The sequence below is a fragment of the Coregonus clupeaformis genome, unplaced genomic scaffold (genome assembly GCF_020615455.1).
Source record: "Coregonus clupeaformis isolate EN_2021a unplaced genomic scaffold, ASM2061545v1 scaf0964, whole genome shotgun sequence".
NCBI classification, from domain to species: Eukaryota; Metazoa; Chordata; class Actinopteri; order Salmoniformes; family Salmonidae; genus Coregonus; species Coregonus clupeaformis.
Window position 1 is genome coordinate 115,892 of NW_025534418.1, and position 54,025 is coordinate 169,916.

The following is a 54,025-nucleotide window of genomic DNA, read 5'->3' on the forward strand; positions in this document are numbered from 1 at the left end:
AGGAACCACTGAGACAGGATTGCTCCCACCGCAACGTCTGAAGCATCCACCTCCACAATGAACGGCAGGGATGGATCAGGATGCCCTAGGACCGGGCCGATGTAAAGCGCTGCTTAAGCGCATCAAATGCGTTCCCCGCTTCCGGGGTCCAAGCGAAGGAGCGCACGCTCGTCTGGGTGAGAGCTGTCAGAGGAGCGGCTAGAGAGCTAAAATTGCAAATAAATCACCTATAAAAATTAGCAAACCCTAAAAAACGCTTTAGTTGCTTGAGGGATGAGGGCTGGCAGTACCGAGCTGACCTTGGCTGGGTCCATCCGTAGGTCCCCCTGGGTGACGATGAACCCCAGGAAGGAGACTGTCTCTGTGTGGAACACGCACTTCTCCACCTTGATGTAGAGCTGGTGACGAAGAAGGCGTTGGAGGACCTGCCGAACGTGCTGCTGGTGTTCACTCATGTCCTTTCAGAATATTAGGATGTCATCCAAATACACGAAGACGCTGCAGTCGAGGAGGTCCCGGAGCACTTCATTGACCAACGCCTGGAACACCGCAGGCGCGTTGGCCAGACCGAACGGCATGACTTGGTACTCGTAATGCCCACTGGGTGTGTTAAAAGCCGTCTTCCACTCGTCCCCCTCCCGAATCCTCACCAGGTTGTAGGCATTGCGTAAGTCCAGCTTGGTGAAGACCCGGGCTCCCTGCAACGACTCAAATGCCGTCATCATCAGGGGGAGTGGGTAGCGGTTCTTAACCGTGATGTCTTTGAGCTACCGGTAATCAGTGCACGGCCGCTGCCCACCGTCCTTTTTCCCCACAAAGAAGAAGCCTGCGCCCGCGGGTGAGGTAGAGGGACGGATGTGACCCTCGACGAGTGCCTCGTCGATATACTCCCTCATGGCCAGCGTCTCTGGCCGAGATAAGGAAAACAATCGCCCTCATGTGGTTATGGCGCCCGGCAGGAGATCGATAGCGCAGTCGTATGGCCTGTGAGTAGGTAGGCCCTTGGCACGCCTCTTACTAAACACCTCCCCCAGATCCCAATACTCCTGGGGAACACCTGCCAGGTCTGGGCCGGTGACGGAGTCTGTTGCCGCCGTCCTCCCGGTGTCAACCGCCGCTAGGGCGGTAGGCGGTTCGGAGTGCGGGAGGTGAGGACTGGTAGGTGGTCTGGGACGGTGGTTTGGGCTGATGAGTGATCGGTGGAGACCGGAACAGGACAGGGCAGAGCCTACCTCCAGGATGAGCCGCCCTATGGACCAGTCTATCCGGGGTTTGTGGGCGACCAGCCAGGGGTGCCCGAGGATGAGGGGACACTCCGGAGAGTCCACAATGAAAAACTGGATATCCTCCCATAGCCCCCCCGCCACCCGGACACGCACAGGGACAGTGCGCCGGGTGATGAAGCCCGACCCCAAGGGCCGGCCGTCCATGACCGGAACCGTCTCGGAGAGGGAGAGTAACGGAACGCTCCACCTTCAGGTTTCCTGCGGCCCCAGAATCCACCAGTGCATGCGCCCGATGCGCAGCACGGGCCCACTGAACCCTGATGGGGAGAAAAGTCTGGGAGTCTCTGGAGTTGGGGTTTCGGTTCCGGCTCGCTGGCACCCCTCCTGATACTAGCGACCCCTCACGTTTCCCGGTAAAGGACGACCAGGGCGGTCTCCTCCCATCCTGCCTCTCGAGCCCGGGTCCGGAACTCCACGGTCACCCTGCCGACAGGCCATGAGCCACCTCCCAGCCTCGTGCCCCGACACCACCCGAGAGGTGTCGAACAGCTTGTGTAGCTCCCAGGTGAATTGGTAAGAGTCGGAGCACGCCGGAGTTTGGCTCTCACACTCCGTGGTAGCCCAGGAAAGGGCACGACCCGTCAACAGAGTGATGATGTAGGCCACCCGGCCCTGCTCTGTCGGGAAGGAGACTGGAAAATATGACGGTTTCCCTGGGAAATGTCAGGGAGTGGAGCAACCGGAGTCAGAGCAGTCTGCTCCACCGGGATCCAGTTCAGCTCCGGTCAGTGGCTCCACTCCAGAGCCAGAGCAGTCCGCTCCACCGGTGCCTAGTCCAGCTCCGGTCAGTGGCTCCACTCCGGAGCCAGAGCAGTCCGCTCCACCGGGGTCCAGTTCAGCTCCGGTCAGCGGCTCCACTCCAGACCCAGAAGTCAGCCCCTCTTCAGGTTCGGGGTCTCCCACACCAGGGTCCAGACAGGGCTTGGTGCATCGTGGGGGGATTGCCGATCCAGGCCCAGACGTCAGCCCCTCTCCAGGTTCGGGGTCTCCCACACCAGGGTCCAGACAGGGCTTGGTGCATCATGGGAGGAAGGAGAGGGGAAGCATCGCGCCGAGGTCCAGACCAGACCAGGGGCGCAACGGGGAGGCAGAGAGGAAGAGGTCGTCACGCCCGGAGCCGGATCCGCCTACGAGGCTGAAAGCCCACCCGGACCCTCCCCTAATGAGTCAGGTTGGTGCGGCCGGAGTATGCACCTTTGGGGGGGGGGGGTACTGTCACGCCCTGGCCTTGAGAGGCCTGTTGTCTTTAGTTGGTTTGGTCAGGGTGTGAGTTTCTATGTTATATATTCTATGTTTATGTTCTAGTTAGTCTATTTCTATGTTGCAGTGCTAGGTTGTGTTTCTAGGTTTGGCCGGGTGTGATTCCCAATCAGAGACAGCTGTCGCTCGTTGTCTCTGATTGGGGATCATACTTAAGTAGCCCATTGCCTACTGTGTATTGTAGGATCTTGTTCCGTGTAGGCTTGTATGTGTATAGCCTGAGGACTTCACGTTACGTTGTTTCTTGTTTTGTGTTTATTTGAGTTAATAAACATGTACGCTTTTTACGCTGCACCTTGTTCCGACCCGTCTCTCAACGTTCGTGACAGCGCGTGAATCTACACCTTTTTCTCCCTGAGTATTCATTACAGACACTACACATCCAAGTATATTTGATCAAATTATGAAAGACAAGCACTGTAATTTTGAATTCCGTAAAGTAAGTGTGGAAGAGGTGAAAAAAGTATTGCTGTCTATCAACAATGACAAGCCACCGGGGTCTGACAACTTGGATGGAAAATTACTGAGGATAATAGCGGACGATATTGCCACTCCTATTTGCCATATCTTCAACTTAAGCCTACTAGAAAGTGTGACCTCAGGCCTATTGAAATGACAGCAACACTTAACAAAGAGCTGCAGTTAGTTTCAGAATGGGTGGCAAGGAATATGTTAGTGCTAAATATTTCAAAAACTAAAAGCATTGTATTTGAGAAATCATTCACTAAACCTCAACTACATCTTGTAATGAATCATGTGGAAATTGAGCAAGTTGAGGAGACTAAACTGCTTGGAGTAACCCTGGATTGTAAACTGTCATGGTCAAAACATATTAATACAACAGTACCTCGGATGGGGAGAAGTCAATCTATAATTAAGCGCTACTCTGCATTCTTAACAGCACTATCAACAAGGCAGGTCCTAAAGGCCCTAGTTTTGTCACAACCTGGAATACTGTTCAGTCGTGTGGTCAGGTGCCACAAAGAGGGACTTAGGAAAATTGCAATTGGCTCAAAACAGGGCGGCACGGCTGGCCCTTGGATGTACACAGAGAGCTAACATTAATAGATTGCATGTCAATCTCTCCTGGCTCAAAGTGGAGGAGAGATTGACTTCATCACTACTTGTATTTGCAGCAGCTAATGGGGATCCATAATAAATACAAATATAAATTAGGGGAGGGATGTTAGGGTTAGGGGAAACTAATAAAGGAAAAAATATATGTATATATACAGTGGGGGAAAAAAAGTATTTAGTCAGCCACCAATTGTGCAAGTTCTCCCACTTAAAAAGATGAGAGAGGCCTGGAATTTTCATCATAGGTACACATCAACTATGACAGACAAAATGAGGAAAAAAAATCCAGAAAATCACATTGTAGGATTTTTTATGAATTTATTAGCAAATTATGGTGGAAAAAAAGTATTTGGTCAATAACAAAAGTTTCTCAATACTTTGTTATATACCCTTTGTTGGCAATGACAGAGGTCAAACGTTTTCTGTAAGTCTTCACAAGGTTTTCACACACTGTTGCTGGTATTTTGGCCCATTCCTCCATGCAGATCTCCTCTAGAGCAGTGATGTTTTGGGGCTGTCGCTGGGCAACACAGACTTTCAACTCCCTCCAAAGATTTTCTATGGGGTTGAGATCTGGAGACTGGCTAGGCCACTCCAGGACCTTGAAATGCTTCTTACGAAGCCACTCCTTCGTTGCCCGGGCGGTGTGTTTGGGATCATTGTCATGCTGAAAGACCCAGCCACGTTTCATCTTCAATGCCCTTGCTGATGGAATCTCACGATACATGGCCACATTCATTATTTCCTTTACACGGTTCAGTCGTCCTGGTCCCTTTGCTGAAAAACAGCTCCAAAGCATGATGTTTCCACCCCCATGCTTCACAGTAGGTATGGTGTTCTTTGGATGCAACTCAGCATTCTTTGTCCTCCAAACACAACAAGTTGAGTTTTTACCAAAAAGTTATACTTTGGTTTCATCTGACCATATGACATTCTCCCAATCCTCTTCTGGATCATCCAAATGCACTCTAGCAAACTTCAGACGGGCCTGGACATGTACTGGCTTAAGCAGGGGGACACGTCTGGCACTGCAGGATTTGAGTCCCTGGCGGCGTAGTGTGTTACTGATGGTAGGCTTTGTTACTTTGGTCCCAGCTCTCTGCAGGTCATTCACTAGGTCCCCCCATGTGGTTCTGGGATTTTTGCTCACCGTTCTTGTGATCATTTTGACCCCACGGGGTGAGATCTTGCGTGGAGCCCCAGATCGAGGGAAATTATCAGTGGTCTTGTATGTCTTCCATTTCCTAATAATTGCTCCCACAGTTGATTTCTTCAAACCAAGCTGCTTACCTATTGCAGATGCAGTCTTCCCAGCCTGGTGCAGGTCTACAATTTTGTTTCTGGTGTCCTTTGACAGCTCTTTGGTCTTGGCCATAGTGGAGTTTGGAGTGTGACTGTTTGAGGTTGTGGACAGGTGTCTTTTATACTGATAACAAATTCAAACAGGTGCCATTAATAAAGGTAACGAGTGGAGGACAGAGGAGCCTCTTAAAGAAGAAGTTACAGGTGTGTGAGAGCCAGAAATCTTGCTTGTTTGTAGGTGACCAAATACTTATTTTCCACCATAATTTGCAAATAAATTCATAAAAAATCCTACAATGTGATATTCTGGAGAGAAAAAATTCTCAATTTGTCTGTCATAGTTGACGTGTACCTATGATGAAAATTACAGGCCTCTCTCATCTTTTTAAGTGGGAGAACTTGCACAATTGGTGGCTGACTAAATACTTTTTTCCCCCACTGTATATATATATATATATATATATATATATATATATATATATATATATATATATATACATATATATATATATACAGTATATATATATATACATTTTATATGTATATTTACCCAAAGAATATGGGGGATTGGAAATTATGCAGACAAATACATTGATGGAAGCCACAATCTATCTGCAATATTAAATCTGATCTACCCCCTAAAACAAAAAAAGAATAATACATAAATGATTTACTTTTTATTCTTCACCATATAATAGAATATCAAATCAAATTGTATTTGCCACATTCACCGAATACAACAGGTGTAGACCTTACAGTGAAATTCTTACTTACAAGCCCTTAACCAACAATGCAATAAAAGAGTAGTAACAGTGTTAAAGATTAATGTCATACTTTTTCTTGACACAAATGTTTATTGTGCACACACACAGGTATTTGAAAGAGGCCTCTGAACACTACTCACCCATCCTTGGACAGGTGCTGTCTAAAGAAGTCATTGGCAGCTAGTTTGATGGCCTTCTCTGGAGTGACCAGAGTCAGGTTCACAGCAGCACCTAATGGCCAAAGAAGAGAGGCCCAGAATCACACACAAACATGTGTGACACACACGCACGCACACACACTTCATTGGTGTGTCAATGAGTATGGATCTCACAAATAATCTTACAGAAGAGTTATCATTACAGAGGAAATTGGCTGTATCAACAGAGTATTTATGGGAATCCAACCTCATCCCAATGCTCAAGAGAGCGAGCCGGCGGGTGGAAGAGATTTCTGAAGGCCATACCGTAGAATATCTAGAACCTTCTGTACTGTAACTGTCAAATGCACCATCTGGTGGTCGAACTAGAAAGGCATGAAGATACAGTGTAGGCCGCCTGACATATTTGTCAGGAGTCAGTTTGTATTCCATAGATCATGGCGTTAACTGCATCATTAATCATAATGCCTGGCTCCCCAATATTTATTTCACCATCCATCACCTTCCAGGTCACTGGTACAGAGTGAATACAACAACACAAGCCTTGAATACTTTTTGGCACAGAGGGTGCCTTGTTGCCCTGAAGGCACAGTTTCTGTCCCATTTAGGCTGCATTTAAATATGCTGTCTTATTTTGAAAGCACAATATGGATTTATAATCATATTCACTATGATTTTTTTATTAACATTAATGTTTTATTGCCCTGGTGGAATTATCTTTCGATTTTCTTTTGAGGTGACCTCATAGGCTACTATTTAAGCAGAGGTGTAAAGTAACTACTTACAAATATACTCTCGTTACTGTAACTGAGTACTTATACTTCTTTGAGTATTTTTCAGTCATACATTTTACTTCTACTAGAGTCAAATGTAATTTAAGTACTCTTTCCACCACTGTATTTAAGATACCTGACTGACACAAACATTCACATGAAACAGAAGCATTATTACTGGACATAGGCCTACAGCACTGCAGGCAAATGCTACACCTGGGGTGTAATCATTACCCCGATTATGTTACAAAACGTAACGAAACCGTTTACTCTAAAAGGAAAATGCAAGGGAGAGTTTCTATTAAACAAATCCAGGTAGGTCCCTCCCCGTTTTGTCCCGGTTGCTCTGTTTGGTTCTTAAACGGTAAACAGTTTCCGTAATGAATACACCACAGAAACTTCCAGCCCAAACATAAGGGCCAAAACTACATTTTGTCATCCCTACGTCGCATCGAAATCCCGGCCATGCTGTCAGGAATAAAAAAATACACTTCCGGTGACGTGGCTCCTCTGGAAAACGGGAAGCCGTGGCAGGAATGTTAGCTGTGGCGAACAAGTAGTTATCTGCAGCTGCGGAATCAGCTGGAGAGTGGAACAGCAGCGCTAGCCTGCCTCACGGAGCTGGATGGCAGGGACACACTGGTGCAAGAACTTCAGGAATCACAATAGGGTAAAATATATTCATATCGTTTTTCTAGGTCACGTTACCTATGTACTTTTTCTTGTAATATGACTGCGTGATTTTAGCAATCCTAACTAGCTGACTTCAACTTCCAAGGCTTGAAATGCTAGGCTTGGTTAGCTAAGCGTGCTAGCTGCGTTTGTTTATAGACAGCCCTTCATGCGTCACGACCAGAACTTTCCAAGTAACAGTGCGAATTAGATTATAGGCTACTGTAGGCTATTGTTTTTTGGCAACCAGTTACTATAAGTAAAAACAAAAGTCACCTAACTAGCTAAATAAATCCCTGCAATGTATATCCAACATAGTAGATACAGCTGTTGCTACAGTGAGTGAGATTTGTTACATTGTAACTAACGTTAGATGGGCTACAAATTGTTACAAATCATTAAAATGTTACAATGTTTGGGCCTTTTCGGAACGTGTGCAACATTAGCTTGTGCTATGTCGTCTCAACTTTTACTGCGAGAGCTGTTTGGGATATCATCAGCACCCTATATCTATCGTTGAAGTAAACATGCATTTAACTTGTTCCTGCAAGCCATGTTTGCGAATTCTTCACAACACCTAACTTTTATGTGTTGTTTTTCTCCCATATATTTGTGATTTTCCTCCGCCGTGAACAGCGCTCTAATGGAGACGTTCAAAATGCGACGCAGGCGCGCTGACGTGTAGATGGGGTACCGCAGGCCAGGGGACTCCGGAACATTATCATACATACAGCCATATGAAGTTAATATACTAATATTTTTCTGAATTAAACGTGACCCATAGGTATTTTGTTTAGTTCAAGTCAAGATGCTGTGCAATAGGTCCCCTGAGACACGTTTTCTTAGACATTAACAGACATTTTCAAATCAACGCTCTTCTGGTCCTGTTCTTTGCTGGTTTCACCTTTCCAAAAGCACACACCGGTAAACTGCTCATGGAGCACCTTTTCCATCTGTTTTGGTGAAAGGTCTACCCTAAAAAGGGATTTATTTGGTCCTGTCCATTTTTTATCTGTCGTCACACTATCTCAACCTTAGCCTTAGCCTACACTACCGGTCAAACGTTTAAGAACACCTGCTCTACATTGTAACTACATCATATATACAGAAGATAGCCCTATTTGGTAAAAGACCAAGTCCATATTATGGCAAGAACAGCTCAAATAAGCAAAGAGAAATGACAGTCCATCATTACTTTAAGACATGAAGGTCAGTCAATATGAAACATTTCAAGAACTTTGAAAGTATCTTCAATTGCAGTCGCAAAAACCATCAAGCGCTATGATGAAACTGGCTCTCATTAGGACCACCACAGGAATGGAAGACCCAGAGTTACCTCTGCTGCAGAGGATGAGTTCATTAGAGTTACCAGCCTCAGAAATTGCAGCCCAAATAAATGCTTCACAGAGTTCAAGTCACAGACACATCTCAACATCAACTGTTCAGAGGGGACTGTGTGAATCAGGCCTTCATGGTCTAATTGCTGCAAAGAAACCACTACTAAAGGACACCAACAATAAGAAAAGACTTGCTTGGGCCAAGAAACACGAGCAATGGACATTAGACTGGTGGAAATGTGTCCTTTGGTCTGAGTCCAAATTGGAGATTTTTGGTTCCAACCAGTGTGTCTTTGTGAGACGCGGTGTAGGTGAACGGATGATCTCCGCATGTGTATTTCTCACCATAAAGCATGGAGGAGGAGGTGTTATGGTGTGGGGGTGCTTTGCTGGTGACACTGTCTGTGATTTATTTAGAATTCAAGGCACACTTAACCAGCGTGGCTACCCCAGCATTCTGCAGCGATACACCATCCCATCTGGTTTGGGCTTAGTGGGACTATCATTTGTTTTTCAACAGGACAATGACCCAACACACCTCCAGGCTGTGTAAGGGCTATTTTACCAAGAAGGAGAGTGATGGAGTGCTGCATCAGATGACCTGGCCTCCACAATCCCCCGACCTCAACCATATTGAGATGGTTTAGGATGAGTCGGACGGCAGAGTGATTTGAAAAGCAGCCAACAAGTGCTCAGCATATGTGGGAACTCCTTCAAGCATTCCAGGTGAAGCAGGTTGAGAGAATGCCAAGAGTGTGCAAAGCTGTCATCAAGGCGGCTATTTGAAGAAACTCAAATATAAAAATTTGTTTAACACTTTGTTGGTTACTACATGTTTCCATATGTGTTATTTCATAGTTTTGATGTCTTCACTATTATTCTACAATGTAGAAAATAGTAAAAATAAAGAAAGACACTTGCATGAGTAGGTGTTCTAAAACTTTTGACCGGTAGTGTACATTTTCTACACAAACTGCTTGGCAGTGAATGTGTATACAATTTGTTTGAGAAAGCATCTGTTGAGTTTATAATGCATGTAGGCCTATCTACATTCTGTGATGGCATCTCCATCTTGCAACATTGTCCTTGTTGGTTGCAGGTGTTCTCTGGAACGTGGGACGGATGAAAGCAGGAGGTGGTAGGCCCAGCTGGGCGTTTACTGCACTGTTCACTGGTGCTGCCCTGCTGGTCGTCTCATCCAGAGGGTCGTGCAGTGGTAAGAAGATGTCCCAGGCAGCCATGGCTCATGCCACAGCCACAGCCGCTGGTTCTGGGCATCCAGATGAGCTCCTAGGCTTCCAGGCCTTAGCCGACTTCTTTGCAAGCGAATGTGCCGATGTCTGGCTCTGCTCTCTGGTTGGGTCTGTTGCTGTAGGCCTCAGTGGAATTTTCCCCCTCCTTGTTATTCCTATTGAGGCCGGAGCGGCCCTCAAGACAGAGGGTAAGTTGTGACCTAAACTGATATGAAAGCCTGGCTGTTAGTCAGACTAATGTAGGCCTACTCTTTCCTCTGAAAATGAGCCACACTGGATAGGCCTCGATCACCATACACCCAGAATTAGACACCCTGAGGTAGCCTACAGTGACTGACTTACCATTAGGCAAAAGAGGCAAATGCCTCACATCATGAAGGGGCCCTCGTGAGCTGGGCATAATTTAAAATAATTTTTAATAAATGTACCGCCTCCCATGTTCTGCTCTGTTTTTTCTAAAGATCCATTTAAATATAAAGCAATAGTACCTCTATTTTCCTCTGGAGAGGAAACTGCTGCTAATGGGATGAACCATGTGGCTCTGAACTCTGCCTGACCACACCCTTTTAAACCAAGCCTTCAAGTAGAGTAGGTAGAGGCCACATTCACTACCTCCAAAGCTGCGTTGCTGATTTTCTTTGCCTTGAGTATTTAACCATGTGAGATACCGGTACTATTTATGTGCACATAGTGTTACAAACTGTTAAATTGGGGTCAAATGTCAATATTCCTTTGCACCATTGGGATTATGCTTTTGGCTCACCCAAATTATGCAGTGTTTGTTTTAGGACAAGTCTTTTCTAAATCAGTGTTTTTTGTTACCAGAGAAAGTAATTATAAAGGGATCACTGAAATAAGCCTAGTTGGATAATGGATAAATGTGTCAATGGGAATGGTGCTGAATTTGGTGTGTCCTCATTACCATACTGTATTCTTCAGACTCTCAAAAACGAGAAACCAGGCCACTAAGTATTGCATTTCAACACCTCTCAGAAAACACAATTAACAATGAAGAGCACTGGCTTTTGTCTGTCCTGGTCCTTTGTGCTTATTAGTCTTGGTAAGGAGAGACAAGTCAGATCACTAATGCCATGTTGTAATATCATGGCAATTGCTGTCTCTGAAGCTGTGCATTCAGAAGTTAGAAAAAATCTATCCAATTAAATCGAGAAATTACCCAGTAGGCCTATTTCTTTAATTCAGTCATAGTCATACTTAATGAAAATGTTTAAATAGAAATAAAACATGTAATGGCTCTTAATTTGAAAGCTAGAAATATAAAATCACTTATTCCGCAGGTTTATTTTAAATGAAGCCTGTAAATGTTTTGGCTCAAACAGAGAACAACCAGCGCTTTTGTATATCATGGATGATACAGCCTAGCTCGACTACACTTTTCATAATTGCCGCCTCTTTCTCTCTTGTTACTCTCTGTGTGTCTCCAGCTGGGTGTCGGAAGCTTAAGCAGCTCCTGAGCTTTGCCATTGGTGGTCTCCTGGGTGATGTGTTCCTCCACTTGCTCCCGGAGGCTTGGGCACATTCCCACTCCTGCAGCCCAGGTGGGTCAACCTTCTCTCTCAGGCACCCTCCTGTTCTTTCTGTCCCCTTCTTTACCCCTAATGGTGACATCCCCATTCAAACTGCCTGTGCTTATTTCTCCCCACCAGTATAACTCTTCTGACCCTTCACACAGAGGAGTGGAATGCCTGGGTGTCCATAGACTTGCATATCACTGCTCTGACATGTCAGCAATATTGTGAAGATAGTCTGTTTCCGAAAACAGTTGATTTCTACACCTTTCAAACTGACAGAGTCAGAGAATGACTGCTAACGTTCCCAGGGTACCACATTTCATTTTCGAATAAGTGAACATTGGAAGTGCCGATATTCTGTTCAGTTTTAAAGATTTGTCAACTATAGCATTTTACAATGACTCTTCAAAGCAGTTTTAGTGCAAAAATATATACACTGAACAAAAATATAAATGCAACACTTTCAAAGATTTTACTGAGTTATAGTTCATATAAGGAAATCAGTCAATTGAAATAAATTCATTAGGCCCTAATCTATGGATTTCACATGACTGGGAATACAGATATGCAGTTATTGGTCACAGATAACTTAAAGGGAATTAGTCAGAAAACCAGTTGCTGGATATTGGCGGGAACTGAAACCCGCTGTCGATCCAGAGCATCCCAAACATGCTCAAAGGGTGACGTCTGGTGAGTATGCAGGCCATGGAAGAACTGGTATATTTTCAGCGTCCAGGAATTGTTTGCAGATCCTTGCAACATGGTGCCGTGCATTATGATGCTGAAACATGAGCTGATGGCGGCGGATGAATGGCATGACAATGGGCCTCAGGATCTCGTCACGGTATCTCTATGTACTCAAATTGCTATCAATAAAATGCAATTGTGTTCGTTGTCCGTAGCTTATGCCTGCCCATACCATAACCCCACCTCCACCATGGTGCACTGAAGGTGAGCATTTGCTCATTGAAGTCAGTTACGACACCGAACTGCAGTCGGGTCAAGACCTTTGTGAGGACGACAAACACGCAGATGAGCTTCCCTGAGATGGTTTATGACAGTTTGTGCAGAAATTCTACGGTTGTGTAAAACCACAGTTTTGTCCGGTGGATTCACCTGCGGTCTCAGACGATTCCACAGGTGAAGAAGCTGGATGTGGAGGTCCTGGGCTGGCGTGGTTACACGTTGTCTGCGATTGTGAGGTCGGTTGGACATACTGCCATATTCTCTAAAACGACGTTGGAGGTGGCTTATGGTAGAGGAATGAACATTCAATTTTCTGGCAACAGCTCTGGTGGACATTCCTGCAGTCAGCATGCCAATTGCAGGCTCCCTCAACTTAAAGACATCTGTGGCATTGTGTTGTGACAACTGCTGATTTTAGTGGCCTTTTATTGTCCCCAGCACAAGGTGCACCTGTGTAATGATCATGCTGTTTAATCAGCTTCTTGATATGCCACACCTATCAGGTGGATGGATTATAGTGGCAAATAAGAAATGCTCACTAACAAATGTGTGCACAACATTTGAGAGAAATAAGCTTTTTGTGCGTATGGAACATTTCTGTGATCCTTTTATTTCAGCTGATGAAACATGTGACCAACACTTTACCATTTGTTTTATATTTTTGTTCAGTGTGTTTTTTTTGTAGACTCATTTAGGATCACCAGGGGCGCATTCAGCAGGACGCAACATTTTGGAACGTTCACATGGCATATATTTCTATGTAAACAGACATGCCTCTCTGTCATGTAGAGCAGTGTTTCCAAACTCCAATCCCCCCAACAGGATTTAAAAAAAAAAGTGTAGCCCACGACAAGCACACCTGAATCAACTTGTTAACAAATCCTCAAGCCCTCGATGAGATGAATAAGTTGTGCTTGTCCGGGGCTACATCAAAAATGTGTACTGTTGGGGGGACTGGTGTTGGGAAACATGTCAGCTCTATTCATGGCATTTCTATCTGCAACGTTCAACAACGTCTGGCAACTGGACATGGCCCAGGATTAAGTTTCCCTAACCTAAGGTCCTCTGGTTGTCATGTAGAAATACACTTTAAAATGCTTTGCTGACTTGTGTGAAGTCCTCAGTGGTGATGATGAGCAACCCTAAGCCATGCCTGCATTCCACTGATCCATGTGAAAGTGGGTCACCATGCAATCCTAGAGAAGGTTTTCCAATTAGTTTGTCAGCCTATCTCACTGTATGTCTCTTCCATCCTCCCTGTGTTCAGACGAGAGCCATCACCACTACAGGACCCAGGGCCTGTGGGTTATCATGGGCATGCTGTCCTTCCTTCTCCTGGAGAAGATGTTTCCAGATGAGAACAGCCAGGAGGACTCCATTGGTAACAGCCAGCATGTCCCTGTGAGTAGTTCATGCTGTTTTATTTTCCATGTTGTCTACATGAAATGAAGTGCAACAGAGAGTCGTGTCAAGGCACCGCATACAACTCTTTAATAGGCAAAAATGATTTAAAGAAATAGTGGGCATGTCTTTCCAAAGAAGGTGAATGTCAGGCATGTAATTACACACCCTCATCCCACATGCTGGAGCCCTCACATTTTTGTTTAGAAGGCTTGTCCAGTGCACCAGTGCTCTTTAATCCCTTCACTGGTACCACAGTGGCACTGCTCTTCCATGTGGTGGGGCTGCTAGTGAATCAGTTGGCTCTGTCAAGGGCTTTCTGTTTGATCTGAGCTGATCTTCAGTGGATAACTGATCTAAACTAAAACAAGGCACGTTAGATCATCTTGATTGATAGTGTTGTGGCTGAAGAAACCACAATCAGTGTTTATTACACTCTTAAGTGATGAATCATTAGCATTTTAACTTCAACAATCAACTTCTGAATTTAGGCCACCTTAAGGTAATGATTAAACAGTGTTGTAATGACACATTCTGGCCTGAATGGGAATCTCCCAGAATGGTCTTATTTAGAACTTCATAAGTGGAGTTTGAGTCCAAATTGAAAAGAAGAAGTCTGAGTCAGACAAATGTCATAAGCTGGTTTCCATCCAATTTGCGACAGATTTGAATGCGAATATTATAAAATATGCATGTAAAATAAAATATGCATATTTTCCCACTAGAGGTTTGATTCCATCAAACTGACGTGTTGCGGATAAAAGGCTGTGTGATGTAGTGCACATAACCACTTTTGCGCTAAAGTTTTCATGTTCTGACTAAAATACAGAAGTTCAATGTATTTCCATTGCATTTTCCACTCTATCAACGGTTTTTCACACAAACTGTTGCGATAAATGGCAAACGTGCCCAATCTAGTTTTGCCGCATTCTCTCTAGACAACAGTTTGCAGTTAAAGTGGACAGGTTAGGTTATATGATGAGATGGATAAGAGTAAGATGATCTTTTGGCAGCTAAGCACAAATCATCATGTCACTAGCATATAAAATACTCAATATTTATTGGAAAGGAGCATTAAGATCGTAACTGTGCACCACCCTGTGAAGTTCATCATAACTTCTTTAATCTGAAGCCTAATAAACTGCATGCTTTTAATAAACCACACAACATAGCATTGCGTGACTAAATTCTATCAACAATTGCGCAGGAGTTTCCACCGCAATTTGTTGCATAATTCATTTTACCGACACAAAGATCCCACCATGTCGAACAAGCAAATTTTCTGTCGACAATAATGAAATTGTACCGACACTTCTTGTTTCCATCCCAGCTGTCATGATTTTTTACATGGTATAACTTTACTTGCATAAAAACTGGATGGAATCGTGGTTGCTAATGCAACCTTATCGCTCCCCTACCCCCACAATCTCATGGAGGGACCCATTGTGCCATAGCCCGGAGTGTCTATCTGCTAGACATGCTTGGGATCAAAGCTGTATTCTCTCTCCCCTCCATTTCTCTAATACCAGTGAGACCCTTTTTCATATGAGATTTGGAGTGGGTATTAGTGCGGAGTATTAGCTTCAGGATTCTTTTGATGTTTTGGCATATAGGAGTATGGCGTGGTTTTGGGTGGTGCATTTTCCCTGTCTGACAGTGGTTTGAGATGTTCTCTGCTCTGTAGAAATGGGAGAGCTTCTTGTAGAGTATGTAAAACAGAGGTACACAACTGCAGTCTTTGAAGGCCTTAATATCTGTAGGCTTCCTTTTTGATCAATTTAATTCACTGATATAGTCAATTCTAAATTGCTTTCGAAAAGGTACGGATGAAAACCAGCACTTTAAATCATACTTCGTTTGTGATCCCATATGCTAACATTGTTATTCAAGAGATAATCCTTAATTTAATTTCAGGTAGTTCTCAGTTTCTTATCCTTGTGCCCCATTCATCTCGCAAAAGGTGTGTGTGTGTGCACCACTTTCCTCCTTTTGCTCAGGAGAAGGAAGATTGGCGTCCATGTCTGGGCTCATTCATTGTAGCTATTTATAGAGATGGGGAGGAAGCAGCTGCTACATCTACTTCAGAGAGGCCTGAGAAGAGTGTTCAGGGGTGGATAGTGAGACTCTGGGTAGATCAGTGCTCATTCCACAAATGGAGTCTTATCAAGCATGTTTAGATGTCAGTATCAAGACGCTGTTAATATTCAAGTCAGAGACATAGATCATAGGTCATGATCTCACCTGGCGTCATACTCTCCAATTAATTACCCAGACCACTCACACTTTAGGGGACATATTGATATTTCAGAAGATATGTACAATTTGATGACTTCTTCCTTGTGCTGCGGTTACAAAAATAGAGAACATTTCCCAGCCACATTTAGAATACAGCAGGCTATTTCCCTCATTTAATTTGACTTAAATGATGACGTACTGTAAATGGCTCTAAACGAGGAAGGAACAGGGAAGTCAGCCCTGCTCTGGAAAAGAGAAGGGCCTGGGGTAGAATGAGTTTTTTTGTTCAAAGCACGCAAAGGCAGTGGAAGATGCGATGACTGACAGGAATTGTAGGAATTACTGAGCAGTCAGTGGTTGGAAAAGATGGGTGAGGAGAGAGGCTATGGGTAGTAAGGACCTGGTAACATAGAAGAAACACAGCACTGTAGGTTGTGGTTCAATGTAATGTATATGTGTACTATGTAACCCTTTGCATGCTATGGAATTTCCTGCTGATTGGGCTAATACTTGTTTTCTTTGTCACCCATTCTTCTCAGACCTCCCATAGCTCAGACTCCAGTAGTGAGGCGTTGTCCCACATCAATGGGCACCATTCTGATACGTGGAGCTCGTCCTCCAAGCCAAAGAGCAGCTTGCAGCAAGTGCCAAAGAAAATAAAGGTAAGTTGCATCAAATGGGTAAGGTTTGTCTGACGGGATATTGTTCATTTTAACAAGCCATATGTAAATGACAAAAGGGAGAACAATCTGGAAGTCTACATTGCTTAAGAGACACCAAACTGAAATCCTCTGTACTAAGTAACCCCTTTAGTTTTATGTATATGACTTCAATGTGGGTCAGCTGTGGGATCCTTTTGAATGTTAACCTGTACAGACTTTGTTCTATGTGTTCTCTATCTGGCAGACGATTGGGTACCTGAACCTGCTGGCCAACTGCATTGACAACTTCACCCATGGCCTGGCTGTGGCAGGGAGCTTCCTGGTCAGCAGGAAAGTGAGTTACTCTGAAGCACAAATCTCTGCAATGAACAGTCTGTCCAGGTGCTCTATACTAAATAGCGGCCATGTGTGGGTTTTTAATACATGTGAATGAAACCTAATAGCAGTTACTAATTTCAATACAAACGTTTCAACAAAATGCAACTTGGTTAGAAACAATGCATACAATACTTAAACTTAGAGCCGACATAGTACAGACTACAGTATGTTATGAAAGGTGGTTGTTTTGGAATTTGAGAGGCTCATGCCCTTCTCGTGACCATGATTGGCAGAGGACCCAAACCCCTTGGCAGACTCGTAGATGGCTGTATCAGCTCTCACTTAGCCATAACATTCACTATTCTCATAGCCGTAACGTGCACTTCTCAGCTCAGTCCACTATGGGCATGATACTGCACCCCTGCTTAAGAGACTAGTTTCAACAACACAATTCTATGATTTAAATACTAAGTACAGTATTGTCATTATTACACAACATTGAGTCAGGACATTGAATTCTACTGTGCTATTTTCTGATGGAGAATTAGCATTACTTTACCCACGGTTGTAGGGGAGAAAGTCCAGCTGGATAGGCATAAGGCTAACAGCATGAGCCAAAGGGAGAGTTTGCCAGAGAGGAAGTAAACTAGCTAGATGTCTCTACATCGCTCACACACACGGGCATCACACTTATTTTGGTTTCCATCTGCACTCGTATGCAGGCATGATGGTGTTTGTCAAAGTAGAAGCCTAGTTGGATGCGTGAAACAAACATTGTTATGTATACACACTAATGTAGTACAGGAGATGAGTTATCGGAGTTTGAGTAGTATAGGATTGGAAACACAACTTGTACAGTATATATTTTGCAGAGCCTGATCAGAGACATGTTATATGTATTTCCTGACAGGTTGGGTGTCTCACAACCTTTGCTATCCTGCTCCATGAAATCCCCCATGAGGTAAGTTCAAACTTGCTATTTTTAGGGGGATGTGACCTATCTATTATGAATAAAAAAAATTGTAACATACTTCATGCCATTGAAAGCTAATTATGACTTTGGTTTTTGTCATGAGTTGATTCAGTTCTAGTTGATATCCCCATCTTTTTTTGCTTACATAAATGGAATCTGTGACACATTGCTTACATGGGAATCTGTGACACATTGCTTACATGGGAATCTGTGACACATTGCTTACATTAATGTGGTCTGTAACACATAGCTTTTATGATTTTTGCTCATCTCTAGGTGGGCGACTTTGCCATCCTGCTGCGTGCAGGGTTTGACCGCTGGAGTGCCGCCCGCATGCAGCTGTCCACAGCCCTGGGAGGGGTGCTGGGGGCCTGTTTCGCCCTGTGTGCCCAGTCTCCCAGAGGGACAGGTGAGCCGCCTATCATCCTCCATATACAAAACAGCAGCAGAGCACTGAAACTACAGCGCCACACCAGGTTCTTGACTTGGATTGAAATAAGGGCCAGTACTTATTTTGGGTGCCGGTACTGTTTTATATTTAGGTGCAAGAGCGCCACAATACATTTGAGCTAATATTCTGTAAGAGGTGCAGGAGCTAAAGCGGTAGACCATTTTAGGTGCCGGTACTCCGCTCCGGTGAGCTCCTGCCCATGTCGAGCACTGTCCACACCCTTGGCATAGGCTATCAGGGGACCATATAGCCTTCCGTGCTTTGGCCTCCAAGCAGCATGAAAAGCTTTGTTTAATTATTAAGGCAAACCAAATGTCTCATTCGTTTCACTTCATCCTGTGTAGAAAATGTAACATCGTGGATCTTACCATTCTCCTCGGGAGGCTTCCTGTACATAGCCCTGGTCAACGTGGTGCCTGACCTCCTGGAGGAGACCAGCCTTGGGTATGTACACTGGTCAATCTGGACAGCCACTGACCACCATGCAAATACTCACTATAAACTAAGAGTAAATATGCAGAGGGGAAAAACTGTTAACGCTAAAATGAAAATGAATGGGCAGACACTGAATCAAGTATTTTTATTTATTTTTTCTCTGTTTTTCCAGACACTCCCTGTTGCAGATCCTGCTTCTGTGCTGTGGCATTGGTGTCATGGCCGTCTTGTCTGCCATAGTGGATTGAACTCAAAGGACAAGCCTGCTTTTACCAAAATATCATTCAAAACCATCACAGCAACCTCTACTGGACTGGGAAACAATCCCCTTTCTATAAAGTTTTAAGTCCTCAGATTGCACTCAATCGCCCTTTTTTATTATATGGAACTATTTTTAATACTCCACCTAGTGCCAAAAGATCCTATCATCAGCATCGCCATCATCAACATGGAAGCGATCCGACAATCAGAACGGCACCTTGAATCATGGTACCTGCTTTTTCTATCAGGACTGTAGACTGTGTTCACCTTGTCTGCTGACCTCTCAGACTACTGTCTGTGTGGACACTAATGTGCCAAACCCAGAGACAGACATTTTGAAACGTTAAGAGAGCTAAATAAATCTTATTGAAGCTTTCATGGACGTAACTGGACTATATGAGCGCATCAGACCATAATGGGCAGACAATCAGTCTCATCTGTTTTATTGTACATATGCATAAACTCACAACCAGGTATTATCAGACACATATGAGCAGCTAATGCATACTGTATAAACGTAATCTCACATGGCTTTACTACCTACCATACTAAAATGCATACACATTTCCTTACATTCTTCAAGCTGTATGCTCATGTGCTGCTTTCTATTGGTTTCTCCTCTTTCAAGCTATTTTATATTTATTGTATCTAGTCTATATACACGTTAGTCTTATTGGTTACTGTATCTGCTTGTACTGCTAAGTATTTATTGAAGTAGTTCAGAAAGTAACATGGTGCAATATTTTTGTCATAAATTCTGTTACGATTTCCACCACTCCATTACACACACATCATATTGCTTTTTGTGCTGGGTTAATCTGTTACATTTGATGTATATTCAAGCAAAACGAGCATGTATTTTTCAATTGTATACAATGCTAATTTGATAGTAAGACAGACACTCAGACAGATATATTTGGAACTCCTTAATTATGAGAGCTTAATTTGTTAAGGAAAATATGATTTTTAAATGTAATAAAATAATGTTATGCAAAATAGTTTTGTGTGGTCTTGATTTGGCTATGCTTTCAGAATGTATTTACACCCCTTGACTTTTTCCACATTTTGTTACAAAGTGGGATTCAAATTGATTTCATTGTTCTTTTTTTGTCAACGAGTTGGGAAGGGCCCTGTATATTTGTAGTGATACACCATCCAAAGTGTAATTTAATAACTGCATCATGCTCAAAGGGATATGTAATGTCTGCCACCCCATCTACCAATAGGTGCCCATTTCTAACTATTCAAAACCTCCCTGGTCTTTGTGGTTGAATATGTGCTTGAAATGTACTGCTCAACTGAGGGACCTTACAATTATCTGTATGTGTGAGGTATAGAAATGGGGTAGTCATTTAAAAATCATGTTTAACTATTATTGCAGAGTCCATGCAACTTATTACATGACTTGTTAAGCACATGTTTACTCCTGAACTTATTTAAGCTTGCCATAACACAAGTATTGAATACTTATTGACTCAAGACATTTTAGCTTTTCATTTTTAATTCATTTGTAAAGATTTTTTTTTTTACAGAATTCCACTTTCACATTATGGGGTATTGTGTGTAGATCAGTGACACGAAATCTCTATTTAAAACAATTTTTATTCAGGCTATAACACAACAAAATGTGGAAAAAGTCAAAGGTGTGAATACTTTCTGAAGGCACTGTATTCACCCTTGGTAGTTGCATGCTCACAAGTTACAGCAAATGAAGGATATGGAGATTATGCATCAATATGTTATGCAATCAAAACAAAATTCCACACTAAACATAAACATTTTCTGTAAGCACATGTTCTGCAGCAAAGAGTCCGGGCCTAAAATGTAATGGGGGGTATTGATTGTTTGTTAATTCTTGACAAGAGCCCGTTGCCATAACGACTCCCCTGCAGATTACCTTCCTTAGTCCTGTGTCTGTGGGAGCCTTCCTGTGAGTTAAGACACTGAAGCCCCGTTTATACCTGGTTCTAACATGCACCAGTTATCTTGATCTTGTCCACATTCTGATTGTGCCCACACTTTCAGACAGGTGTAGACGATTAAAAGACGCATTGTGATCAGATCTTCCTGACCACTTCCGGAGGTAGTCAGGCACGCATTGGGAGAATCTCAATTGAATACTCCTCACATGCCTTCGCCTTGCCTTCTTAAAACCCATTGGATGAGAAAGCCAGATGTCCCTCCCCTCTGACATCCTCCAATGGGTTTTGAGAAGGAGGCGAGGAGAGAGGATGCAATTGAGATTCTCCCATAGTGTCTGGATATCTTACAAGCGTAGACGGATCTGGACAGTGAAACCATTTTTAAATAATCAGTATCACACCTAAAATCATTGACATGTGGCACCATTAACTTATGGCATGTACAGTGAGGGAAAAAAAAGTATTTAGATATTGTTAAGTTTGACCAATACAAAGAATGAAAGCAAATAAGGTAGTATTAAAGGACAAATGAAGAAAAAAAAACAGAAAAACATTTAGAAATGTATAAATTGATTTGATTTATGAGGGAAATAAGTATGAACCAAAAAAGATTTACAAACATAAAATTATGATGTTATTTATAAAAGACATAAGCAATAATAATCAATTCAAATCCACCATGGCAAGACCAAAGAGTGAAAGGACAGAAAACCGCACAAGTAGAAGGCTAGACCAAAGAGCAGCTTGGAGAAAAACAAGGGGGATATTAGCCAAATGAAAGAAGAAACACAAAAAACTTAATCTCCCACTGGGGCTCCATGCAACATCTCACCCGTAGGAGTAAAATGACTCAGGAGAACGGTGAGGAAAAGCCCAGAACAAAGGATTTGTGAATGATCTAAGAGCTGGGACCATAGTCACCAAGAAAACAATTGTAACACACTACGCGTGAAGAACTGAAATCCTGCAGCGCCAGCAAGGTCCTGCTCAAGAAAGTAATATACAGGCCGCTGAAGTTTGCCAAAGTGAACATCTGGATGATTCAGAGGAGAACTGGGAGAAAGTGTGAGGGTCAGATGAGACAAAATGGAATTGGTAAACCAACCGCCGTGTTTGGAGGAGAAGGAATGCTGAGTTGCATGACCCCAAGAACACCATACCCACCGTGAAACATGGAGGTGGAAACATCATGCATGGGGCTGTTTTTCTTATGGTATGGACAGGACGATTGATCCAGGTAAAGGAAAGAATGAATGGGAAGCACAGATGTTGAGGAAACTCATCAGAGAATGAAAGATAAGATGACAATGATCCAAACACACTCTTCGGCAACGATGAGTGGTTCGTAATAAGCATTTCAAGGTCTGGAGGGGCTTCAGCCAGTTCCAGATTCCAACCCCATAGAAAAATTCGAGGGAGTTGAAAGTCTGTGTTGGCCTGTTACAGCACCAAAACATCACTGCTCTGTAGAGGAGATCTGCAGGTCAGGAGGAACGGGGCCTAGTACCAGCAACAGTGAAAACCTGTGAAGACTTTGAAAACGTTTGACCTGTGTCATTGCTAACAAAGGGTATATAACAATATTGAGAAACGTTTGTTATTGACCAACACTTATTTTCCACTTACAATTTGCAATGACTTATAAAAATCCTACAATGTGGATTTTCTGATGATTCTGGCACTATTGAACAACAAAGCTGATTTCATTGATATCTTTATCTACCAGATGAACAATTGAGACCCATATGCACAATTCTGATTGTGAATGTGTCCCCAAAACTTCCTGGTGATGCTTGATACTGATATTGTGTAATAACAATGTAATTATCAATTAACAATGCGTTCTAGCATAAATTTAAATGAATATGTATAATTTATTGCATTGTATTGTAAATGAAAACCTATCCCTTAAGTGGATATAGCATGACAGTGCTGAAGTACTGATTGAATGTCTCTCCAAAGTTTTGTAAAACGTTTCATGATAGTAGAGTGGTTTTGGATCAGCCAAGCCTGATGAAGGAGGAATACAATTAGATTAATCTTAAATATTGATGTTGTTGTCATGTGGCCCAGGGTCTCTGCAACCCTGTTCCTAGAGAGCTACCTCCTGTTGGTTTTCGCTCCAATTCCAGTTGTAACTAACCTGGTTCAGCTTACCAAGCAGCTAATTATTAGAATCAGGTGTGCTAGATTAGGGTTGGAGTAGCTCTCCAGGAACAGTGTTGGAGAGCCCTGATGTAGGCCTTGGGAAGCCCCTGGTCAGTGTGTCTCCATGTTGTTTTATACATTGAAATGTTAACTATATTGAAAGGCTGTGGGCTCAATTCAATCAAACCTGGATTGTGGGAGTTTGTAAACAAAGACACCAATCATTGCTGTGGTGAGTCCAATTGAATTTCAGCCCACACCTGTCTCAGTGTGTTTGTCAACTGTGCACAGAAAAGGCTTGTAATTAAATATGTTGGGTTACAAATATGTTTTGATCCAGCATGTGGTCCATGTGTATGTTTCTTCATGGCCCAATATACAATACCAGTCAAAAGATTGAACACACCTACTCATTCAAGGGTTTTTCTTTATGTTTACTATTTTCTACATTGTAGAATAATAGTGAAGACATCAAAACTATGAAATAACACATATGGAATCATGTAGTAACCAAAATCTTACTACATGTGTTAAACAAATCAAAACATATTTGAGATTCTTCAAAGTAGCCACCCTTTGCTTTGATGACAGCTTTGCACACTCTTGGCATTCTCTCAATCAGCTTCATGAGGTAGTCACCTGGAATGCATTTCAATTAACAGGTGTGCCTTGTTAAAAGTTAATTTGTGAAATTTATTTCCTTCTTAATGCATTTGAGCCAATCAGTTGTGTTGTGACAAGATAGGGGTGGTATACAGAAGATAGCCCAATTTGGTAAAAGACCAAGTCCATACTATGGCAAGAACAGCTCAAATAAGCAAAGAGAAACGACAGTCCATCATTACTTTAAGAAATGAAGGTCAGTCAATACGGATCATTTCAAGAACTTTGAAAGTTTCTTCAAGTGCAGTCGCAAAAACCATCAAGCGTTATGATGAAACTGGCTCTCATGAGGACCGCCACAGGAAAGGAAGACCCAGAGTTACCTCTGCTGCAGAGGATAAGTTCATTAGAGTTACCAGCCTCAGAAATTGCAGCCTAAATAAATGCTTCACAGAGTTCAAGTCACAGACACATCTCAACATCAACTGTTCAGAGGGGACTGCGTGAATCAGGCCTTCATGGTCTAATTGCTGCAAAGAAACCACTACTAAAGGACACCAATAAGAAGAAGAGACTTGCTTGGGCCAAGAAACACAAGCAATGGACATTAGACCTGTGGAAATCTGTCCTTTGGTCTGATGAGTCCAAATTGAGATTTTTGGTTCCAACCGCTGTGTCTTTGTGAGGCGCAGACTAGGTGAACGGATTATCTCTGCATGTGTGGTTCCCACCTTGAAGCATGGAGGAGGAGGTGTGATGGTGTGGGGGTGCTTTGCATTCTGCAACGATACGCCATCCCATCTGGTTGGCGCTTAGTGGGACTATAATTAGTTTTTCAACAGGACAATGACCCAACACACCTCCAGGCTGTGTAAGGGCTATTTTACCAAGAAGGAGAGTGATGGAGTGCTGCATCAGATGACCTGGCCTCCACAATCACCCGACCTCAACCCAATTGTGATGGTTTGGGATGAGTTGGACCGCAGAGTGAAGGAAAAGCAGCTAACAAGTGCTCAGCATATGTGGGAACAAGAGTGTGCAAAGCTGTCATCAAAGTAAAAGGTGGCTACTTTGAAGAATCTTAAATGTAAAATATATTTTGATTTGTTAAACACTGTTTTGGTTACTACATGACTCCATATGTGTTATTTCATAGTTTTGATGTCTTCACTATTATTCTACAATGTAGAAAATAGTAAAAGTAAAGAAAAACCCTTGAATGAGTAGGTGTGTCCAAACTTTTGACTGGTACTGTATATACTTCATATGAAAGTAAAACAACTGTGTCAGGTCCTTACAGTTGTAGTAGATCACAATGTCCCAAATAATAACAACAATACTACTAATAATACATATGATATAATTCGTATATTAACACAATGTATTAATATTTAATCATACATGTTTACCCCTATTATTATTATTATTATTATTATTATTATTATTGAACAAGCTGCTGGAGATCTATTGCCAGCGCTTAGTTTCTTACCATCCTACTGAAACCCGAGAGGAGAGAGAGTGCATTGCATCACTACCCACTCGCCATCCATCCCATCTCCTCTTTACAGTACCAAAACATATGGTGGAAAAATCATCACATCTGCCGGGACGCACTACAACAATAGACAGCATCTAGCCCAAGAGAACCGGGGCGTCCATCATGTTTGCTGTCCAGAGCTCCATGAGGCTGTGAGCGCCGTCGTGATTTTTGACACGGGGTACCATCACGGCAGCCGAGGATTCTTCTCGCGACTGTCTGGGCTCTCCATCGAGTGGGAAGATGGCCGCCATGAAAATTTTAACCAGCAGTGGGCTGTTCTTAGCGTTATGTGCGTTGGGGTTGCTAGCCATGGCAATCTGCACCGACTATTGGTATGAGACAGATGCGCGGAGACACCGAGAAAGGTGTAAAAACTACGCCAACAAGAGAAACGACCCGGGGTACATCTACATCTCAAATAGCAATCTCCCCCTCCAGATGCCCCCAAAGGGCATTGAAAGGAAAGGTAACGGTCCAAGTGCCGGAGCTCAGCCTCTTATTAGGGAAAAACGGCACTTTCTGGCCGCAGCATCAGCTATGGAGTCCCACTGCAATCGCCAGTTCAATTCAACCATATCTGGGCTCTGGAGAAAGTGTCTTCGAGATGGATTTGACCTGGAGACAGAGGACCTCATATATAAAGGTAAGGATGCTACAGCTAATAGCCTACATCAGGCCCTGGTGTGATGTGGTGCTGATGCTGCTCACTGAGTGTAAGCATGTTGCTCAGATCCAAGCTCAACATGATCATATTGATACACTGGGCATGGGATTAACTGATGCTCGTAACTGTCACTGTAGGGCCGTTGCCATAATAATATTTTACAAGAGCGGCTTTTGTTCATCATTGTAAACTACAGTAGCCTACAGTAAATAATCTAGATGGGAATGCCAGTAGTGTCCGTGACGCCGAAGACGTGACACCTCCGTATTTTTTTACGCTTTGTGTACAGCTCTGTCCATGGTGCTGAATTTAATTTAGGCTTTGCGACCAGCCCGTTTGCCTTGCAATAGCACACTATGGCGGAGGAAGGGGGTCTTCCCTTGTAAAAGCGAAAAGGTTTTGTCTCAGGTGCTATTTGGACATTTCAATTTTGCTGAGTGCATTTGGCATCTGTTACATTAAAATACTAGATAATGTGTTATGGGTGATGCGTCGACGGCCACGGGGGAGACCGAGAGAAGAGCAAAGACTGAATTATTGATAAACATCCTGGTTCGTGGGAATTTTGAGCTGCAGGAGAGAAAATCACAGTGCATGGAACTCTCGCAGAACGGCCTCGTCCGATACATAAGATCAGGGTTTTCTGTGCAATGCAATGAGGCGTTCATGCCTGACAACTCTGAGATTCTGATGAATAATGAGAGAACGAAAGCAATGTTATCATAAACACAGTACCTTAATTCAAGGGAAATTCAGGATACTGAACATTTTGGAGAATTCTCCAGAAATTATAGCATGTTTGTTTACCAGGATGTTTTCCTAATGTATTCAATCAGATTCAAACTGTCCAGAGTAGGCCTAAGAGGACAGTGAAAACATAAATGTTCTTGGGTTGTTCCACGAAAATAGTTCCTTTTGCATCCCTTTTAATATTTTAATTAGAAATTGTGCACCAATGTTGAATTTTAAAAGCCTGTTATATTAAATGAAGTGCCCTTTAATATAGACCACATGGAGAATTCAATACATCAGATTTTTTATAAGAATACAATTCAGCATTTTGATGTGTCCCTCTGTGCACCCTCTGTGACTTCTAGGAAGATTTTAACCCCTTAACCCCAAAATGTATCCACGTTTTCAGCATCATTGTAAAGCCCTAATTATTTTGTTGCTTTGAAAAAGTCATTTCTGAAGATTATTATTTATTTAATGTGATTAGTGATTCATTTACGTTTGTCCCTCATTTTGTTATTCTGGATGGCCAGCTAAGAACAATGACAAGCTGCCATGTGGGGAATTGTAGGTGGCTCGTTTCAGCTAGCTTGATCTTGTTCTTGATACCATGTCTTGTTTTGAGGTGTTTTGACTGATGTCATGTCTATGCTAATATGGCCAAAATGTGCTAGCTAGCTAACCAACAACTGTAACGATGTATTGAGAGACAACAAGTAAGTGCTTATTGTGCAAATGTATTTGTTTTCAATTAACATAGGAGAGGAAATATAGTTTACATGTTGTCAACAATCTAAGCCAACCCTGTCTGTTTTGCCCCATAGTTGCGTATGCATCGGTTTTGTTAAACAACCAACCCATCTATAGTAAAATCATAGTGTAAAAACAGGTGAGCTGGTTCTCATTTTTTTGCCCCTTTTCTGGTGTTTTGTGGTGGAAAACTGAGCGGGTCGAGCATAACACGTCAACCCTAGAAATGTTTTAACAATGTAATTTTTTGGGTGAAACTTGCATTTAGTTTCCATTCCCTGTTTCACACAACAATCTTCCATTCCCCCTGTGATACGTGGATTTATGGCTGATTTAAGATTAAATCTTCAACCCTGTGATTCAATGCTACATGTATGGCATGACAACAAACGACAGATTAGTTGGCTAAAGCACAAACAGATCTGGCTACCACCAGAATGTGAGACCAGAGCACATTAAAAGTGATTAATTTGGCCAATACTATAGATTCTCCTCAGTAACTGGGACATGGAACCCAATCCAGCAATGTCTATTTCATCCCTCAGGCTGCTATAGTTCCATATGAGGTTGTGAACTGTTGGCTCCATGTTTTAGCCTGCATACAGTATCTTAGCTTCCGTAGCTGAATGTTTGCAGCTGAAGTTCAGGTGTGACTTTTGACAACTCTATCACATTTGGTGGGTCAATACCAACGTTTTGGCGATATCCCTGCCTCAACATTGGGTTCTCACATTTGATGACTTGTTTTTGTTGCCTTTGACCTAAAATTGATCAAACAATAAAGCGAGTAGGTAGCCAGATCTACTACTGAGCAAGTGCTTAGAAAATTGGTCTCCATCCATTGCTCTTGGTCTTGAGGCTCACACCATGTTAGATTTAGCAGAAGTAGTCATGGGATAGAAATGTCTCACCGCTCATCTGGATGACGTGTGCTTCCCCACCTGACACGAGAACAATGAATTATGTATTTCTGTACTCTGAACAGAGTGAACTCAATGCTAAGGCCTTTTCAAACCCTTTTTGAACATTATCACTTGTTCATGTTTTCCTTTTTGATTCTTCCTCTTGTTTATGCCAGAACCATTTAGCCATTTCCATCGATGGTGACTGACTAGGCTTTATGGCAGGGGTCTTATTCCACACTTAAAAAATCACGTCACAAACATATTCCAGCATAAATCTCCCTTCTCCCTGATAACAATTTATCGATCTAACAATTAACTGTTGGTAAATGAACTACAATGATTAGAGAACACAACATCCTGGTATATGTGAAGATATTTGCAATAATAATATGTCATTTGAGCATAGGTGTCTATCTCATCACAGTGATATGATGAAACAGTAATGCAACTCTCTACTCTTCCTGTTGGTATAATTGGTCTGGATACCCACCTCGCACTGAGAGAGCCTAATTAGAGGCTGATCTACATGAATGATGCCGGATGCTGTTTCTGCTCTGAATCACAGCTAGCTGTCTCTCACGTTGAGAGGCACACTGAGGATATTGCATGACGACGTCATTCACAGTGACACAAAGGACTCATAACAATGTTCTGTTTTAGAACTACCGTAGTGTCTACATGCTTAACTGAGCCACCATATTCAGTGTGGTTAAGTATTTTGTCTGCAAAGCAGCCTGTTTTATCAAGATCTTATCAAGACTGTGTTTCTATCCTAATCATAAAATATTTTCTTCAGGATTGATTCAGCGGTGCATCCCAGTCAAGTATCATTACTCTTCCTCCATCCTTCCGCGGAATTTACCCATCAACATCACCAAGACCATCCGTCAGGATGAGTGGCATGCACTCCGTAAGTCTGAGCCTGTCTCTGTCTAATGGCTGTCTTACTGGCTGTACAGTATGTCTGGACTCTCCCTGGGTTCAATCATTTTCTCTGTCTAGTTCTCTTTCTCTCTAACTGTTATCTCAGGATCAAATACATTTAAAGTGGCGGCCATTGAGAGCAATAGTAATAAAACCAATCCTCTCAATTTCATCTTCTTGTTATCGCTGTTCACCCCTCCCTGTCGCCCTCTCTAGTTCTGATATCCTTCAAAAAGATAAGGAAAACGACATGGTTCTGTGAAGGAAGTGACAGGGATTTGTAAGGGTGTATGGCTCTATTTGTGGCAGGAATATTTCGGTATATCATATGCTGTGAATATGATTGTGCAGGCATTGCATTTCTGTGCTGTGCATGCTGTAGATCCCACTAGGCCTTCTGCTCTGATCTCCAGTGTTCTTTGTCCACTAAATGATGGAGGTGTGTGTCTGTTGGTGCAGATCTACGCAGGATGACGGCTGGCTTTGTGGGCATGGCCGTGTCCATCATCCTGTTTGGCTGGATTATCGGAGTGCTGGGCTGCTGTCAGCAGCATGACCTCATGCAGTATGTAGCTGGACTACTCTTTCTCATGGGAGGTAAGAGCTGGCTCCTCTCTCTGTTTGGTGTGTGTATGTGTCTGTGTGTGTGCATGTGTGTGTTTGTTTGATGCATTGTGTAGACTACAGTAGTTGTGGGTATATGCGCTTGGGTGTGAGAGAGCTATATGTGTGAACACATATAGGTTTATATAATAAGGCGTACAAGAAACTCATGACATCTCTGTTTTACATCTCTGTAAAACTCATGACATCTCTGTTTTACATCTCTGTAAAACACATGAAATCTCTGTTTTACATCTCTGTAAAACTCATGACATCTCTGGAGTGTAAAGATGTTACCATCTATTGTCTGGCTGACCCACTAGGCCTACCAACATAGGAATGACATAATATGTTAATTAAAGTTGCTGTGAATGATTTAGCAGTGAATCCCATACGTTTCCGTTTCTCTCCTTGTCCTCCCTCAGGAACATGCTGTATCATCTCCCTGTGTACGTGTGTGGCAGGCATCAACTTTGAGCTGTCCCGCTACCCACGCTACATGTATGGCCTCCCAGAGGATATTAGCCATGGCTACGGCTGGTCCATGTTCTGTGCCTGGGGAGGCTTAGGCCTCACTCTGCTGGCTGGATTCCTGTGCACCCTGGCCCCATCCCTAAGCACCCCCTCCCGCACAACCGTCCACAAGCCCAGGCAGGAGAACGGAACCGTGTGATGGGACCGTGTGACTGGCCCACAGAGCGCACAAGGAAGCAACACCCATCCAACCTCATCCAACGTTGTTGTCCAACCACCATCTCACCTCATCCCCTTTCCCTGTCCATACCACCCCTGTCATCCATCTGAATCAAGAGTTTACCAGAGAAATTGTACATGGGAGAACAGAGCAAAGACAAACCACACCAAACTGAACTATTTACTGTACATCTAAGACACACAGAGTAATGGCCCCCAGAATACTTTGGGACATGGCAAGACCTTTTTGTTGTTAAACGTTTGACTACTAACTCTATGGCAGCCTAAAGGCGACTGTTTGTCTGTTTTATTTTCAAGAGGAATTGTCTTAAAATGGTGCTCTCTTTTAACACAAACAACACAAGCACACACTCCAAGAGCTTAGAAAGAAACAACAAACATCTCTAAATGGAACAAACCTACAAACAAGAAAATGTGGCAGAGCATCCTGTCATCATTCCTCTTTTAGTCGGGTGGTCTGTACTGTGTTTGTTATTGTTCGCAACGAAAAATTATGCTGGCATAAACTGTCCATTGTTTTGAATCCGCTGACTGATATCAAGCATTATCCCTGGGAAGGACTTTACAGTTTAAGCCTAAAACCTGCTCCTTGCGGCAGAGGACCAAGAGCACAAAATGGAAATGGCAGTGGTGGAACAGCAAGATAAAATACAGAACTGCGCTTTTGAAGAGCATATCTTTCAGCGCTTCTATGATTCAGTATGTACAAATGCATCTCTACGTAGATTCAGGTCATTGTTTGTATAAAGTAACTCTTGAATAAGAATGTTTTTTTTTCTGTTTGTTTCGAGGTAACAATGGCGATTTGGGTCTTCAGTGATGTTGTTTGCTGGAATAAATGGTATGCTTCATGATTAGAAGAACAAGAGGGATTGCAAGGTGCAGTAAGTACTGTTTGAGAGTAGCAGAGGCAGTTAAAGGCCCAGTGCAGTCAAACATGTGATTTGTCTGTGTTATATATTTCCACACTATGAGGTTGGAATAATACTGTGAAATTGTGAAAATTATGATAATGCCATTTTAGTGTAAGAGCTGTTTGATTAGTTTTCCCCTCCCCACTCAAACCACTCCCAGACAGTCTTAGCAAAATTCTTGCCTGAGAAATTGCTCTTTGCTAAGAAGCTATTTTTGTTTCTTTCTGACCATTTTAACTGATAACAATCACAGTAAGGTACTTAATTGTTACCTGGAAATGATTTGATATTGAAATATAAACGGCTGCTTTGGACCTTTAAGTAACAGTTAGTATTGTATGTTGAAGGACTGGGTTCAATGAAAATTGTTTTAACCTTCTGGTAACACATTCAAACTTAGAAACAATGACAGACAGTAATTTATAGTTATAAGTGACAGGATTTGGCAGGAATTGAACAGCAGACAACAGTGTTGGACATGCATTTAATGTATTCTGCCACAAAAACCTTCACATAGCACAACACATTGTAGCAAGTAGCAATGCATGGAGTGATTTGGTTTGTGTGAATTGCTGCAAAATGCAGGTTTTTGCACAGCATAGATTCCCAAAGCTTCTGTTAAAGTTTATAATTGAATCCATGTCTTATTCAACACAACATTTCTGTTACTATTCTTCTGTAAGTGAAAATGGGTGATGTTGAGATTTACATTGAGATAGCAGTAGGGCTGTGAAAAGTCATACTTAATGTTTACATCAGTAACACCACTGGGATGTTGTTTTTTCCAGTCTACCAATCCTTCTCTCCTCTCGTTTGGGGCAGGGGTGTCTGCTCTTGCCCATAGCTGTTCTCTGTATTCTTCCTCAGTAGGGGGGAAACTAGGAATCAGCTTAGGTCTCTTGGAGACAAGACCAAATATGTGGTATCTTGTAAGCAGACAACGTGATGTCCTGTTAAAAGCACCATCTGTATCACTTGAGCATGAAGTATCCTTATTGAGTCGACCACTATCCTGCAAGTGGGCTGAATTAATTGAGGGAGCTCACCATTTCTTAATTTCAGTGCCACTTTTGCCCCAAGCAACAGGCAGTCTTACTGGCCCTTTGCAGTTTTCTGAGTCCCCTTTGCAATTCATAGAGACAAGGAGAGGTCAAAAGGCCCTCATTTGGGTAACATTGGATTAATGTACTCTGTAAGTGCACAGTTCTCACAGGACTTGAGAGGTATAATAATGATACAAGCACACTTGTGTATTACATAAAGGATCTGGGATGAAACTCAGGCCATGTTGTGAGTTTGTTTGTGGCAGGTCTAGGTTCAGACAGGCTTTGGAGGCTAGCACTGCACATGAATTAAGATGTAATTACAGGTAAGATGGAATTTATGTATTTTGTGAGTACAGAGTACTCAAGGAACACTGTTTTGTTACCTACATTTAAAAAAGCACACTCATTGTGACACTTTTTCAGCAGTGTTATGTGGTGAGGTGATGAGCTATAACCTTTCCAGTGAATTAGTATTTGACTGTAGATAAAAACATTGCCTCAAAGTGACTACAAAGTGAAACATCCAAACATTGTTACTACATGTAGCACCACCTCAGACTTGTAAAAGAGTTGTGTATATTGGTGAGCTCATCCACAGTCTTCTCCTCCAGTTTATATCACCACAGTGAGGGAAAAAAGTATTTGATCCCCTGCTGATTTTGTACGTTTGCCCACTGACAAAGAAATGATCAGTCTATAATTTTAATGGTAGGTTTATTTGAACAGTGAGAGACAGAATAACAACAACAAAAATCCAGAAAACGCATGTCAAAAATGTTATAAATTGATTTGCATTTTAATGAGGGAAATAAGTATTTGACCCCTCTCAATCAGAAAGATTTCTGGCTCCCAGGTGTCTTTTATACACGTATCGAGCTGAGATTAGGAGCACACTCTTAAGGGAGTGCTCCTAATCTCAGTTTGTTAACTGTATAAAAGACACCTGTCCACAGAAGCAATCAATCAATCAGATTCCAAACTCTCCACCATGGCCAAGACCAAAGAGCTCTCCAAGGATGTCAGGGACAAGATTGTAGACCTACACAAGGCTGGAATGGGCTACAAGACCATCGCCAAGCAGCTTGGTGAGAAGGTGACAACAGTTGGTGCGATTATTCGCAAATGGAAGAAACACAAAATAACTGTCAATCTCCCTCTGCCTGGGGCTCCATGCAATATCTCACCTCGTGGAGTTGCAATGATCATGAGAACGGTGAGGAATCAGCCCAGAACTACACGGGAGGATCTTGTCAATGATCTCAAGGCAGCTGGGACCATAGTCACCAAGAAAACAATTGGTAACACACTACGCCCTGAGTGAAGGAACAATAGCCCTGCACGAACCGGGCAGAACTGCTGCGCATGTTAGTAAAATGGTCAGATGAGACCAAAATGGAGCTCTTTGGCATCAACTCAACTCGCCGTGTTTGGAGGAGGAGGAATGCTGCCTATGACCCCAAGAACACCATCCCCACCGTCAAACATGGAGGTGGAAACATTATGCTTTGGGGGTGTTTTTCTTCTAAGGGGACAGGACAACTTCACCGCATCAAAGGGACGATGGACGGGGCCATGTACCATCAAATCTTGGGTGAGAACCTCCTTCCCTCAGCCAGGGCATTGAAAATGGGTCGTGGATGGGTATTCCAGCATGACAATGACCCAAAACACACGGCCAAGGCAACAAAGGAGTGGCTCAAGAAGAAGCACATTAAGGTCCTGGAGTGGCCTAGCCAATCTCCAGACCTTAATCCCATAGAAAATCTGTGGAGGGAGCTGAAGGTTCGAATTGCCAAACGTCAGCCTCGAAACCTTAATGACTTGGAGAAGATCTGCAAAGAGGAGTGGGACAGAATTCCTCCTGAGATGTGTGCAAACCTGGTGACCAACTACAAGAAATGTCTGACCTCTGTGATTGCCAACAAGGGTTTTGCCACCAAGTAGTAAGTCATGGTTTGCAGAGGGGTCAAATACTTATTTCCCTCATTAAAATGCAAATCAATTTATAACATTTTTGACATGCGTTTTTCTGGATTTTGTTGTTGTTATTCTGTCTCTCACTGTTCAAATAAACCTACCATAAAAATTATAGACTGATAATTTCTTTGTCAGTGGGTAAACGTACAAAATCAGCAGGGGATCAAATACTTTTTTCCCTCACTGTAAGTACAGGTTTTGTCCCTTAGATCTCCAAACTGGCCAATGGTATTGAATGCATGGATAATTGGTACAATAAACAATACATGTATTGCAATTGCGTTGTTTGAATGATGATAAAGGTTTTGTTGCTAATTTGGTTGATAGAGAAAAACCTGGGTAGCATAGCAAGATTGCTGAAAAAGTTGTAAAGTGGCCACGTAAGAAAGAATGAGAGAAGGGGTAAGCACAATATACAACTTGTATGCAAAAGTGACAGCAACATGCTTCTCTTATTGGGACTTCTAGTGTTTCATGAGGAACTGGAAAGTGTTCAATGTGAGCAATGTGGGACGCTGTGTACAAATGCCACAATTTCAAGTGGCACCTCTTGAAGTAGCACTGCTATGATTTTCTATAAGTCATTTATACTGGTTAAATCCACTGAGGATGGAGAAAGACGATACAAATACATTATAGTCTCGCATGAGATCATTATGGTTAATTTCTTTTAATGTATTCAAACTTGTGTCCATTTTTTAATCTAATTTATTTTACTGAAATAAAATGTAATTAATATACTATTCTGAAGTCTGATGTGTCTGTATTATTAATGTATTTTAGATGTCTATGTCATGTTATGTCATGACAGAAAAACACTGAGCTTAGGTAAACCTCTTCCTGTGAACTGCCCATCTGGGCTTACAGTATTTCCCACTCATGGAGAGTATAATCAAATAGGCTATTATGGTTTTTGCAACCACTGCAGTAAAATTATGGTTGGACATATGGCACATTCAGAAAACTTTATTTATTTTTCAGAGGAATTACATGATTTCACAATAAAAAAATAAAAACATTATCCATCTCAGTTTGCCTTTCATCAGTATGTAGCATATATTAATTCTCCAAACTAATACATCATTTATGAGGTTTTAAAAACAATCCCATGGATGTTGCTGTCATCTCTGTCAGTTAGTGAGCTGACAATGATTTACTCCAAATGCTAGACTTAATTTAAGTGGACCTCAATGGATGAATTCCCTGTAATAATATTAGGCTATGTTTAGACAGGCAGCCCAATTCTGATCTTTTTTCCCACTAATGGGTCTTTTGACCAATCACAGATCTTTTCATGTTAGATATTTTTAAGAGCTGATCTGATTGGTCAAAATACCAATTAGTGAAGAAAATATAAGAATTGCGCTGCCTGTCTAAACACAGCCATAGAGGCTAAGAAACCCTGGTCTAAGTGTTGCTTGTACCATCTATTGCTTATGACACATTGCCACCTAGAGGAGAGTTGGGTATTTTCTGGCTGTGTCCTCAGTCATGTGTCTATTCCAGCAACTGAGGAAGAGTCAAGGCTGCAGTGTAGTAGCTAACCATCGAACAACTGACTACAGATAAATTGATAGTTCACATGGGCATGAAAAAAGGCAAACATGAGATGTCATTACATGATATGGCATGATATTAAATTAGAGTACAAGACAAACATATTTCATAAATGATCCCTCTACTTCTATATCTTCTTCTCTCAGGGTACTATCAAAAATATTTTATTGTACACAAAAATAATTCTTATAGATAAATGACTGGACAGTCTTGAGATGAGCCCTCATCCAATGTAGTAATATACAATTATAAACGCCATTACCTCTCAGCTATACTAGCCTTTCTGAATCAACATTTAAAGACTATGGGATAGGTTTTTACAGGTAAGATAACTTTTTCCAAACTAATCTTAAAAATAACACTATACCAGGTATTTTGTTGAATTCCTTTAGATTATAAAATATACCTTTCTACATACATGTGGGGAAGAGCAATTAATTGTGATCCCACTTAAAAGATGAGAGGTAGAAGCCTGGGTAATTTATCATAGGTACACGTCAATCATGACAGACAAATTGAGGAAAATTTCAGAAAATCACATTGTAGGAATTTAACGAATTTATTCTACACTATGGTGGAAAATATGTATTTGGTCACCTACAAACAAGCAAGATTTCTGGCTTCACAGACCTGTAAATAACAACATTAAGAGGCCCTCGTCCTCCACACTCAGAAGATTTGGCACCTGTTTGAACTTGTTACTGCAATAAAAAGACACCTGTCACAACCTCAAACAGTCACACTCCAAACTCCACTATGGCTAAGACTAAAGAGCTGTCAAAGGACACCAGAAACAAAATTGTAGACCTGCACCAGGCTGGGAAGACTGAATCTGGGCAAGTAACACTGGTTAAAGAAATCAACTGTGGGAGCAAATATTAAGAAATGGAAGACATATAAGACCACTGATAATCTCCCTCGATCTGGCTCCACGCAAGATCTCACCCCGTAACAAAATGATCACAAGAACGGTGAGCAAAAATCCCAGAACCACACAGGGGGACCTAGTGAATGACCCAGAGCTGGGACCAAAGCAACAAAGCCTACCACTAGTAACACACTACGCCTGCCAGGGACTCCAATGACAGACTGTCCCTCTGCTTAAGCCAGTACATGTCCAGGCCTGCCTGAAGTTTGCTAGAGGGTATTTGGATGGATCCAGAAGAGGATTGGAGAATGTCATATGGAAAATGAAACCAAAATATAACTTTAAAACTCAACTGGTGTTGCTTTGGAGGACAAAGAATGCTGAGTTGGCATTCAAAGAACACCATACTCACTGTGAAGCATGGGGGGTGGTAACATCACAGTGGGGTTTTTATTCAAAGGACAGGGACGACTGATCCGTGTAAAGTGAAAGAATGAATGGGGCCATGTATCGGAGATTTTTGAGTGAAACCCTTCCTTCCCATCAGCAAGAGCATTGAAGATGAAATGTCTAGCATGACAATGTGATCCTAAACACAACTACCTGGCAACGGATGGTGTAAGAAGTATTTCAAGGTCTGGAGTGGAATAGCCAGTCTCAGATCTCAACTCCTGAGAAAATCTTTGGAGGGAGGTGGATTGTGTTGCTTCCAGCGACAGCCCCAAACATCACTGCTCTAAGTCTGCATGGAGGAATGGGAAATAAGCAGACAGTGTGTGAAAACCGTGTGAAGACTCAGCAGAAAACGTTTGACTCTGTGTTTCATTGTCAACAAAGGGTATATAACAAGCATTGAGAAACTTTTGTTATTGACTAAATATTATTTTTCACCATAATTTCCAGGAATAAATTCATTAAAAATCCTACAATGTGATTTTCTGGAGTGTGTCTGTCACAGTAGTTGACGGTACTCATGATGAAAATTACAGGCCTCTCTCATCTTTTTTTAAGTGGGAGAACTTGCACCAAATTGGTGGCTGATAAATATTTTCCTGATTGTACAGGGAGCACTAAACCAATTTACCAGAGATATACCTTTAGTCACTAGGCAATAGCTTTCATTCAAATACATCTCCAGAAAACACGTATAACCAAGTGGAAGCTTCATTGCTAGGTGTAGGTGTTATCTGTTATGGAAAACATCGTTGAACAGATTCATGTTTTATTTCTTGGGAGGGGGAGTGTGCACCTACTACTCATGTAGTGTTGACGACAGTGGTGAGAGGTTTCATGTTGGGGATTGTTCGAGCAGGTCCTGACCTGGGTACCGTGTGGACTCGGCAGGGGTCATGCTTCAGCAGGTAACATCCCCAAGGTCTCCCAGCCGCCCGGCGCGATTATACGACTAAATAAATCTGCAGGGGAAGAACAAGATTGAGGGAGTAGAGACAGAGACATTTGAGCAATCTTAACCAATCCGACCAATCACAACAAAAGTAGTTTGTTGTGCCTAGAATAGGGTTGAATCCCTCACCTGTGTGTTGATTTCAAGTAGGCTACAAGGCATAGTAACCTTGGAAAATGTATGATTCCCTCAGACTGAAAAATTTTTGAGCCAAGAGAAGATACCTTTCAATCAAATATTTACTATTCCTTCTGCCTGTGTAACAGCCCTCATGAAAGTAAATGATTGACAAAAAGAGGACACTTAAAATCATTAAGCAAATGAACACGACGCCTATGGACGTCTAGCTGAGCACATGCAGTGGACTAATCACAGACACATGCATCGTATGGGTTTAAATGCAGGCACGCAGACACCACTCCAGAGGACACAGCATTTGTAAATGGCACGCTTGGGTGAAGTAACATATGTACAGTGTTCACTTGGAATACCAAGATTTTTAGAGCAGGCAAACACTTGAGAGATCAGCACTCTTTAAAATCAAGCCCTCTGACAACTACAGCATAGACACTCTCAAACCGGTGGTGCAACGATGATGGCAACACCCTAATAATAATGGATTGTAAGAAAATGAAAGCAGCAAATAATAGAGCCTGTGTCTGTACAAAGCTGGTGGTGGGTCACACAGATGATTTAGAATCCCAAGAGGCCTTGTGGCCATCCGTCGTCAACACCGGCCCACCCCCCCCTTCCTTATCGCTCATAACCCCTTCTTAGTAATATGGAGCTAATAAGAATGTGATAATGACAAGCAGATTTACATATAGCTGTTCACTATGCATACTAATGGTGAGATGGGATGGTGGATGGGGTGTAAGTGAAACCACACAAGCACACAGGACACAGACAATGCCTGGCAGTAATCCCATTTACCAACCTAAGGAGCCCCTGAGACGGATTATCAGCTGTCCACCGGCAGACTAAAATGTTATCACGAAGGGGTCAAGTTTGACATAAACAAAACACAAGGGTAGAGAGAGAGAGGAGGAGGGGGGAGGCAGGGAGGGAAACACTCTATTTGGTTTTTTCATTCATCAACCTTAGTTAGGAGCGTCATACAAATGGGGATAAAATAAAATATAAGGATTTGTTTTTCAATAGTCTCGAAAGCACTCAAAGATTTCAAGAGTTTATGAGGAAAATATATATGTATGTATTTATTTAATTAGTAAAGAACACTAGTAACTCAGAACACTAGTCAAAAATATAAATGACTATAACTCAAAACTAAAATTCACATAGTAAAATTATGGAAGTAGATTTTCAGCAATTCTGCAACAACCCAGCAGAATTTTCTATATAATCACATTATTAAACACTGGCCCCCACACATGTGCCTTGGATTTGACAGCCCAGAAGCGATCGCTGATTCGTGTCCTCCTTCCCTGGCAGCTCTATTGATTCTCTTTCCTCTCGATATTGTTGAAAGATTTAAGAGAACGTAAGGAGGAAGAGGCCATATCCACTAGGGCAGGGCTTTAGCATTCTTCTGAGGAATAGATCATTGTGATTGCATTGGCTTATTACATGAGAGATGGAGTAATGTATTGTAATCATCGTGGGTAAGATGGAAAGATTCACAAAATAGAAAATTCACAATTTATCTACATGGGAGGATCTTGTAAAAAAAGGGAGGGATTCATTATAACCTAACCACTGTCTCCTACCTTATTCTTAAATGAAACAACTTTTTCCTTTTAGGTAATCCATAGAACTTGGATGATTGCTTAATGGAGATATGTCTTCTTTTGTTATAGCTGTCAGACCACTGGGTAAAATATGAAAGCAAACTAGTCAGAAGCTCCTATGTGTTCCGAGATGGAAATAGAAGTATGGAAGAGAGATGATAATTGCGAGAGGTTTTAATTTCATTTTCAGTGCCAGACAGACAGTTACCATCCCTGCATAAACTGGGTGCTTAATTGAAGCCCGGAGAAGAAAAGCCTTCCTTTCTCTTTCAACAGCTGGGAGAATTTCGTACACGGAGCCCTGCAGGCTAGCATGATTGAAACATCTCAGTGGAGAGAGTGGGGTGTCATACCAGGAGGCTTAGTAGAGCTGTCTGATTAAATCACACCACTAATGACTTGGTCTTAGTAATCAATAGATTCTGCTCTTAAAGCCAAAAACATCACAGGACTTACAGCCAGACAGACAGACAGACAGACAGGGCATTATCAGGGCCTGGTTAATGGCTATTAATGGGCATCATTACCCACACATACACACGGGTAACATCTTTAAGAGGAGGGAATGGATGTAGTGTTATTATACAGAGGAAGAGAAGCGTGGTTTTTAGTGATTGAGAGAAAAGGACTGTGTACCTGAGGTGTTGAACAGTTATGCAGGGTTCAACCTTCCAATCCCCCAGAACTTAGACACAGGGACCCCCATCACCACGTTAGTTGACATTAGAAAGAAAATAAGATATCCTCTTTTTGTGTGTGGATGAAATCAAAATGTATATATTTGTTTTTTTTTAATAATGATTTATTTGGTTGTTGTAGGTTTATATTGAATGTGAAACATTGAAATGGGAATAAAATAAAATAATACTTTTATGATTTTTATGTTTTGCAGACCCCCTGCATGGTATATGGGTCGTGGACCTCAAGCTGAATACTCTGCTGTACAGTAATAACAGTAAGAATGGAGATGTTGGGCACACAGACAATCAAAGAAAAAAAAACGAAAAGAATGAAGTCATGTTGCGTAATTAATTACATCGTAATTAGCAGTTATGGTCAGGAAAGCCCAGAAGATAAAATATGCAAAGTGTGTAGGAGATGGAATATAGGAAAAATAATAGAGCTTTAACAGACAAGAAGTTACATTTAAACCAAACCCCAGTATATGAGATTTGTTGGTTTAGAAACACTGAAGGATGAAAAAAGATGCATCTGACAATAATATGACGGTGAAACTAGGGTAGAATTTTCCATTTGTAAATGTTATCCTAAACATACAGCCTCACTGAACTTGGACATAAACTTAACAAGCAACCTCCCTTGGCTATCCATTTTTAGACCTCATTTTCTTTTTGATGTGGTGTAAGAGCATAAGTTTTCCATGTTAGTAATTTGACTATTTCTGAGAAACAGGTGTGTTCAGTGAGTTCAAGGCGGCCAAAATATATCTAAGACTGGCAGTAAAAATAACGGGTTGTTGCTCAGGGAAGAAAAATAGGAATGGAGTTGGTAACTCAGCTGTGTCAGCTTATTGACAAAGACAGCTAAAATCACATACTGTTAGGGAGAAATAAGCAATGGATTTAATAAGATTGACTGAGCATTAAAACGTGGTCGCTGTTGGTGACCAATTGTCCTCAAAAGATGAGAAAAACAACATAGTGTGCGAGTGGGAAGAAACAGACAATGCTTTACACTGTAGTCAAGGCCTATAGAAAGCTCCCACTGAGGGAAGCAATTGATACATTTTGGTTATTAAGCCATATAGAGTGCGAAATTCCATCCAATTGGTTAGTAAATTTCTTGTGGAATTGAATAGTATTTCTTGAGAATATATTAGACATGGAGTAACTAAAGGCAAAATACACATTTCACTCAATCAAGTATAATTTTAATTTGAGCATTAGAAGCAAATTTAAGTTTTGTTTAACAAAATAATATAGAATAATATATTTGTAAGACACATTCAATATATATTATGACATATCAGGTAAAAACCTGGAGTAATGTTTTAATAAGACATTTTTCCCATTAGAAGGTGTGAACTCAGAAAGAGATAACATCATGATTTGCCTGGAAATAAGTCTTCTACAGAATCCCACTTATTGCAGCTTAGTGCAGCAAACATGCCCCATTGCTCAATGAATTCTGAATATATGTAATCAACATTTTAAATAATGATTAAAAAATAAAATGAAAAGAATGTAAAAAAAATTAAATCCTTACATTTCTTTATGTGGTTGTTGGTTTAAATTAAGTTTATGTGAAGTATGGTTATACATTATGTTGCCACCACTGAAGTTGTATAGCAAAATATAAATATAATTTAACTACTGAGGTTTATTGAACACAATTAGGGGTGAAGAAGGGTAGAATTACCCGCGACGTGAGAGGACCTTCCAATGGTAGCGGCTTTAGGATGCTTCTCACAGGAACTTCAGGCAGTTGCATGGTGAGGGCCTCGATGATGTTTACCTGGAACACAAAACATCAGAAAAGCAAAGACAGAACCTCCTCCTCAACCGTAGGCTTTGACTGTACCAGCATTATAACAAGAGAATGTTTGATAAAACACTTGGGGAGGAAGTTGGTGTGATTAGACTAGGTCAATACTCTTAAGATATTTCCTAATGGTAGGGGAAGATGACACTGATTACCTACTGCATTTATTAATTGAAGGTAATCTGGTGATTTTAGGGCTATTTTGAGAGGTATTTACAATGTCATCCAGCAATGTTGTATGTGCTTGGCATCTTCTAGAGATGATTTGTTTGGATGATTATCATGGGCTTAGGTGAGGGAGAGGGAAGAGAGGGTGGGAACTGGAGATGACGGCAGGATGGGAAGGAGGGGTGGGGAGGAGTGGGGGAGATAGGTTGGTGGGTAGGGCTGAGATAGGATATGTGGTTGGTGCTGGGAGGGGTTGAGGGAGGTTGTGACAGTGGTAAATAGATGAGGCTTGAGGGAAGATGTGATAGTGGTGGTTGATGAGGAAGAGATGGAAGTGGATGGAGTAGGGCTGTGGTGGATGGGTGGAGGGGGAGCAGAAGCAGGGGGGCAGGGGGTGAGGGGGGAGGGGGGGGTAGGAGCACGGAGCAGTGCGGTAAGATTAAGGGAAGACTCTGTGGGTGAGGGAAGGGGAAGGCAGAGGTGATGATTGGGAGTAAGAGACCGTGTCCTCCCTCTCATCCCCCCTCATCTCTCAGCCTCACCAACCTGGGGGTCCACACCATACTCTGAGAGCGAGAGCGAGTCAGTGTGACACCAACGACTGTTAGACAGTTGGTAAAGAAAGATTCCCATGAACTGGGGAAAGTACAGTTGTGGCTGGTATTAATGTATTTATTTATGGTAGAAAGCTGAGTGGACATGAAAAGGGCGGGGAAATAACAGATACAATAACCAAGAATAATTCACAATAACTTATAAAATTGTTAGAAATAGTAGGGCATGGACTCGAGCAAGGTGTCGTGTAAATGTACAGAGATGCTGGCCCAGTATGTTGACTGTAATGCTTTCACAGTTGTAGCTGTTGGCTGGATGTCCTTTTGGATTGTGGACCATTCTGATACACACGGGAAACTGTTGGAGCATGAAAAACCACGGGGCGCCTGCAGTTTTGATACAAACCAACCTGAATCTACTAATACGCTCAAAGGCACTTTACATTTGTTGTGCAAGTTTAATATTTGTGGAGTGAATGATGTGCACAGTATGTGAAATACTGAAACCCTTCCAGTCATAAGACAGAGACACACCACCTGAGGCTGTTTGAGGAGCACTGCTCATAAAGCACACAAACATATGTATATGTGAACAAATACTGTCATAATATGTATTATCTTTATGTATAAAGCCTGATGACATGAACAGCAGTTAGAAATGTGTGTTTATATGAACGCCTTGACAAACCATAAAGATCAGGATGTAGGACACACAAAAACAACAGACCAAGTTTGAATAGGAGGTTAATGAGAAATTGAATAAAGATTAAACTGAATGTGTACATTTCAAGATCAAAAAAACACACACATGCTACCATTAACAATGAGTGTATTAGCTGCCAAAAGAGATGATGCAAAGATAAAACAGGGACATTATTTTGAGGAAAATGGAAACAAGAGCAGAATTTGAATATGTGTGAATGTAGTAGGACTAGAGGTTATGCCTTCTCCAGCTTCAGCTATCCTTGAAGCTGAACTAACCCTGCAGATTGTGGACACGGGTAAAGAAAATGAGAAGGAATTAAGACCTTAATGCCGTAATCATCAGTAGAATTAGATTTGAAAGTGATTAAAAGAATAAAACAAAATATATCTTTTAAATGGCATTTAATTCACAGGGACAGAAGATGTGGTTTAGTGAGGGAATTAAAAATAAAAATGTAAAAATAAATAAAATGTAGTGAAATTAACTTATCCTGCAGTGAGACATGAAAAGGAAGCACCACAAAAACACAAAAAATCGGGAAAGGTTATGGTATTATGAGGTACAAATGTGTCATAGGTACCCTTTGATCGTGAAATTGTAATGAATTTCCTTGTATTCCTCCTGTTCTGTAAATCCATCGTCAGGGAAAAGGGAGGAGAGAGAAAGCAGGAATAGAGTAGAGTAGACATATAATGCCATAAACAATAACTTACTTACATGTAGTTGTAATTAATATACAAAAAATATACAATTATGTAATGATGAAAATATACAGTATGAATGACTTTAAAATTCTGTGTCAAACATGTTTTTCATCGTGTAGGGACTGGGAAACTGGCTGAATTGAAGGAATGATGGATGGCGTAAATACAGGAAAGCATTGAGGGAAACCTGTTCTAGTCTTCCAGAGATTTGAGACTGGGACGGAGGTTACTTCTTCCAGCAGGACAATGACCCTAAGCATACTGACTAGAAGCAACACTTGAGTGGTTTAAGGGGAAAATTGTGATTAACTTGGAAGGGCTGGAGCAGTTTTTGCCTTTGAAGAATGGGAAAAAATCCCTGTGGCTAGATGTCAAGCTTATAGATTGACTTAAAGAGACTTGTAGCTGTAATTGCTGCAAAAGGTGGCTCTACAAAGTATTGACTTGCAGGGGGGGTGAATAGTTATGTAATGCTCCCAAGTTTTCCGTAGTTTTTTTGCTTATTTGTTGTTTGTTTCACAATCAAAATATTTTTGCATCTTCAAAGTGGTAGGCATGTTAAAACTGTAAATCAATACACAAACCCCCAAAGAATCCATTTAATTCCAGGCTGCCAAAGAGCAACAAAATAGGAAAAATGCCAAGGGGGTAGTGAATACTTTCGGGGCAAGACACTGTAACTGCAAGGTCTCCCATGTTCCTCAGGTACTGAAGACATCGAACAGAAACAGAGGTGAATGAGGGAAACATTATCCAAAGACAAGAGGAATCAAGTCACATAAGAGAAGATATATCAAATAAAATCCAATTTTATTTGTCGGATGTGTTCGAATACAACAGGTGTAGACCTTAGCGGTGAAATGCTGACTTAGCCCTTAACCAACAATGGAGTTAAGAAAAAAATGTAGCTAAGAAAGTGCGTTTACAATGAAACTAGTAAACATAAATAAATACAAATAATAATGAAAAAATCAAATTAGAAAAGATAGCAAATACTTAAAGAGCAACAATAAAATAACTTAGTAATCGAGACTATATACAGTGGGGAAAAAAGGATTTAGTCAGCCACAATGCAAGTTCTCCCACTTAAAGATGAGAGGCCTGTACTTTTCATCATAGGTACACGTCAACTACTGACAGACAAAATGAGAAGAAAAAAATCCAGAAAATCACATTGTAGGATTTTGTCGATGATTATTTTTTGCAAATTATGGTGGAGAATAGGTATTTGGTCAATAACAAAAGTTTCTCAATACTTTTGTTATATACCCTTTGTTGGCAATGACACAGGTCAAACGTTTTCTGTAAGTCTTCGAGGTTTTCACACACTGTTGCTGGTATTTTGGCCCATTCCTCCATGCAGATCTCCTGTCTAGAGCAGTGATAGTTTTGGGGCTGTCGCTGGGCAACATGGACTTTCAACTCTCCAAAGATTTTCTATGGGGTTGAGATCTGGGGAGACTTGGCTAGGCCACTCCAGGACCTGGAGAAAATGCTTCTTCGAAGCCACTCCTTATTGACCGAGGTATATTTGGATCATTTGTCATGCTGAAAGGTCCGCAGCCACGTTTCATCTTCAATCCTTGCTGATGGAAAGGTTTTCACTCCGAATCTCCACCGATATGCCCCATTCATTCTTTCCTTTACGGATCAATCGTCCTGGTCCCTTTGCAGAAAAACAGCCCCAAAGCATGTTGTTTCCCACCCCATGCTTCACAGTCGTGTATGGTGTTCTTGGATGCAACTCAGCTATTCTTTCTCCTCCAAACCACGAAGAATCTGAGTTTTTGCCAAAAAGTTATATTTTGGTTTCATCTGACCATATGACATTCTCCCCAATCCTCTTCTGGATCATCCAGAATACACTCTAGCAAACTTCAGACGGGCCTGGACATGTACCCTGGCTTAAGCAGGGGACCGTCTGGCACTGCAGGGATTTGAGTCCCTGGCGGCGTAGTGTGTTACTGATGGTAGGCTTTTTATTCCTTTGGTCCCAGCTCTCTGCAGGTCATTCACTAGGTCCCCTGTGTGGTTCTTGGGATTTTTGCTCACCGTTTCTTGTGATCAGTTTTGACCCACGGGGTGAGATCTTGCGTGGAGCCCCAGATCGAGGGAGATTATCAGTGGTCTTGTATGTCTTCCATTTCCTAATAATTGCTCCCACAGTTGATTTCTTCAAACTGCTTGCACTATTGCAGATTCAGTCTTCCCCAGCCTGGTGCAGGTCTAACAATTTATTTTCTGGTGTCCTTTGACAGCTCTTTGGTCTTGGCCATGAGCAGTGGAGTTTGGAGGTGACTGTTTGAGGTTGTGGACAGGTGTCTTTTATACTGATAACAAGTTCAAACAGGTGCCATTAATACAGGTAACTGAGGACAGAGGAGCCTCTTAAAGAAGAAGTTAAGCAGGTCTGTGAGAGCCAGAAATCTTGCTTGTTTGTAGGTGACCAAATACTTATTTTCCACCATAAAATAAATTCATTAAAAATCCTACAATTGGTATTTTCTAAGAATTTTTCTCCTCAATTTGTCTGTCATAGTTGACGTGTACCTATGATAAAAACTACAGGCCTCTCTCATCTTTTTAAGTGGAGAACTTGCACACTGTGGTGGCTGACAAAGCAAAGCATCTTTTTTCCCCACTGTACAGGGGCTACGGTACAGAGTCAATGTGTTGGGGGCACAGGTTAGTCGAGGTAATTGAGGTAATATGTCATGTAGGTCGAGGTAAAAGTGACTATGCATAGATAATTAACAGAGAGTAGCAGCAGCGTATCATCCCTCTATTCAAGGTACAGAGTCAGCAGCACTTTGAGCTGACCTGCTCCATCTTCACTGATCCACTTGAACATCTATGTCTCTTTCATTCCCTTTAAACCATCTCACCCACTCGCTAAATCCTCTACAGCTAGTGAGGGGAAGCATGACTGGCGTTCTCTTAGTGACAGTCACAGATCAAAGCCAGGAGTCAGTGGACAAAGACAGGTGACACTGGAGTGTTTTCCCAGTGGGGCCATGCTTCTAGAGGACAGAGAAAAGAGGACCCGAATGGGCAACAACACAGTCTTTCTACAGGGCACAGGCTACTAATCCAGAACAGGCACAATAAATAAACTATTCCAGAGACTACTGACAGAGGCCTCCCATGGTCTCATGAGAGGGTATGATAGAGTAGGTATGGATGAGTAGAGATGGGAAAGTTTTCCAAAGCAGACATCTCTGGTAAGTCTCTGGACGTCGCTACATCCAGAGCACAAATTTATAACAGATTAGAATTGGCAGAATTGTGTTAATGAACTAACTGTAGGGTCTGTTGCCAATTAGCCACACCATTTCAGTGTTCATGAGTTCATCTCGTTGACTCAGAGATTTATAGATCAACACTTGGACAGATTCTCTCTCAAACAGACAGACAACTTGATGGACATTGGTTGTTTAAGGACAGATTTGTGTCCTGTCAGTGACAGACGGAGGACAAACAAGTAGGCACTACCCAAACCTTCGACTCAAACAGGTAGGTCTCATCCACACCAATCTTCCGACACCAGTAGAGGAAGTTGGCAGTGTTGTCCCGGGCAAAGAAAGAGCCAGAAGTAGCATCAGCTCGCCAATGAATCACCCTGCGGATGAAGGGCTGGGGGAAATATCAATATCAAATCATTTCTGGGTAACAATTAAGTACGCTTACTGTAATATTTTTCCATATAAAAAAATCCAAAAAAACGAAATTGCTTTTAGCAAAAAAATCGATTTCTCAAGCAAGAATTTTGCTAGGACTGTCTGGGAGTGGTTTGAATGGGAGGGAAAACTGGAAACTAGCTGTTATTGCCAGAGAGGTTTGGAACTCTCTTTGATATTGCTCTATTAACTAATGTAACGCCTGGTGATGATACCAGGCAGGCCAAAACTTCGATCGCACCAAAACAGGCTGTAATTTCAGGCGGTCTTTCAAACAGCTCTTACACTAAAAGGGCATTTCATCATTTTCATAATTTCACAGTATTATTCCAACCTCATAGTGTGAAATATATACTAAAACACAAGAAAATCACATTTTTGACTGCACTGGGCCTTTAACTAATTAACTTTTGCCTGGTGATGTCACCAGGCAGCCAAAACTCCACCCATGCAAAACCTGCTGGTTGGAAGGTCCTGTGTAGATTGTATTTTCAACCAGCAACTATCGGGAGATAACACTGATCTCATGTTTTTACTTGTTTTACAGTGTTAGTTTCATCAGCTGTTGAACAATATGATAATTTTACGTATGGGTTGTCCCAGTCAGTATCAGCAGCACTCTGAGAAGGGGTGAGAGAACCAGTTAGATGGTGACTTCAAAAACCAGAGACTCAGTGAAAAATGGTCTACTTTTCAATTGATAGTTAGGTTTCAACATTATTTAAAAATTGCAGATCGTATCTTTAGACTGAGCCACTGAAAATACAACCATTTGTGTGCCGTTAAGTAGTTAATGAAAGACAGATATTCTTAATTGTGATCATGTAATGTATGGTGTCTATGGTCGTGTATGTTTGTATGCTACCTTCGCCATTGCTGGCTTGGATCATCCTCTCCTGTAGCTCCTGGGCCAGCTGGCACAGCAGAACTCCATTATCCAGCCTGTCCATCAGGCTGTCACGTGACCCCAGAGTCTGTGGTGAGAAATGTCTGTCACCAACACCTGCTAAGCAGGCCACAGAAAGGGAGAGCCCATATGGCATCAAATAGTGGTACTGTATCATGGTGTGCTTTACATCTAATAATGTTTTATTTACTTATACCCCTATTACTAAAAAATCTGCTGTACATGATAAGTGACTATATAGTAGCTAACATTCTTATCATGTAGGGCGTATACATGTCATTACACAGGTGTTCTTGTCCTGAGGTTACTACTCACTGCAATGACACAGATGTACTATATTGTTCTGGCATTATTCATGACTAATGATGAGGGTGCTGCTTCGGAGTAATGGGATTTGCATTTTTATTATGCCATTTTAAACTGAAACATTTTGCCTTAATAATTGGATCTTATTATTAACGACATCGTTCTCATGCAAACTTCCTGGTTGTAGACCTAGAAAATACTTATGTGTGGCTTGCATTGTTGCAAATTGAGCCCTATGTGTGAGTGAGATATTGTTCTAGTCATCTCCCCGATCCAGACACACTACACAGGCTGACATGTTCAGGCCCTCCTGACTTCCTTCCAACAATATTGTTCCCCTGGAATCTTAACAGGGTTCCTTTCAGTGACCAGACATGCAGGGGTATTTCAAGGATTTGGTTAATGTGTGCCTTTCCACTTAGAACACCAACCAATAGCTAGGTCCCCATTATCCAAATATAAAAAGTATGATCAATTTAATGTCATTGCGCATAACCAGTATGTCCTTCGGTGACATTTGAAAATGACACCTTTTATTGATGTTCAGAAACTGCAAAAATAGGCCTGTTACACAAGAATCTAGCTAAACCCCAATGTTATCAGATTGTCTTATCATAGTCTAGACACCTTCCTTGTTTCTAAAAAGTGTTTTAAAAGCCCCAAACCCAAGATGGTTACAAGTTAGTTGCGGTGTTTTGTTACAACATAATAACCATGTGAAGGTCACCCTACCCAGAACGTGTTGAGCCAGAGAGCCAGGTCCTCTCTCATGGGCAGCAGGCTGGCCTCGTGGCGGCTGGGGAGCCATTTGGTGTACTGCTGTGGGCTCTCCAGGCCAGGCCCATCGTGGCGGTGTTTGGGACTGAGGGGGCAACATATTCCGAGCCCAGTGAGGTGTATTGGACTGTATTGGTCGTCCTCTCTTTCCACCAGACTGTTCATGGTTCCCTCCTCTTTTGCCAGCAGGACAGGAGGAAAAGAAGCTGTTAATGTTGTAGTTCATTCATATTTTAAAACATTTTGTATTGTCACTTTTCTAGATTTGCAACATTTGAATATGTCACATTAATGGAGGGAGTTGGAGCGCTTATTTGGGGTGAGGCATTTCTATCTGTAAATCAGTTCTTTGTCAGAGTGGCGTCTACCTGTCTGTCAGCCTCTGGTACAGTAGGTTTTCCTGGGGTTTCAATATTTTCTGTACATTTCTAGTTGTATACGTCAGGACAGCCATTCTGTTTAAAGTTTTAATAGCCTACTACAGCAAGAGTTCAACGCAACTCAATCAAGCTCTGGCCTCTAGTTCAGTTGACAGTAAATCTAATGGTGTGGAACTCCCTGTTGACACTAACCAGGCCCAGGAGCACTCCACACCTTCCCTCCCAGAGCAGGGGCCAGGACAGGGGCATACAGCTGAGACAGGTGCCGGGAGAGTGGGCCAGGACACAGGGGGGCCTATGAGAGTCATCAACAGAGCACAGTAGAAGGACTGTCCCCAGACTCCCACATGAGCGGAAAGGTTTGGAGTTGGTGGAGGACCCCCGGTCAGGAGAAGGTTTTGGCACAGGTAAAACTCGTAATGGTCTTCATGTGGAAGCCAAAAGCATGGATGTTCCACATACAGACGACCTACTAACCCACATAAACACTATGGACCATGTATTCACAAACATACAAAATAACATGTACTGACACAAGAGATCACACTAAGAGCCAACATACACACAAATCTTCTCACAAACATGAACACACATGACCAACCTTCAAAACATCAACACACAAACATTTGTCATAACTGTTAGTCAACTGATGCCAGGAAAATATTTAATAGACCAACATCTAAAGCCAAGAGCGAAATCCTGGCACTATTCTATGCCTAATTTCTCCTCTTTCCAGACAAGTGTTCATCATGGAAGGCCAACTCCATGCAGAGACATGCTTCAAGCTTCTCGTAAATCCCCCACAGTTAATCTGCAGGGTAAGAAAACAACACGCACTGGGGTTGCAGGGAAGGATCGAAGAAAAATATACTGTCAACTTCAACAAACGCTAGAGTGGAGTATTACCATAAGATGACTGGCTTCTATGGCATGTACTTTTAACGTCGATGTGGCGTTCATTTCAATTGCCAAGAAAATGTGAGAGTTCTGTTTAAAGTCAAGACTATTGGAAGGTAAACAAACTGACTGCTGACAGGACGTAAACCCACACAGACCCCATCACTCTAATTGTACTGAAAATAGCCTTTGTTGATTAGATGCACATGTTCACACAGTATAATTTCAAGGTAATGTCCTATTGTCTTCAAATATTGACCAAGGAGCTGTCATGCTGTCACATAGGCACCCCATGAAGAAATACTACAGTACTTACTATAGAATTCTACAGTAAACTGAAGTATACTGTATACTATACTACACACTGTAGTATCCCTCGATCGATCGGTGTACTTACTATAGAATGTTGTAGTATACTATAGAATACTATAGTAAATACTACGGTATTTTCCGTAATAAAACACTGTAGTAAAATACTACAGTAATGTCTGCAAAAAAACACTACAGTCCGAAAACACTACACTTTTTAAACTATGTAAATACTACAGTATTTAATTTGCATATACCACTGCCCATTCCCTTCCCCATATCTACAATGTCTGTGCCATCCATAAGTGAGAAACCTACATGACAAAGTATAGACCATATACTGTAGTTATAGAAAAGAGCAAAGCGCTGAACTATTCAAGCTTGAAGCGTCATACCCAATAAGACTCAAGGCTGTAATCGCTGCCAAAGGATGCTTCAACAAAGTACTGAGTAAAGGGTCCGAATACTTATGTAAATGTGATATTTCGTTTTATTTTTATAAATTTGCTAACATTTCTAAAACCTGTTTTCACTTTGTCATTTTGGGGTATTGTGTAGATTGATGAGGAAAAAAAACAATTTAATCAATTTTAGAATAAAGCTGTAATCGTGTCTCGAGTGGCGCAGTGGTCTCAAGGCAGACTGCATCGCAGTGCTAGCTGTGCCACTAGGATCCTGGTTCAATCAGGCTCTGTCGTGAGTCCCGCCACACCGGAGACCCTGGGGCGGCGCACAATTGGCTCAGTGTCGTCCAGGGTAGGGAGGAATGGCCGGGAGGGATGTAGCTGCAGTTGGTTGAGCATGGTGTTTGCAATGCCAGGGTTGTGGGTTTGATTCAAGGGGGCCAGTATGTAAAAATAATGTATGCACTCACAAACTGTAAGTCGCTCTGGATAAGAGCCGTCTGCTAAATTATGTAAATGTAATGTAACAAACTGTGGAAAAAGTCAAGGGGTCTGAATACTTTCCGAATGCACTATACTATAGTTAACTTAAATACTACAGTATACTATAGTAAACACTACAGTGAATCATCTTTAAAGTTCGCAAAAAACACTAGGCAGTGAATACCCGTAGTATGCTATAGTATTTTTCAAGTTGGAAAGGCCTACATGGTTTACGCCACAAGCCCCAGGTTAAGGGAGACACCTGGGAGATGTGTGAATCCAGACAGGTAGGAAGGAGGAGGATAGCTGCTACTAGCTATGTAGTCCATTTGCTAGTGAAAGCAGGTAGATGGCGTAGCAAGCACACAACCTCCAACAGTAGTAGGTCAATGTACCAACAAAACCCTTAACCATGGACAGATCAGATTGATGATCTTGTAGACTCACGGTCACCTCTATGTTCGTCTAAGGTGACCTTAGTAGGGTGGCTTTGTAAATGCACCATACAGGCGTAGGTGAGTAGGCGGAGGCCTGTCTGCCATGTATGTGGTTGTTTTTCAGGCTGACCGCCCCGGCCTGGGAGCCTCACGCTCTAACAGAACATACAGGTGCCACATTCACACCTCTACTACAGGACAATCCAGGGGCTGGGGAAAGAGAGGGCAAAGGTCGCTGGCCTACCTTTTTAGACAAAGGGTCTTTATACTCAAGTCCAAAATACATGCACAGCACACTGTATGTACACCCACACACACATGCACACGTACACAGACACCCACACATGCAACCAACTGTACACAAGTATACACAGACACACAAGCCCATACCTGCATTGATATTATGTAGGTCTCCCCCACTTCATTTATCTCAGCCTCTCTAAAATCTCTTTAACTAGCACAAGATTTCCTTCATTTACATTTTGGAGCCTGTTACTGTTCTACTTATTCATTGACTGTGTCTTACTGAGAGGGAACAACCTCAAGGGCAACAAAACTACCCATTAGGGGAAAAGTTTGAGAATTCTACTGGTAATATCAAACTTAAGAATGTGTGTAATACTCGTTCCTGTAATGCAAAAAGCGGGCCATTCAAATATGTGAGCATTCATTGAAATT

At 42.0% G+C, this 54,025-nt stretch overlaps 2 protein-coding genes across 2 annotated transcripts; both read left to right on the forward strand.

The window, feature by feature from the left end:
- The first annotated feature begins 7,100 nt into the window (after positions 1-7,100).
- Positions 7,101-20,114, forward strand: LOC123486034 (zinc transporter ZIP13-like). The gene is made up of 10 exons (XM_045217212.1): positions 7,101-7,290; positions 9,729-10,070; positions 11,328-11,441; positions 13,648-13,781; positions 16,556-16,678; positions 16,923-17,012; positions 17,907-17,957; positions 18,246-18,378; positions 18,765-18,864; positions 19,028-20,114. The coding sequence occupies exons 2-10, from the start codon at positions 9,752-9,754 to the stop codon at positions 19,101-19,103; spliced, it is 1,140 nt and encodes a 379-aa protein (XP_045073147.1). The 5' UTR covers positions 7,101-7,290; positions 9,729-9,751; the 3' UTR covers positions 19,104-20,114.
- Positions 20,115-25,559: 5,445 nt separating this feature from the next.
- On the forward strand, positions 25,560-31,475 carry LOC121556301 (transmembrane protein 178B). Its single transcript, XM_041870215.2, has 4 exons — positions 25,560-25,972; positions 29,177-29,290; positions 29,764-29,901; positions 30,333-31,475. The coding sequence occupies exons 1-4, from the start codon at positions 25,570-25,572 to the stop codon at positions 30,578-30,580; spliced, it is 903 nt and encodes a 300-aa protein (XP_041726149.2). The 5' UTR covers positions 25,560-25,569; the 3' UTR covers positions 30,581-31,475.
- Positions 31,476-54,025: the final 22,550 nt, after the last annotated feature.

Excerpts from the sequence above, each read along its gene's own strand:
- LOC123486034 (XM_045217212.1), top strand. The coding sequence starts at position 9,752 with ATGAAAGCAGGAGGTGGTAGGCCCAGCTGGGCGTTTACTGCACTGTTC. Across the intron at positions 13,782-16,555 it reads GTAACAGCCAGCATGTCCCT|ACCTCCCATAGCTCAGACTC; the intron begins GTGAGTAGTTCA and ends CATTCTTCTCAG. Across the intron at positions 17,958-18,245 it reads TCCATGAAATCCCCCATGAG|GTGGGCGACTTTGCCATCCT; the intron begins GTAAGTTCAAAC and ends GCTCATCTCTAG.
- LOC121556301 (XM_041870215.2), top strand. The coding sequence starts at position 25,570 with ATGGCCGCCATGAAAATTTTAACCAGCAGTGGGCTGTTCTTAGCGTTA. Across the intron at positions 25,973-29,176 it reads AGAGGACCTCATATATAAAG|GATTGATTCAGCGGTGCATC; the intron begins GTAAGGATGCTA and ends TATTTTCTTCAG. Across the intron at positions 29,902-30,332 it reads ACTACTCTTTCTCATGGGAG|GAACATGCTGTATCATCTCC; the intron begins GTAAGAGCTGGC and ends GTCCTCCCTCAG.